The following is a 72,089-nucleotide window of genomic DNA, read 5'->3' as shown; positions in this document are numbered from 1 at the left end:
TTCCATCTTGTCTGTCACCGTCCTTTGTTCTTTCACTTTCTCCTCTCTGGAGTAAACCTCCTTCATTTGGGTACTTCTGCTCCAGATTGGCCAGGCCACAGGCCATTGACTATATATGATGCTTTCTTGACTATCTGCAAAGATATGTTCCTGCACAAGAGGTGACACAGCACTTCCTACTACTGTTTTTATATGGATATGAAAATGTCGTGTCACTATACAAGAGTAATTCTTGCTCCTCCTGACATTTCATTCCTATCTTCTGAGCTAGACATAGTCATATTACTCTGGTTTCACTTGCACTAAAGGATGCGATGTCAGAGATGGAAAGTCACTTTTTTTGACGAAGACCACAGTAGGATACAATGAACATTTTTTTGCTGTTTACTCATCTTCTTTATTTCTTCCCATAATCTTTTAGATCAACTAAGATCTTTTTAGTTCTTTTGGTATTTCTCTGAGCTGCTTGACAACTCATTAAATGATAATCTAGGTTTTGTCCCAGTCCCCTCCTGCATATTGTTATTAATCTTTCAGGCCATTTATTTCTGTCACATAACAGTATAAGAAAAAGAAAATCTAATTTTTCTGAAAACAGTTTATTTTCTTACAAGTTTTTTGAGCAACAAAATAGTTAACATTTAGAGATGCTTTCACAGGAGCACTGGCTTTATTTCATTCATCTCTGTATTCAATGCCTATAAATATCAGTATTTTTTCAGGGTTTCTTCAAATTCAGACAGACATGTCTTTACTGCACCAGATGTACATCATGATTTGATTTGTTTCTTTTTTTTCCAAAGACCCAAACCCTAGCAAGTTAATAGGTTTGTATTTAATGTATCAATTTTAAACCAGTATCTTCTTTATTTTGTCTCTATTGTTTATCATCTCCACGATAGAAGTTGAGAACTTGATACTTTTAAAAAGAGGTATTGACCAAAAGAATTAGAGATAAAGAAGGCATTATTCCAAAAAAGTTAGTACACCAGGCTGATGGAAATTGCCGACTGCATCTGAGTTTCACCAAATCAATTTATTCCCTGTTTGTTTATATATTCTTCCTTGATTTGAGCAGTCAAAAAGTCTTTCCTTGTGTTTTCAGCTCTGGAAAGTCATAAAAGCTGATTCATATATCCTTAATCCTTTTATTTGCTGGACAAAATGAAATAGGCTTACCTTGAGATCATGAGTTAATCCTTTTTCTAGTAGTGATTAACAGTGAGTCTTTGTTTGCAGTTGAATTATCTACAGGTGATAGCATCATATGTCAGATGGCATGAGGATCTATGGTCTTGCGATCGCATGTCACCTATTTTCACAGGGCTGGTCAAAGATGTGATGCAAAAATAATGTATCAAGAATAGAACACCATCGTATGTGGTACATCACATGGTAATAAAACTAACACATGCCTCTAAAACAAATTTGCCTAAAGCATGTTTTAAAACTGAGTCCAGCAACTACTTGTGAAAACCATCAGTCTCTACTCTTGTACATAACAATGTCTGTAATAAACTACCAATAAGTTGTCTGGGCCTCATTCACTGAGCTGCTAAGTCACATGTAATGATGCATAGAAAGGGGAGAGCCACATCCACTAAAAATGAATATAACTTTTGCTCCTGCTACAAACAATTAGCTACTTCTAAACATTTGAGAAAATTCTGACAATTTCTTTTTTTTATTTTGAAAATTCTGTAGGGCAATATAGGTATTGTTCAGAGCAGGAAGTAAAACTCTCAAGAATGTACCATGAAAATATTTAATCTAAAATGTAATTTTTATATTTCTGTATTTTATATCGCACTGAAAAATGCTTTAAAAGTGGATTCACAAAGGAATAACTAATGTGAGACTCTTGCCCTGCAGATTTGTTTCAGGTGATGATAGTCAAGCTGGAAAGAGTGGTTTTATTTTCAGAGTTCAGGCTGACTTTTTAACTGTTTAAAAAGAAACATCTCCAAAACTTCTTGACTCTATCATACAGATAGTGGCTATAATAAATATAAAGGTTCATAAGACTTCTTACCAAGTTACTCATAGAGTCAGAGGTAAGGAAGGGTCAGATTACCACTCGATTCAATACAGTCAGCATGTTGCCCCAGGCATAGTCTAGTCTAACAAATATTTTGGAAAGTTTCAAGCGTAAAATCAGAAGATTGTTGATTTCTTTTGTAAGTTGTTCTTCCAGCAGGTTCTACCTGAGAAGGTGGTCCAACCACTTCATTTCAAAGATCTGTGATATCACAATACAAAAAGAGTCTGACCTTAAAGATACCTAAGTAAAAAACTTCAAAAGAGTGGAATTGCTGTAAAAGGAGTCTTAAATCAGGATGAAATAGTCAGTTCTAGCAGATTTGATACATTTGTTCTCTGAGTATTGCTACATTTCTCTTTCTATAAAAAATTTACCAGCTCTGACTCCATAGTTGCAACTTTTAATGGAAAAGCAAGGGGTAAGTGAATTAAAAAAATAAACATTTTAAAATAAATACATAAATACATGATTTCTGGAATGGTTTTTAATTTCTTACTTTTAATTACATTGAACTTAGTGCTTATGTGAATCAGTAGAATTCATTAGCATATGAATTGATAATGACCAAAACCTGATAACCTGATAAAAAAGTAAGAGATATTTCCTATATCTTTATGCTTATGTTATGAGAATATCCAGACTTAAACTCTGTGTATGATAATTGAATTCTGGTGCAATTCTTTACCTACTGCACGCAAAGGAGAGTCTAGTACTGAGGACTCCGTGACTGCATATAGAAGAGCTCCTGCAACTTCTCATGTACCTGTTTAAAGATAAGATTCTGATCTGTCCAGCCAATCAATTAGTACTTGCAGGGCTTTTTCTAAGTTCCTGTAAAGGTGGTACCCTAAGTCTGCTTTCTTTCAGTGTCTCTGTTTTTGTTATTTTTCCTTGTTTTTTAGTTTAAAACCAAGTCACTTTAATGTAATGGGAAACCTGTTGCTTTCTGTGAACTGAAACAGTTCAATTATACTTGACAGGAAAAGAACTCAGGTAATTTCTGTACTGCTTCCATTTTAAATTCTGAAATGTATCTACATTAGAGTAATTCTGCAGTGAAATGTAAAAACAAGTGGACCAGAAGTAAACCGGTCAATTCAGAAAGCAATAGCAGTTTTGCTAGTACAGTTTGGTGCACAGCAAGGATTAATTTTATGTGTTACCTGCAGCTAAAATAATCCATACCGAACTCCACACAAAGATGACAATCAGAGGGAAGGTACTGTACAGATGTTCCCTGTGTTAATTTAAACATTTTGTAGATTTTGTAAGAGTGACAAATTTTGAAATATAGTAATTAATGAGCTCATATGTGGGAAAGTGAAATAAAAGCATAAAAAAAAATTGAAGCATGAGGCAGAGTATGAAGAGCTTTCTTTCTACTCTCTGACATTTGGAAAGACCTGGAACATCTGGGTACTTAATGAAATATTGGGAAAAGCAGGTGTCTACAGCAGGATGAACAAATGACTGCAAGGACCTTTCGCTTTCAAAAGATATTCAAACAAGTGAAAACCGTATTCCCTTAGGACCTATGTTAATCAGGAAAAAAAAAAAGATTGCAAATTTCATGGCCTGGTCATGGCAATAATGATAGATTTCATGGGTTTACACATTAAAATAAAAAAACATATTACAGATGCAATTATCTATGTTGCTTAAGCAAATTATTATCAAAGATTATACATGTCTTCTCAAGGATAAAAACAAATACAAATTAACATGTCTTCCAACTTGTGTTTCATTAATTCTTCACAGCAGTGCAACATCAAGTAAAGTTCTCACCCAATTGCACTTGACTGCGTACAGTACACCAGATTCTCAGTTGGTTTAATCTGTTGACTTCAAGGGAATTATGCTGCTTTGTCTTAGCAAAAGATATTCTCTGGATTGTTTATATTATGAATCTAGGCTTCATTTAATTTTGCAGTTTTAAAAATCAAAATGAAACAAATGTTAACCCAATTATTTGCTTTTGCACTTGCTTCTTTAGCTGTTTGTCAGTAGGATGAAGGAACCTGATTCTCAAACACCTGTCCATATCTCTTGAGTTAGAATGTAATTGCACTTTTCTGAAATACAAGAAAGGTCACTGAAATAATTTGCCTTATCAACATAATTTTACATCTATTCAGAGCAGTTTGTTTAACTTCCATTTCATGCTTAGCAAGTCTACAGACTGAAATGATTTTATGTTAAAATGTTTGCTTTCCAAGTCTCTCTATTATAATAATTAAAATAATAGTGTGATAATTTCCATTTTATAGTCTTTCATCCTGGAGGACCTCCAAGTACATCTCATTTTTTGGTAGTAGTGACTCAAATGACAGAATAAAGTGAGGAGAATGGGTTAGTGATAATAGTTTATAATCTTCCAATAATATAATTTTCTTAATCTTATCCACAGACATGTAGCTGGAAAATGGAGATAGTAGCTAATTAGTGTCCCAAACCTATGAAGTTTTAGACATGTCTGTTGAAACTACTTGTTTTCATGCAGCAAAATGTAAATGTAGCTCTTTCTGTATGCTGCTGGCAACCATAAAGACAGAGGTCATGAATGCTTGGCTCGCTTACAATTATGCCATCTCTGCTGCTGGAAACAAAGCATAGTCTGAGAATCTGTGGTCAGGAAAAAAGAAGTTGGTAGCTTTGCCTCACATCTGCATGCCTAAATGAGGATCTTCAGGCACCCAGTAATTGTGCTTACTGGCAATAGGAAGAAAGATCCTAACAGGGTTATTGGAGCCTAATTGTAATGGAGGGCTATAGGGTGAAGCTGCTGCATTTGAAAGTCTATGAAGATGACAGAATAACCAAGGCAACCTCAAATGCTTTTTCAGTCTGCTACTTTTGAAAGTGTGCTAAGGTCTGTCTAACGTATGTTTTCTGTTTTCTTCCAAACTGTTTTATGCCAAAGGTAGCGTACAGTTTGTGTACAGTTTTCTGGGAAACAGTGTACCTGTAACACACAGCTTCCTATCATTTGTGCATTTGTGCCTATCTTTCCAAAGTTTTAGACAGCTTCCCTCTGTAAAATGGAAAGTCAGACAAATTAGAGTCATTGGTGATACTTCTTCTGGTTATAAATGTTTTCTCCCTCCCTGCCCTTGCTTTTAAATCTTGTGTTATTCCGGACAGCAACTGCATGAAATTCATTGTCCCCTCAGAGACTGATTCTTTTTCAGAATGCCTTCTCTCTTCAAAAAGAATGATCTTTTTTTCTGTGTAAGTCAGGAGACTAGTATGTATGTATCACTTCTCACGTCTTATGTACCATCATGAACATTTCAATGACTCTTTTGTGACCTTTATTCTGTGGTAATCTTTTCTCCTTTTCACATGCAGCTATCCTTACTCTGTTTTCACAATCAATGAGGGAGTCAAATAGAAAAAAATGTCCTGAGTTCCCCAAACAAATGAAAATACCATCTCTGTAGTCAGTTCTTGCTCCAGCAGGAAGTAAAAATCAACCATTTTGACTAAGGAATCTTAAAAGATTCAGAGTTTCAGTTCAGGTGCTTTCCTAGCACTTTTCTGAATTGTCTGATGTCTTCAACATCATTCTTTTCTCACTCAGAACAGTTTTATTCCAGTTTAACATCATTGACCTCCTTGAATTATTCCTTATTTACAAAAATGAAAGACAGAAAACAGGCCTGCATTGGAATATATGGCCTGCATATGTGCTGGAAACCATAATAGATTATTTTTTTCATGTTAATATTATAACTTTTTTTTAGCATGAAGCAGAAATGTTGCAAGAAGCACTTTTATTTCTGAACCTGAGTGGCATGGAGAGCTCAGAGTAATTTGGGAATGAAAGTGAAAATTCTTTCAAAAGCACATTGGACTTTTTCAAGGAAAAATAAGAGGAAAACTAAAATCCTCAGTAAGGATTTGATGAATTTCTGCTTTTTCTCAGCAGATTTACTTCTTTAGTTCTTGCCCTTTTAATTCAGCCTCAAACCTGTAAGAGTTCAACCAATTAATTTCTTATTTTTTTCTTCAAATATGCAACCTTTGTGCTTAGTTGCATGACATTCATAATATTTTCCTGTTGCAAAAGAAGCAATATTTTCTTTCAAGTCAATTAAAATATTCCTATTGCATTGTTTTGGGCTTTTCTTCTCCTTTACCTTTAGCTATGTTTTAATCTCCTAGTTTGATTCATTGATAAGACTCCAAGTAGCAAAAGCAATGTCAGTTATCCTCTGGATACTTTTACTGTTGCTTCTGGCTCTTCCTTAACAAGGAGGGGGGGGAAAAAACCACAAAAAGAAAGTTAAACACATCTTGTGCTAATGTAATGATGAACAACAGTGATATAGACCCACTGTGGGACTGCTGGCAGGTGAAAACAACACTAAGTAACAAAACACAGAGTGATGTGAACAAGCAAGAGTAAAATGAAAGAAGCATGCAAAGAAGATAAGGGGAATTACCCCATAAATTCAAAATCAAGTTCCTTCTTCAATTTCTGTAAAGTGAGATCCCCATGATGAATACCTGGCAGGGCATTAGCTTTTGCTATTCTCTTTTATTAAAAAATCTAAGGAGACAAAAAAAAATTCATTTACATTTTGGCAATTGACTCCAAGCCCTTGCATTTATTAATGTATTTATTTTCCAAATCAGATTGTTCATGATAGTCTAACAGGTAGCTTAAGCTGCAGCAGGGAATCCTGGCTGTACAGTTTATTTGCTTTTTGCAGCATTAATAAGCAGTGCATTTAAGAACAGGACAGCCTCTTGTCATTTCTGTGGACCTTAGGGTTCTTGCTGCTGTTAACTGTAAATGACCAGAAAGACTGCCTGCATTTGCTGAAAGAACAAATAAAAAGCACCCCAAAAACCTGATAGTGCTGTCTTCCTCTGCAGCCTCATATTTGTTTAGAATTTGCTCAACTATTACTTTCAACAGGAAATTGAATATCAGAATTATTTATACAGGGATTTTCAGTGATCCGTTGAAACATTATGAATTCTGAAGTTCACCATTTGCTTTATTTGCAGAGCTGTTTCAGTCCAAATCATTTCACAGAGATGTCTTTTCCTCCCTGCCCCCCTGCCCCATAGTTTCTCTTTGAGATGTAATATATGCTTGCAGAAGTAAATATTTCACATTCTATCATTGAAGCTCTCTTCTCTCACATTACTATAGGAGACACATGGTAGGGCCTTGTTAAGATGATTATCCGGGATCTACAGAATTTGCTTCTGGGTGTGAGATAAACTAACAAAAGGGGAATTTTATAGAATTTAGTTGCACAACTCTTCATATCTCTTCTGAGAGACATACAACACAGAAACTATAATCCTTTGAAGATAGATAATTTCCTCTCTCTGTGTGAAGGGCCCCTCAGCTGTAGAAACAATGATGCTTCCCAGCATAAAAAGCTCTGTGTTAATGGTGGGGAGCACAAGAATTTGGGATGGAGCAGGATAAAGCTAAAGGAATCACCCTTGATTTTTTATTTGGTTTTTTTTCCCTCCATTCCCCCCTCCCTCCCCTCTTTTTTTTCCCCCCTATAGGACCAGGAGCTGAGGTGGGAGCAAGTAGAAGCGGAGGAAGGATTATTCTGTCTGTCTCATTTCTGTTTTGCTGGCACCACTGTTTGGGCTATATCCTCAAGTCTGTATTCAAATATTTTATCATCTGATCATTCTATAATTGCTTACTTTATTAGTTAACTAATTGCTTACTTTAATGACTGAGCTAGCAATACTCAGATTCCCTTTGGTTTGTGCTTTATTTGGCCTATGTGGCTTCCAGAAATAACTCACTAGGGTCTCATGTATGTAGAACAAATTCAAAATTGGCAGTAGTACTAACCCATGCCTTTATGCAGTCCTGATATTAGCAGAATATCCATCATTTGTTTACGGTTGTGTTAAAAAGCATGTGGGAAGAGTCTTAAAGGGAACCTTTCTGGGTACTACTTTCCAGTATTAGCTTCTTATTTAAGAACACTTACTTTAGAGTTTTTCAGCTGTGTGAGTGTTCAAATGAGCTCATGTCTTAGGGTGCTTTTCCTGGGACTTTGGTTTACAGAATCACATTTCTTGAAATGCTTAAGGTTTCCAGTTTTGTTCCTGGGAGGTTGCTTTCATGTGCCTTCATTCTCCATCAGTAAAATGTGGACAATAGTGTTTCTCTGCCTTCTCACAAGCAAGCTAAAGAGAAAATTTTAGTAAAGAAAGAAAAAAAAAAAAAGCGCCTAATTACACAGTCAGTAAAGCAGATTTCATCCCCCCCCCCTACATACACATACATACATCTTGTCACCAATTTCTCTGCATGTCAGATTTTTGAATGGAAAAGTTATGATTATACCTCAGTGATTATGAAAATCAGAATAATTTTGGATCCTGGTTCTCATGAAATGTAGAGCCTTGGTCCTATATATGAGTGTCACAGTTGGCTCTGGGCTGTTATGAAAATTCACAACTGGCTATGGCAACTGAGGAGGAGAGAGGGTAGGATACACAGTATAGAATTACAAGAGTAAGTATTTATTCATGTACATGAGGTGTCCCATTCCTATTGGGTCACCCCAAATGTGTTTGTAAACAGGATTTTCGTACCCTCAAAAGTTCAGGTACACCATAATTTGACTAATCACTAAAACCCACAGTACTGGTTACTAACAGTAGTAAATCTTTGCAAAGCAACTATATTTTTGCAGCATTCTTGCAGCATTGATCCAAATGTCCCTGGGATCAGTCTTGCTGCAATTACGTATCTATGACACCAGATGACGCCGGTAGGGTTTCAAAGGCGTTTTAGAGAGGCTAGGATGCTGGTGTTGTCTCGGTTGTCCAGAGGTATCCTTTGTCCTTCATGGACAGCTCTAAGCTTCCAAGAAGCACAGTCCTTATTTCCAGTGTCAGGCTGCCTTTTCGTTTGTTTTACTTATGCCTGAACAATAACAAAGTCTCCAGCAAAATTGCACTAACTCATTACATTATAGTATATAATGTGAACTAATATCTATACATTAACAAAGTTGATACATATTAATGCTATAAAGAGTGATTGATATAATATCAAGGGAAGGGAGCTTTCATAACACTGTAGAAGATAAGCTCTAATGAAAAAACTAGAAATGTACCTGGGTAGATTGACATCTTTTTGCTTGAGATTGTCCTTCACTTGTCACAGCTACTGCCACTGTATTTGTACTTGTGCCTTCCCACCCCCCACCCCGCCCCCCCGAAAAGCCACTCTTAAAATCTACATTCCTGATTTCTGTTTGACTTTGCAAAAAAAAAATAGTGTGATTTACATCAATATTTAATTCATGTGATTGCAAAATTCAAGTACAAATTTGATGGCTAGATCTTACAAAAAAACATATAATGATGTGATTTACTTAAGCAGAAACACAAGATCTATTAGAACACAGGGTAAAGTTTGCATCATCTGACACCAAAGGCTCATTTTTACTACAGTTTCAAGTCTCTTGAAAAAATTAGAATGAGGAAGAAAGAGGGTTGTAAGAAAACAGTAAAGATGGCGAAAAGTTTGAAGAGCTGGAGGAAAATCAGAGTGTCTGAGAAGGGAACAAATAATTTATGTATTAACAGATCTTAATATAAGAGGTTTTCTTTCATTTTATTGTGCCTTACTGATTTTCTTCACTGTCGACAATTTTCAACTGTCTCCACTGTCTAATGCATACTTTCATCACCTCTCTACTTTAATATCTTTTAAAGCTGCTTTCATTATCACCCTCTTATCTTAAAACTTGTTTCATACCCTTTTGATTTCCTAATTGGTGTTTTACCTTCTGATCCCTTTTGTGTTTCCTCTTTATAACACTTGACTGCTTTTTCCTAATACACATCTTTTTTTTTTCTCATTCTCATTTCTTCTTTCATCTTCGAATTTATATTGTTTTCCAATTCTTCTTTTCTTTGGTTGAGCTTTGTTACTATTTTTTCTTCTTTTCCTCTTTCCTTCTCTGAAAAGAAGCCATGACCAAAAATGCCTCTTTTAATTTTGTTTTCTATTTATAGTGTGTCTTTTTTAACCTTTTCCTTTCCCCTTTTTTTTCTTTTTCTTCTTTTTTTTCTTTCTCTTCTTTTTTTTTCTTTTTTATTTTTTTCTTTTGTATCTGGCACATGTACTAGCTAGCTGTTTTTTATGATCGTAACTCAGTCAACTCCAAAGGCATGTGTTACTCTAGTAAAACAAAGCAAAACAAAAAATCAAACAGAGTAAGAAGTATAGGAAATCAGCTGCATTTTCTGGATGAGAAATTTCAGTAATTGAATTGTTGCATAGCCACTAGGTGAAAGGAACAAATACAAAGTGCTTGAGGTAGGACTAAGTGGAATTACAGGAGTTGGTTAAATTGGATTTGAAGATTTATCTAGTGACTAAAACCAGAAACACATAGAAAGTTATCCTTGTGAGCTATCTGAAACAATACCGTGTTTGAATGCTAAGTCTATACACCTGCTACTTGCTAGATGAGGTAATGTACTGAAATGCATCCCTATGAGCACTGTCCTGGATGGCCACCTGTAGCAGAAGGTAGATCCATGTAAATGCATTGTTTTTTAAATGTAGAGTGTATTTTAAAGCTGTTTTTAAAGACAACACATGAAAGAATATGGATAGCAATTGTACTTTGAAAGCAATATAGTCCTTTCTTCCTGAAAGTGAAAACACTTTAAAAATGCAGAAGAAAGGTTAGAAAGACTTTCAGTCTCATACACACATTCTCATCCTTGTTATGGAGCGAGGTGTCACATCCACTGCATGCAAAATCTAAAGGCAGTGCATAAAGACGTCACAGTAAATGTGCTTGGGGCGGTCCCTGGATCATTCTGTAGGCTCTTATTTTGTGTTTTCTTCTAGGAAGAAATGTTTAAGCATCTTTGCTGGTTATAATTTATTTAAGGATGCATATGCGTAGGAAACATATTCTGATTTGATCTGAGACAACTAAGGTATGAAAAGTAAAGGTCTCGTTATACTGATCTCCGAATGATTAGATAGTAGAGTTTGTGTTGAAACTATGTGACATTTACAGAGACTTCTAGATAACCAGATTTAGGTGGTAAAGTAGCTTTTGAGCTTGTTTTATCTGCATGTTTTTTATGTATAATGGCCTAGATTCTGCAGCTTGATGAATGTAAAAGATGCTTTCACTCATGTAAGTAGGATAAAGGCCATTAAATTGCTATTTGGCCAGACCTGAAGGTATGATAGCATGTGCTTAAATTCCTGTGTTCTTCACAACACAATGAATGGAAAATACATGACATATAGCTTTTCTAGACCTCAACCTGTATTTATCACAGTGACACTATTCATTTAGGTGTGCTGTCAATAATTTGAAAGGACACAACAATGTTATGATATATTTACAGCTATTGAAAGCAGCAGCCGTCCAAAAAACTAGCAAGAAACAGTCAGTTTAAATTCATTGTTTATCATGTAATTGAATGAAATGTGAAGATTTCTTTTTAAGGAAATAGAAGAAAGGTTCAAGGCAGTTATTTTGAAGGATGAGGAAACAGTGAAAGTTGAAAGGCAGCAGTACATTGCACACTTATCAGGTCCAGCTAGAGGTAATCTCAACAGAATCACAATGGGAGTAACACATAATTTATAACACAAGCTTTTAAGCTGAGAAGGTTCTTTTTCAATTTATTCAAAATTGTTAAATACAGCATTAGGAGAACATTCATTCTCTGCATCTGTAGGTAACCTGTCTCAAGAGAGGCTTTTAAAAGGTTAGGATATTTGCTAGGTCAGAGTGCTTTGCAAACTCCATTGTTTTGTCAGCATCTCGTAGCTGGCTACAGTTAAGTATTTAAACTTAAGTGTTAAGTATTATTAAATTTTTTAATATTAAGTGTTAAGTATTTTTAATATTAAGTATTAAGTATTTAAACTTAACTGTTAAGTTAAGTATTTAAACAGCCAACAGAGGTTACAAGACAGAATATTTGCCCAAAGATTTTGCCCTTCAGACAACTTACCAGTGCCATTATCTGTATAGCACTTTGTGTGTCCAAAGGAATGACAGATGGTTCAGGGCAGGGTTCCCTGGCTTCTGTTTGGCTGCTATCACGACACATGTGAATCCATGTTTTGCCACAATCATGTCTGGAAGCAACAACTTTCTACACCAGGCAATGCAGAGATCTAGGGTCTGATGTTGCAGCCTTTCACAGTTCTGTGGGGGTGTGTGAGTGCGGTTTGGGCCAGTCCCAATTGCCTCAGTTTCTGTAGAGATAGTCCTTCAAAAGGCATTGGGAGTTAATGACTGTGAAGTTATGAAGGCATGAAAAAGGAGGATTGAGCTGGTTATTTACCTTTTCAAAAGTATGTTGCAAATGCAAAATAAATAGCTCCACATTTAGCTGAAATCACAGAAAAAAAGGGCTGAAAAGGGTCACAAGGTCATTTTGGATAGCTAGGCTGTTTATATGCATAATATTTTCCATTCATTTATTAACTTTATACAGCACTAGTTTGCAGACTATGAGATTATTGTACACTCCAGGGTCTCTGGGTGCCATTCTTCAGCTTGATCAGGGCAAATAGAGTAAGCATTGTGTCTGGATCACAGAAATACCATGTTCAGGCTATAGTCTACATTTTCTGTTGCAATTTTCTGATGAGAAATATGAAAGTTCCTAAATGAGAAAGATCAGCAAGTGCTGGCAATGCTAGAGGTGTAGAAATTGAGTATAATCAAGATCATGTTGGCATAATGAAAAGAACCTGAAGTCATTCAGAGATGATTTAGACAGAAAGCCACTACGGAATTATCCCATGGCTGACATATGCACTAGCCTATACTGACAAGTGAAAGGAGTCAGTTCAGCAAGAGAGAGCCGGTATGCACTACCACTTGTAATTTCCCAATTACCTCCTCCCAAAGAAGAGGATATTAAAATAGATGTAAAAGGGAAGAAGACTGAAGTGTTCAGTGAGAAGTGCAATATCTTGCTTTTGCTTTCTAGCTCATGGAATACACACTTATGCATAAGAAAACCAGACAGTAGTTATTCTCTGTTCTTGTGGAACTTTTCTTTATTTTTATTTTTTTAAATTATTTTTATTGTCTGGTTAGACTACTGCATTTAATGATGACATAGACTCAGAAAGAGAAGCAGATATATCAACATAAGCCTGGGGTAGACAGACAGACATGAAGTAAGCATTAAGCATAGGTTTCCAAAGGTGGAAAGCTTGTGAATTAAAAACTGCTGCTCTCTCTCTCTTCCTGCTCTGGCTTGTTAATTGCAGAGTTATGCATGATCTACACTTCAAGTCAAGTGGGCAAAAGGAAAGTGAGTTGGTAAAGTAGGTGACAATGGCTTAAAATTACACTAAAAACAGCCCATTCCTTTTACAACAAATTATTTTTAAGTGCCTTGGGACATCACGTTACATGAAAAGTGCTCTGCTAATTGAAATTGCTACCTCCTTTCATAATAATTGACTTTATGAACTGCTTTTTGCCCAACTGCTAGAAAGTGAGGAAAAGAAAGAGAAAGCAGAAGCCTCCCACTTCTTGCAGCCCCTAAATGGGGAAAGACAGCCAGAGAATTCTCTGGGAATGGTGTGAGAGACCATAAAATTATGAAGAAGTGATAGGCTGCAGACACATATGATCTGGATTGATTAGATTCTTTTTGATGTGTAAAAATTCAGAAAGGAAGGGTAGCTAAGTGCAGCTTTAAGCTTCAAGGATAGAAGCCCCTAGGGCATATTATGGGACAGACTTGTAATTTTCAAGGTGCTGTCTTTCTGGGGTTGTGTGTGGTTGGTGTTACTTAACAAGGAAATCTGCAGTAGGTGCTGGAAAGGAGCACTAATAATCAAAGACATACGACTTCCTTTGTAATCAGAGATGGCATTTGGATGGAGACCTTTCCCATAGTTGTGTTATAAATGTGTTGATGGGTTGAGAAACAGAAATGGGAGGAAGTTACATGGATATATGCCCATGATGGACAGTTTATTACAAAATTTAATTTAGTTGAAAGGCTGGAAGAGGATTTTGTTGGCATTTATTTACACCTATAGCTAAATTATTCATTTTATCTTCAGCAGTTTTCATTTTATTTTTTTTTTTTTTGTCTCTTAGCCACTAAAACTTTTCAATTCAAATGTTGTGGTCAGAGTTTGTTTACTTGCAGAAAGGATCATGTGTGCAAATAAAATATTTGCATGCTTTCTTCTGGACATTTCAGTGGGAAAACTGATAACTAAATTAATTCTTCATACCACTTAACTCTAAATTTGACTAATTTTAATTGAAGTAAATAATGCAAGCTTCTGTTTTCTTTCGCACACGTTATTTTTCTATGTGTGGACATGTATAGCATCACGGCATATCCTGGCACAGCATAGGTAAAGAAGCAGTATTTGTCTGTAAGACACGTAGCATGAAGAAAAGGCCTAGTATTTGGTCTTCTGTATAAACATTAACTATGTTGTGCTAACATCTTGCTGTGATGGCTAGCTCTGAATTACAGAGGGATTAGAGCATTGGAAAGTTTTAACAGTAGATTAGGTGCCCATTTCACATGCAATGGCATGGATTTTTGTGATTATCATTGGTTTCTTTGTGGATGTATCCAAACTGAGTTGCATGATTGAAACTTTACATTCTAATTTATTTTTGTGGAGGTTTCAAATTTTCTACGGCTTGCTCTTTGGGAAAGTAAAGCACAAGTTTGTTGGTAATTCTCTGTCCAACTGTTATAAAAAAGTATTATCTAAGTGCTTGATAGAGATTATCTAAAAACTTTTCAGGACTTTCTGAAACCCTAATGCTTCCCTAGTTCAGATTCTGGGAAGCTGTGCACCAGCTGTATGGTTGAGATACCTTTATTCATCAGAAAAGCATGATGAGCCATTTAGCAATCCATTTGGCAATGTATTAGTGATTGCCTGGGTTGGTAATTAAACAATGATAGTAATAAATCATGGTAATGTTTTAGTAGATAAAGAGCTCCATAGGTTTGAATAAAATATTTTTTGATTCCAAAGCTCTGGAAGAATGTACTTCCATTCAGGTTTGTTTCCATTGTTTCCATTTAGAGGAGGAGGGAGAAAAAAGATGGACAGGTAAAGACAAAAGGAGAGCTCACCCAGTTCAGAGAGCAGTACTTTAGCAAAAGAACAGATACAGTGTGTGAAGGACCGAATTTAGAAAGTATTAGAGTGAATTTTGCAATGCCAAGTTTTGTGTAGTATCCAGAGCAAGTATACCTGAGGAGTCATCCCGGTAAGTATGAAGGTCCTCCCGGGAATTAAATGAAATTAGATGGTTATGTAAAGACATACAAGATACATGCATTTTTGATTATGAAAATACAAAAAGTATTTCTTCAACTGTACCCAGGTCAAACCTATACTGTAATGACTTGCTTTTGGCTCCCATTCAGTCCAGGCTTATAACTTGATAGCCCAGCAGTCCAGGAAAAGGGAGTTAGTTCATTAAATCTTAATAAATATAATGTCTGGTGACTTCCCTGACCTCACATCATGTCTAATGACAATTCTATTTATCATTGACCAGATAGTCAGGATGATATCAAACTGTATAATGGGTCTGAGACTGATGATCTGCTTGTTTCAAACAAGCTTGCAATATAGTTTCTCATCTGTGGTTTCCTGTTTACATCCCCTGTTCTTTTTAAGTTGTAAGGATTGTAACTGAGGAAGATAAGAACAGGTTCCAAAGTTCTGAAAAATAGGATCCTTATTAATGTTTTAGTTAATTTACTTAAATTAACTATATGTTTTACTTGAATTTATTTAAATAAATAAATTTATTTGGGTTTACTTAATATTTAACAATTTTTGTTGCACAGCATTGCTGTGCTAAGTCTCTGAATAGTGTGATTGGTTGAGACAGAAATGATAGGAAGAATTTTTCATATATTTGAAGCTTAGAGCAGAAAGATAGGTTTACAAGGCTGCTCCATAGGGAGCAGGGTTTATGGGCAACATGTGAAGCTGCAATCAGAAAATTAGAATCATCAGAGGAGGAGCCCCATGTATTTTGAACTAAGTTAATCTATGGAGTAAATGCTAGTGTAAATGATATGGCCTTTAAAACTGACATATATTGGTACCCTCTGTCTGAACTAGGGTTAAAACTAGACATCTTTTGCCTCAGGAGCTTATGCCTTGAACCTTTGCAGAGCTAGACTGCTGCTTCTTCCTCCTCTTTTGCTCCCTCCCAGCTGAGGAGAACCAGTACTTGAAGATACAAGGTTATTAATTTAATCTATTTCTTAAACATTTAACTTTGTTTTCTTGGTAGCTTTTTCTATATGAAATGCATTAATCCTAAAGACAGGAGCATTTACAGGGTTGTGCATATTAAATACTTTGAAATGTCGTGTAAAATATTAGGTTATTAGCATCTAGTTGCTAAAAATAGATTTCCACAAAACCATCCATAACATTTAATGTATAAGTCTGCATAATCATTAAAATTTACTATAATATTTCTTCACATTATTTTATTTTAAAAAATCAATAAAAAGTGATGGATTTATATAATACTTCCTTTAGGAATGACAGAGTTAAATCTTCAGATATGCTGGGTGAAGGAAAAAGAGCCAGAAGCTTTTAACAGGCTTTGGTACTGCTGTGGGAGAGCTGTAAATTTCCACTGATGGATGATGTGACATCATTTGGGTTTATCCACATTTTTTTATATTGCAAACCCCAGTAGTCTTGTCACAAATTTAAAGCTCCCAAGTGATGTGTCATACAATGAAGATCACCCCAAAGAATTAAGAACAAACTTTTAAAAATGATTCCCTAGCTAAATCAATGTGGAGTGCATAGTCTTGCATGATCTCAGATTTTAAAGCTATTTCTACATCTTTTTTTGGTGACCCTTGAGGGGTATTACAACTCATTTGAAAAATCTAAATATGACTGGACTAATATATCTGTCTTATCTTATTTGAAAGCAGGAGTGATAAAATTATCTTGGACAACTTCCAGTATAATCTTTGCAAACTTCTAGAGATCTGAACTATTGTCATTGCTGAGCTTGACTTTATGCTGAATCAGAATCTTGGAGAAAGATCCTGACTACAGGCGAATAGGTTTTCAGTCAATCATGATTTCTCTCAAACAATGAAAATAGGTGGCAGCTGATTCTAGCGTCTTCTCTTTGACCCTAGTCTTAGTAACATGGGGTTGCCTCTCTTCACATAATGTATAAACACATTCCCTTTTAAAGCTAAATCAAACATATTTAATAGCTATTTAAGGGGGAGGGGGGGAGGGATGAAGAAAGAAGGAGTGAGGAAGAACGAGTGAGCTGAATCTCTCAGAAAGCTTTTACTTAGAATAATAGGAACTGCATTAGGAAAACACTAAATGTATGGAGTACTCTTAATAATGTGCTGGGTTCATTTCTGAAGGCTTCTTATAGGCTTCTGAAGGTTCTCATAGGCTTCATGTGAACTCAGGGACTCATGTTCAGGGCCAAAATACTCATACCTACACCAATACTAAGCAAAGTTTCTTTCTACTTCTAAGCAAGGAAAAGGCTAGTAACTTACATCCAGCGTGAGTTCTCTGATTCCATTTGAGCCTTGTACATTGTACTACAAAATCTGTCCTTGTACTGTGTGAACTGCAGGGTTAATTGTGCTAGGGTTTCTGCAAACATTGTGAACTGTATTGGTCATTAATACTTTTGCTAACAACAGTTTTTTTGAAAGTCAGGTGACAGGGAGGCCATGACGGCTGTTACAGTTGGTCCAGTGAGGAAAAATCTGAATTTACTTTTCAAAACTTAGTTTGAGCACCAAATAAAAAGAGAAATGTTATGACTAAATCTTAAGTATTTTAAGTTGCATAGGGCTCTTTAACAATAACATGTCACATAGACACCTAAACAGTAGGCTATTCACCTGCTAAATAAGCTGTTATATACTCCGATATATGTAGCAATGCCATTTAAATACTGTATTGAATTAAAAAAAATGCTTTTGTCACACAGTAGATCTAGGGATTGGGTTTTTGTGTTTTGTAGATGGGATTTGTAATAATAATAGCAAATCTATCAGTTCATAATGTGATATTGAAACAGAAGACAGCATTTTCATACTAAAAAACTGCGTTGGATATAAGAAAAGCACTCACTGCAGGTCACTGTTGTGACTAGCTGTTGTTTGCTCAACATCCAAGATTTTATGGAGACTTTGGTGTAAGAAACACCTGAGACTGAACATGTATGGCTTTAAATAATTCCTGAAGAAATGGAATTTTCAGTTTTGCAAAAGAAGTGTAAATCAGTTTGTAGACACTGATTTGTTTAAGCAGAAGCATGTGATTTTGCATGGCAAGTTCAGTATTTGAGAATTTATTGCTGTGTTTTACATATTTTTGGCAGCAGTTTGCTCCAGGTTAGCTTCAGCATATTGCCTAGCATACTATTACTGTATTCCCGATTCTTTGTAATTTCTGGATCTGTCTGTTGCCATCTCTCGTCTTGTGAAGTGTGTTACTTTACTGCTTGTGGAGTAATTAATACAAGCGGATTCTGCCTCAGGATTAGGGTGCTGACATAATATGGTATTACAAGTATCCAATAATAACAACAATAAATTACAGTGGATACAATTTCATCTTATAGCTAAAAAAGAAAGATTATCAGTAACATAGAGCCACAGGATCCTAGGAATCAGTTTAGAAGGTGTCTTAGGAGAGTATTTATTCCAGCCTCCTGTTCAAGACAGGATTGGGAGACATACTGGGCCTGGCTTTTCAAGGATTATTTGTATGTGCAGCCAGTGTGCTGTCCTTTTCTGCTTCATGTCACAAGAAAAATGCCAGCTGGGTAGACTTGTTTTTTGGTGGTTTTTTTTTCCCTTTTTTTTTTTTTTTTTTCTGGAGTCATGGAAACTACGACATATGTGTGCAGTGATATGTGCATGGGCCATAGGTCCAGATCTGGCAGGTTGTCTGTGTGTGTGTGTGCATGCGTGCAGCTTACTATTTTAAAAGACCAAAATGCCTTGAACACCTTGAGGAGAAAAATTTCTTTTTTAAATTGTTTACAATTATTAAAAAACTGTGATAGATTCAAATGCTGGGTTTTCTATTCAAGTCAATAATACTCCAGTATGGTAGAATGAACAGTTGTGTAGTAAGTGCTATTCTTAAATTTAGGGAATTGCAAATAGTACTAATTCTATTTTTCTTGACATAATTGCTGTATTTTCAATTGTCATTAAAATTATAAGTTACAGCTTAATGTAAATTGAAACCCACCATATTTAGAAAATACGACAGCACTTCATTTCAGATCTTCATATTTTCCAATTATTTCTAAGCTGAAAACAACCTGCTACTTTTTGATGGTGTTTTTGTGAAACACATTGTCTCATGCACACATGTACAGGTATATGCACACACTCTTCCCTTTCACTCATGTTTCAGTGTTGTAGCTGGTTTGTGCTTCCAATCCCATGTGTGACCTTTACAGTTGTGACAGCAATTAAAGTTTATCAAATGCCTTTGGTGACTTGAACTGTCACAAAGCAACAAGAGTGACTGATGCATTTCTTAGCCTCACCTTCTGGGGAAAAAATCCACTTCCCAAATCCCTTTCCAAACCTAAGGCTTTCTAAGCTGTCAAAAGCTTACTTGGAAAACAAATCAAAAACAGAAAGTGAAAAGTAAAAAACCATGTACCGAATACTTTTTTTTTAGATGAAGAGAATGAAGCTTTGTATGAGTTTGTATACAGCCTGTTATGTGAGAGACTCTCAAGTGACGTGCCATTATGGCTACATTTAGGCAATTAAAGACAATTATTTCAATCTATTGCTTGACGAACAGTCTGTAAAATATAGTTATAGGTTTATGGATAGATATCACCTAATAAGCACACTAGCAAATACTGAATCTTACAACTGTGATCGACTGTTCTCTAGAACAGTTATCTGCAGGGGAAAATATAGATTTCCCAAAGCTTACAGACTTTAGATCAGAATTAAAAATTGTTTCAGTCCCAAACTACAGTCAAATACCCAGGCATCTTTGGAGCTGAATAGAGTACAATTCCAAACTTTGCATCTAAGCTGTGTTAGATCTGATTGTTTTTTGCTCGGTCTGCTTGCTTTTTTATTCCTACAATTAAGTAGCTGAAACTGCAGAAATATTATTTTCTGCACAGCATTTAAAAGCTAGCCTCTGTGCGTCTCCCTCTGGGTGCCTCCTATGTTGTATCTGTATTTGCTTTTACCCCGTATTTGTTCCCCTTCACTTTCTGACTCATTATACTCCATGCCTATAGTGAGGGTTCTTCAGCCTCAATTCATCATAGGAGCTCCATAGGGAAATCTGGTCAAAAACTAATTTTTAAATCCCGGTGACTTTTTAAAGAGCAATTTTATTAGAAATATTGTAATCATAAGTCTGTCTGTGCCTTGTGCAAAATACTAATTAATTCTCTAGAAGAAGATACCCACATTTTTCTATGATACTCAGGAAAATTAACTGTGAAAGATGGGGAAACTTGAATCTGCCAGGTCATACTTAGGGGAAGAAGCTTAAAAGTGTGTAACTATGAGAGTATTAAAAACAAAGTCACAAAACCTTCATTAGAAAGAGCACTTATATCTTGTAATTATGAGGTAGATTGCAGTGAACATGATAAAACATATATACATGTATTCATGCACACAAACACAGCTCAAGTAATTCACCAGTAATTACTGGAGATCTTGCTTTGTGGTCTTCTGGTTGCTGTAAATTAATGTATAGACTAATACTGAAATATTAACTTAGGTAAGAAGTTGATGGCAAGCACTGAATTTTGGAACTAGACTTTCTGGTTTGTATGGCAAAAACTTTCCTGCTCACTTTTCTTAGTGACGATGCCTGTGATGCTTTTGGATGTGGATGGTCCTTGCAAGAATTATAATTACTATGCTGTAAAAACCAAAGGGAATACAAAACTCAATTTTTTGAGTACCACTGGAATTGTGTTTTACTTATAGATAGGAATTTACTGTGACATTTGGTCTTCAAGGGATTAAATTTGCTTTTAAGTACTTCTACTTGACTCAGAGGGTCAAAAGACATGTTATTTTTGTTTGATGTGTTATAATACAACATAGTGAATAAAAGTTATATTTCATGCTGCGATACAGAAGAGACAAGACTTTCACTTCCAATGGAAAGGCTTGGAAATCAGGAAACTAAACAATTTCACAAGCCAAAACATGTCTATTACACTAGATATCAGATCAGCGAGCAACCGGTAGTCAGGATCTTTGAAAATCAGAGGTTACATTGCCAGGAACGCGGAGACCTAGGAACTGCTATTGCCGATCAGGTGAGCTCTTCAATTAGTGTAGTTTCCTATATCTCACAGCAACTAATATCAAATGCTTTAGCAGGCAAGGAAATGCTTTATCTACCAAGGAAAGCTATGCCTGAAGCATAAAGGTTATCTTTCCACATTTTTATTCTTACAAGGAAGAGGATGTTCTTTCTTATCATTAATTTAATGTCCAGATTTCTCCACGCCTTATTTGATGTCTTGGGGGTGAAGGAATTTAAATAGACTTTTCTGCAGCTGCGGTTCCTGATTACTGGAGAGTGACCTCTACGTCTGTGTTATGCCCTTGCTCCCTACCTGGTGCACAAATCAGAGAAGCTACAGTGAATAAGACATCTATGCTTCAAAAAAAGAGACCTTTAAGATAGGACACTAGCCCGAGTTTTAGAAGTGGTCTCAATACCTTATTTGAGGCAGGGTACCTTGCAGACCTTGGATCAGTTGTTTAGCTTGTGTGGACCTCAATATGTCATTTCTGAGGATAATAGCATTGCCGTTGGTTCCTTGGAAAGATATTATGAGTTAGCAAACTAGAGTGCAAAGAATTTGCATGGTCATAGTTATCAAGTGACCTAAGTGACATAGATGAATGCATATTTTAGCATGATACTTGGTAGTTTCAGATGTTATTCTTGAATGAACTTGACATTTTTATTTGAAGTAAATAACTATTAAGCAAATTTATATTCTGATGACTCAATATCTCATACACTTTCATTGTCTGTAACATTTCTCCAGTATGCATGTAAGTCCTTCAGCGATAAATTTGTTTTTATACTGTTTTACATGTTTCTGAGCATGTATGCATGTTTCAGATTAAAAAAGACACAGACCCTCCAAAGCTGTAGATGAAAAGATAAGAAACTGATTGACTTTCTGACTACCCAAGACATCCTTGTACAGCTAGGATTAGTGACATTGCAACAGTAACAGGAAAAGTTAGGAGAAACAGTTTGGTCAAAAAGGATACAATGATTGCATGACTGCTTGCTCCTGTAAGATCTATTTTTGCAGGTGGAAAGGCATATAATCTTTCCCCCCAGTCACACGCCTTTTCAGACCCACTGTGAGCAGTTTTCTCCAATATTCACTCATCCAGATACTAAGTCCCTGATGACCCATTACACTTCAACCAAACCAACAGCTATAACACTGTTCTGTATAAGAATTAGGTTGAGCCTTTAATCTTCCCTGTGAAAAGGACAACAAAGGAATGTTATTACTCAGTAAAAAAAAGGGAAACTAAATTTACTGTTTCACTGTTAAATTCATATATATAGTTATTTCAAATATATGGCTAGATATATATAAATATATGTAAAGCTATGTATTAAAAACTATACATAAAACTATATATAATTCATATATACAGTTACTTCAGAGAACACAGCGTGAGGCTGTTGGAGAGTGGAAGAAAGGATAAAATCAATGAGATCAAGAACTTTTGCATTTATGGCTAAGCAGGGTATATATACATGAAAAATGGGACAAATGGAAGATAAAAGGCAAATATTCAAATTCATATCACCATGTATTATTTTCTTCAGCTGAAAAAATTGAAGATTTATGAGGTGACATGTACTAACATGTGTCCATAATATGTCTTTTGTCCAAATGATGCTTTGTTAATTATGGACCACAAAACAAATAATTAATGAAGTGGTTTTAATGCCCAAAAAATGAAAAGAAATTAGCCTGAATCACTATCTTACTGTTCTAGACGTGATCTGTTAAAAAAGTGAAAAATTCTTGCCTGCTGTTTTTTTTGTAGAGCTGGATTTTATACTAGGAATAGGATGTGAGTGATAGGGGTCTGTGTATTTGGATAAGTATGCTGAATTTATCAATCTTTTCACTGTCATTCTATCAGTTCAATTGTCAATACTAAAGAAATAAAATCTGTTAATTGTTCCAGAAGTGTTAGCTTATGATTCATAATGCCAAAAAATAAGCTTGACTCAAAGAAGGGGGCATTGTTAGACAATGAAGAAATGAGTTTCATTGGAAACTTTCAGCTTGCTTGGGGAAAGTCAGTTGCTAAACTCGCCATAGAAATTGAAAAAACCACTTTATTGTGGTTTGGAAAACAAGAACCAGTGAGATGCCTGCTGCACCTGAGACTGCCACAGAGTATTTCAGGAAGGCAGAGAACCCCTCACTGAATGCCCTGACACACTGACAGAACCTTGATCTTCCTGGGGAAAATCAAAGGAGTGACTCATGAGATCTTTGGTTTTCCTCTCATCTAACCTGAGTTACTTAACCTGTTTTACAGATCTGTGGGTACACACAGTGGGCAAGTAAGCCAAATCTTCTGTTCAGCTTCCAATTTATACCTGTCTTAATGCATCTTGCTTTTGCTAGTATATTCCTATATAGTGATACCACAGTGGTAGTGCTTACAAGAAAATATTCTATAGCCCTTGGGCCTTTGGGAAGAGATACTGAATAGAACAGTGTTAGGGGAAGATGCGTCATACTGGATCCAGCAGCACAAAACAGGCGAGGCTGCTGTTGCTCCATGTTCCCAGGGCAACTGGTTGTGACATTGAAGATGCACTGCTAGCAGGCACGAACACACACAAGGCACACATATATACTACATGTGTGTGTACATACATATATGTATATACATACATGGCCAGCCACGCAGACCATGGACAGTCACTCAGAGCACTCACATGAACACAGACAGAACAAATGGCCTCATTCTGCTCCCTGCATCTCTGGCTGGGCAGGATGGATGTCCACTAGTGAGAATATATATGACAGGGTAGAAAGGTCGGCTTGTGCAAAACTCATGAGGTTCAACAAGACCAAGTGCAAGCTCCTGCACATGGGTTGGGGCAATTGCAAATGTAGGTACAGGCTGGGGGATGAAGGGATTGAGAGCAGCCCTACAGAGAAGGACTTGGGATTATTGGTAGATGCAAAACTGCATATGATCTGTCAATGTGCACTCACAATCCAGAAAGCCAGCCATATACAGGGCTGCGTCAAAAGAAGTGTGACCGGCAGGTTGGGGGTGGTGATTCCACTATTCCCTCTGGTGAAGTCCCACCTGCATTACTGTGTTCAGCTCCCCTTCTATTCCAGTCTGGTGAAATCCCACCTGCAGTACTGTGTTGAGATCCAGGGCCCCAGCATAAGAAAGACATGGACCTGTTGAGTGGGTCCAGAGGAGGACCACAGAAATTATCAGGGACACTGGAGCACCTCTCCTACAAAGACGGGCTGAGAGAGTTTGGGTTGTTCAGCCTAAAGAAGAGAAGGTTCCAGGGAGTACTTTATAGCAGCCTTCCACTACGTAAAGGGGACCTACAGGAAGAATGGGGAGGGACTCTTTATCAGGGAGTGTAATGATAGGATAAAGCGTAATGGTTTTAAACTGAAAGAGGGTAGATTTCAATTAGATATAGAGAAGAAATTACTTACTGTGAGGGTGGTGAGACACTGGAACAGGTTGCCCAGAGAAGTTGTGGATGGTCCATCCTTGGAAGAGTTCCAGGCCATGTTGGATAAGGCTTTGAGCAACCTGATCTATTGGCAGGTGTCCCTGCCCATGGCAGGGGTTTTTTAACTAGATGATCTTTAAGGTCCCTTCCAACTCAAAACATTCTATGATTCTATGATCCTATATATATAGATACGTACATTGTAGATCACCCCATCAGCTGGGCCCTGACACTCAGTCTGCCCAGTATTTTCCCTGGGTTCCCAGTCTCCCCAGTTGCTGACAGCTGGACATACAAGCCCCCAAGGCTGCAGCCTCACTCCTGTGGCTGGTATAGATCATCACAGACACAGAGCTGGCCAGGACTTTCCAGGTTCCAAGGGCCAACCCTGCTGTGCTCTCACCCCTAGAGACTTATGGATACTCTTATACTTACATCTGACCCTTAAAGACCCAGTCAACCCCTTCCTCTAAGCCACTTCTACTCACCAGTTCATCCAGCCTGATCTTCACTGACACACTTGCACAGCTGTACTTGCTCCATTTGCTGCACCATGGACACATGGTCCCTCCAACCTCTGATCTGACTCCAGTGCTGAACTCAGACCCTGTGCACAGACAGAACAGAGCCCCTCACCCAGGAATGAGTTAGAAAACAATTTAGCAAGAAGACAGGACAAACTGCAATGACTGGGCATAGGGCAAACAAACCTACTGACCAGCACACTGTTTACACATGACCAAACTTTTTTATCTCCTTATTCCTCTATATTCCCAGTTTTGTCCCTCCACAAACCAGCTGAACACCTGTCTTGTCCCTCCTTTGGTTTCTTCCCTAAAAATCCTGTGGTAAATCCTGTGTGATGTCCAACAGCTTTTCCAATGCATCCTATAATGTGTCGCACCCCTAGGTGGCAACCCTTGTTAGTCTGAAAGGTGACCAGGAGAGTTGCTGGCAGTCACTCACGCTGATGGGGTTCACAGTGGGGCTTAACAACAGGGCTGAGGGTCTGCTGGGACAGCCCTGGGAGGGCCTGGACAAGGTGGTAGTTCCTTGGGAGTTTTTGATTTGGTTTTTACCTGCCATCCTGTTCTCCTTCAGACTTGTGGAAATGGATATTTGATGGGCTGATGGCCCCTGTGATGGGCTTGGGAGAAAGCTGGCAGGGTATTATTTGGCCTTTCCCAATGTGTCTGTGGGTGTGCAGAGCAGCTTTTGTCACATAGCCTAACAGAAAGGACCTCTGGACTCCTTGGTCAAGGGTGTGGAAAGTGGTGACTTTCTCTTAGTCAGCTTCAATTCTGTTATACTGACTGTGAAATCAAAAGGGAGAAGCTGGAAGACTAAGGAACATAAGTTAATGGTATTTCTGTATTCAGCAGAACACTGCTGTTTGCACTGATGAAATCAGAAGCTGAAATAAATTAATGCGGGGAAAGGGAGGAATTTTAGAAACAATGTTATGATCTTACTTCTCTGTTTTTAGGTTATGCAATGCTAACTAAAAACCCCAATGATTAATATGTATCCCATAAACAGCTAAAATAGAATTAAACTTTGAAGAAAGTTGCTAATTGATTCCTCTATGTGTATGTGTGTGAGAGAGAAATATTATTTTTTGGAACCTATGATTTTTCCAGGTATTTGGGCATAAATGTTGAAGACGGGAAAATGAAAGGATAAATGGACAGATTATAGAACTTCAAACAACAGAGACAGATATATTGAGCAGCGCACAGCAAGTGTAATCATCAGATCAGCTGCATCAACCTTATAGAGACATTTTATGCTGGCTAATGTCCTATTGAAACTACTAAACAAGAACAGAGAGCTTTGAAGCGATCCTTTGAATCCAATTTTGAGGATATTGCTGTTGTGTCAGCTGAATGACAAGTGCAAAGCTATCTCTTATAGGAGTCAAACGGACAAGTGGTACAAATCCAAAACATGTTCAAAGCAAAAATCTGTTTTATTTTAGTGTAACTTGTAACTGATTAATGGGAACATTTGGAAGATTGGTGCAATTTAACTTCATATTATTTTGTGTTAAGTGAAGAGAAGACATGGGAAAGAAGGATATTTGGAAGATCATTTATTGGATTGTATTTTTTCTAAATCAGCCATTTAAAAAATTGTGACTACTGTTGTTAATACTGAAATGTACATTTTTTGAACAAATATTCTATTTCATAACTGCAGATAATATATTTTATTTGCTAAACCCATGAAACTAAAGCCATTTTCCAAATATTCTACCTGCTGGTTACACTAAGAAGGAAATAGAAGCAAGTCTTTCAAAATGTTATCTATGACCTAGCTTTTTTGAAATAGAATTTGATAGGCTTCCCTGTAAGTAAACTAATTTATTGATACCTGGAGGAAAAAGGTAAAAAAACCCCAACAGGCTAGATGTTATGGGAGGAGAGAACCATAGTTGATTTCTTTACACATATATTGAAAAATAACGCAACCTTCTGTCCTGTAAGTAGTTGTCATCATACGCAGGGTGGCTTAGTATTACCAACATGGTAAAACTCTTATTTTCCCTGACCATGTTTCATGACACCAGCCATTCCACAGCACAAAGCAGAGTGTGATCAATAGCAAATCTAAGCACCACATGGAAAGGCATAAAGCAAGCAGCTCAGAGTGACTTGGCCGATTGAAAATAACATATACCCTGGGGAAGAAAAAATCAGAATATGAAAGCGCAAATAGAGTTTGCCTACAGGACAAACATAGTGGCTATATAGGAAAATATAAATTTATAGATCTGATTTAAACTTAAATTTCAGACAAGACTCATGGAAATCTACCCTGATTACTGTATATCGTAGGCCTTGAATATCATACTTTTCCAACTAGATTGCTTAGAACCTAGCTTATATGAAAACAAATATTCTTCATATAATGACAACTATGGAAAAAATGGCAGTTTAACAACAGAAGATAGAAACCCTACCATTTACCAGCAGTTAATTCCACAGTTTAAATAAATGATTGTGCTCCAATTCCTGTCTCTGTTCTAGCTTTGGCGATTCTGTTATGGCTTTAGGTTAAGCAGCTTACTTTAAATTAGCTCTTGCTGACTCATATTACATTGCTGTGTTTGGTTGAACTAAAGTTGCAAATTCATTGCCTGGGTCATGGACAGTTACATTAAGATTGTACCCATTTCATAGGGGATAAGGATGGGAGAGGTGTAGCACAGCTCTGCTTGGATCAAAAACCCTAAAGAAGTGACGGTGTATGTATGTATGTACATGCATTTTTTTACACCAAAATGGCTTGCCATCTCTGCACTAGAACTACAGTTAAAGGTATAGGCTGTCTGGTTGCAAGTAAGTAGTATGTTCTGCCCAGTACTAAGAAACAGAAAAAGCAATCGATGCTTCAGTTACAGAGCACACGTACTGCAGATATTTTAAATTTTTCACATAGAAAGATATCAGTCCTCCAATAGGTGTATTTAGGGTGCATAAGAATAAAACACAAATGTTTTGCCTGATCTAATTCAGTGGCTTAGAGGAGTAAGACCATGATGTGAATTTTCATAAAATACACCACTATGAGCAGGAGGCAAATTTCTGTCTTTACTAACGTAGGTTATCTTGGGCCAATCCCTTTCATTTCCTCAAACTTTTAATCTACAAAGTTGGTTGAGAAGGTGGCTCAAAAGGTCCCTGTGAGTCAACTTATTTTTGTTTTTCTAGACAGAACTTTGCTAAATATCCAGGTCTGTCTACCATTTATGCAATTGTAAGCAATTCCTCCAGTAACAGTTACACTATCTGGCCACTTTACTCTGATTGCATGCTGCTAGCATCTGTACTGAAAACAATTTAATTGTTGGATGGATTTGTTGACTTTCTGTGATTCAGATTTATTCAGATAGATGCATCCTGAGAACATTGCTTTACATCGATACTTCTCTGTTACTGTGAGCTTCTAAAAATGGAGCTTGCCTTATGCACTTACAGATGTAGCCATCAGATTTATGTTGCCTAGGCAAGCAAATGCAATAGTTCTGCAGTGCTTTACCTTTCAAAGACGGGGTTGTGTGATGTCATTTTATGTAGCTAAACTTTTGCTTTTGACTTATTGGTCATAAAGTCAGAATTCATGAGCAATTCTGACTAAGCTGTAGGTCTTTTACTGCGTTTCATTTATCATTAACTGCAAGGTGCAGGTACCATCAGCAAAGTCGATATCTTCAGACATTCCAACCAGCCTTTTTAAATTTGTATTTCTAGACCAGAAGTCTCATAGGAAAATGAAAAATGACAATAAGAACAATGATGTGAAGACACGTTTTTGTTTAACTGCAGTAACAGCCACTAAAACAGTGATGATTTCACAGTACATTTAATATCTTCTTGAAGGTTCTAGAAGATATAGTTTTTTTTCTCATAAAGGAATAAGGATTACTAGTAACTGCTGCTACCAAGGGCTTTCTGAAAACTGATGAAATGCAGAAGGAGTGGTAACTTGTTTAGTGATGTTATATGAAGTAGCTCATAAATAGGGAGATTGAAAATATCTCCTCAAGATCTGTTGTTGTTGTCACTGGGATTTTGGTTCAGTTAACACTGTAAAGGAATTTCTTCAGATGGCAGGATGCAAGGCAGCAGGGAATACTGCACTCATTACATTTAAATTCCCTTTCCAGGCAACGTATAGACAACTATTTTCTGCATCATTCTCCTGCACATAATTGTATGTTTCATATTTCATAGATGTCTTGGCTATTTAACCTGGACAGATTTGCAACCATTGCTTCCCAGCCTTATCGTTTAGTTTTCTGACAGGGACTCCAAGTTTCTCAGCTCAAACTTTCCTCATCTTCTGTATAAGTACTCTGTTCAGTTTAAGATCAAAAGCATTATTTCTTTCTATCAGCTCTTCAGGACATGGTGGAACTATTTTCATGTTTGTCATACATTTCTACTAGACCTGTGATGGAAGTCATATGACTTTTCAAAGCTTTTGCCTCACTTTCCAGGACTATTGATCAATGTAATTATTTTTTTTTTTTTTTGCAATTTTTGTGACCAATTTCTTTTTTTTCTTTTTTGGTGATGACCTTCCCCATCATTTTGATGAATCATTGTTACGTTGCTATACTTTGGGTTATATACATCCAGTTTGTTACCAGCCATATCTGTACTTGTCTTACTTAATGTCAGTTATATACAAATCTAAATCCATAAGAATGCCAAGGAAGAAACAACTAAGAGACATTTGAATACAAGCTAATCAATGAACACTAGAGAGTGCTCTGCAGAATATTCAGGAAGTTTTTCTGTCCATGTCCAATATCTGATGCCTTTTCTTCATTTAAAATGACTAACACATTTCTAAGGAAGGCTGTTTAGTGTCAAGGCAGACTCAAGAGCTAGAGAAAAAGTATAATATTTAAAGAGTAGGCCTAAAATTATTTAAAACTGGATAGTAGCTTGCTGACCACAGCAGGATCATGCTTACTGTAAGTGAATGTTTATTTAGTCAGTGATTAAACTCATGTCATGTTATAACATGCGCTGCTTGTTTAAACAGTTTGAATGCAAAATGTTTTGGTAGTATGGACTTGTTTAATTCTTTTCATGTTATTGTTCAGAGTCCTTCTCTCTGTTTGGTCCCTTGCATTTTTTATTGCTTTGTGAGTTATCTTTTGAAATAAAACATATTACAAAATCTATTTGTGGCCAAGGAATACTTAAATGAATGTCATGAATGAATCTTCTATCCAGTACAGAATGATAATCTACTATTACTAAATCCACTTTATTTATTCAGTTTTTGTAATTTTTTTCCCCTGGAATGAAAATAAAATGTGATGAGTTGAATTAATTCTAGCTTATCAGTTTGTGTTATTTCTTTTTTAAAAGTGTTTGGACAGTTACTGCATATTTGCACAAGTAGCTGTTTATTCCTAAAGATTTATAACTTTCAGTAAAAATTTTTATTCTTTTTAGATTTCATATTTTTCATCAGCTATTTATTTTGCAGTTTTTCTTCTTAAAGTTTCAGTTTTACTGGCCAAAAGCTGAGATTACAGCATCACAAACAGCTGTCTGACTGTAACACAAATTATATATGTTTTTTCCATCCATTTAATTACATGAACCGTGTATTTACCAATTATGAAACATATGCAGAAATTAAAATTCTTTCTAAATGAAAAAGAAGCAATTAAAACCCAAACCTCATTCCTGATTAATTCAACTCTCTCTGCTTTTGTCACATGTATTCTACAATACTTAATCTGAATTTAAATGCCCCAAAGACCAAATTAAACTGCCATTTAAGCAACTACAGATCAGAGAAAAACTAAAGGCAAATTTGTTTTTTGGGTCAGTTTCAGCTGTGAGTAAGGAAAGCATAATATACAGAAAAAAGCCTTGCACCAGTGTCTTCTGACAAGGATTTAAAACAGATAGTTTTGGAACTATGTGCTAATGCATATACATTTTGTCAAAATGAAAAAAAAAATTATCTGATCTTAAAATAAGTTCTTCAGAACTAAGTGTTCCTAAATATATACTACGTCTATGACTTGTATTTCATTCTTTAGACTTCCACATTATGAATTGTTATGAGTTTATGGTAATAAAACTGCTATTAATATATCTAAAACAGCAGGGCCATACTGTACCTGCTATGATGTAACACATCATCTGCTAGATTAAGGTTACATTTAATTCATCTGTATGTAATTAAGCAGGGTACTTCAAGACTTCTAATTTAGATTGCTCTTTATTTTTCTTCAGTAAATTGTCTCCACTGGAAACAAAGTGGGAAACTTGAGATACGTAGAAATATTGAACCATCTGGTTTTTTTGAGACAATAGATAATAGAATCTAAAATTGCTCACTCTCAGTTAATTTCAAGGAGGGGAATGGGAATCAGAGATTGCTTATTTAATTAAAATTAAAAATTCTAGAAATACCCACTGTGCTATGTACTATTTTAACATTGCCTAAGCATCCTATGAAGTATATTCTTTTTTTAAGAGTTGGGTGACTTTTTTTTTTAATATTTAATTAAAAGTTGTTATTCAAAGTTACAAATGCCTTTTTCTAAAAAGGAATCATTAGAGAAACCCAAAGATCTTATGACTCTTTCCATGATAATTTGAAGTGGAAGACATTATGACAGTGACAACAAAGAGGCATTATGGACTGCTTTTGCCTCCAAGGGTTAGTCTGCCCTTACAAGCCAGTCTAGGTCTTTTTTTTTCTTTTATCTTTTTTTTTTTTTCCCACTCTCACCGCAGGTTTTAATATAAACCACAAATCTAATGACTGTTAAATTGAAAATACGTTATACTTTCAATTTCTCTTAAGAGAAAAATAAAACATCCCTGAGATAGGAAAAACAGTCAAATATGGCAATAAACACTAAGAGTGTATTTTAAAGGTGTGTAAACAGCAGGAACTACATTTTTTAGTGGAAGGATATGCAGTACAGCAGCCCCGCTGAAATACAGTTTTGCCCTGAAAGCAACAGTAGTAGTAAATACAAACGTAAAATAAAAAGCTGTTGAAATTGCTTGTCAGAAAACATTCCCATAATCCAAATCCCCTTAACTGGTGAAATTGGTTTCGTTAGCAGAGGAATGGTGATAAGAACAAAGTTCAAGCAATGTCTTTGACACTGTGGCATAGATGACTTCTGTGCTTAACCTTTTAAATGCTTCCTGTTCATAGTGGATCCATAATCCAGAGTGAAATCCAAGTGAAATGCCTTTCTTAGCCAATGTGTGGTTAGGAGCTTTAGCATGGTGTTCTAAAACAATTTAGCATTCAGAGCAGGGAGCTGTCTAGACATTGCAAATAAGAAATACTAAGTATATGTTAACGCACTATTTGCATCAATTCTAAGTAATCCACCCTTGAAGATGGGTGCCAATTCTGCTTCCTTGAAGTGTGAAACAGACAAATCTGCCCAGTAGAAGAGCCTTAACAGGAGGGAACTATCTTGCCCAGACAGAGGCACTTCTGAGTATTTGAAGAGGTCATACTGTAGGCAATTGGGAAAGATAAGTGAAAAAATGCAGCTGCTTACAGTGTTTACAAGGCCCTTAGAGTTAGCCAGAAGCATCATTGATTTGCAGGTATTTCAATTCCCACTGTAAGCACCTGAGTCTTTATGTAGGCTGTAGGTTATTTTCAATGCTATTATAGAAAGCACAACAGAATGGAACTTGGTTTCTCTCTGGGATATTGTATTAGTCCATCTACTTTAGCAGGAAAATGAATTTTAAACAGCTGTTATAATGGTTGACATCTATCAGGTAATTATGCTGTCCAAAAGACACGTTCTCTCTGGCTCTCTCCTTCCCTTTCTGCAGTTCTCTCTGTGTGTGAAAAACAGAGAGAAAGAGGAGAGATTGCCCGAAAATAGCAGTGGAACTCCTTTGAAATGCAAACAGAGGTTATAGAGAGCTCTTGTTAGTGATACATCATTTTTCTTCAAACTTTCAAATTCTGGAAGTTGCTGTTTCAGAAATTCTTTTCAGCTGTTAAATGGCAAAAAGAGTTTGAACCAAGGATTTGTTCGGTTACAAGCCTTTCTGTTCACCTTTTGCATACTCCATTAAAATCCATAGGAAGGTGTAATAAATAATATTCTGAATGTGACTTTCAGATCCTAAGACTGATAATAATGGAGACTTATCCTGAGACTGTATTCCCAAGAGGCTGCTTGCCTTCTTATTTCAGTTCCAGTGTCCTTGTGTGTCTGATTAGGGCATCTGTTTTACCTGATCGGTGTAAACTTGCTATGTATATTAATACCCTGAGGGAACATTTGAAATGCACATACAATTGACTGCCACAGGCAAGAAGGTAATCTTTATCTGTTAAATTGGAAAGTTGAGCTGTAGTTGTGTTTCTATCTACATACATGAACAAGGCAAAGTGGGAGGTTTTGGATTATTTGATTATACCTTAATTCAGCAATAGATGTCTTTGATTTGTGAGCAGAAACCCCTCTTAGTAAAGAATGTGATCATGAAGGCAAGATGAAAAAAGGTATTTAAAATCTCTAAATTTTACTTCATTTGTAGTAGAATGTGCTATTTTTTAGGAAAGGACATTTGACTGCTTTCTTCTGAGTATGAAGCAAAAGAGGGACAATTACTATTATAGTAGTAACAGTTTTGGGATTAATGACAATAATAATCCTGCTCAGTGTCATTAACATTTGTGCATAGTCCTTATGGCATATGTTAATTTTATGTGTAATTAAATACATAAACATTCTTGTTTATGACGAGCTTCATAAACAAGAAAAAGTCTAACCTCTATTTTTCACCACCAGTCTTTACTGAAAACATAACTGTGTCTAAGACATGTAAGTGCAGGCATAAAAATAAAATCCAGGCCCTTTCTCAGTTACCATTTCATTATTTTATCATTTCATGTACTGTCCTGTGACAATTGTGACACTAATAAATATCTTAGTAGAGTTTATTAGGGGGTTACTGAAATACATGATGCCGAAATATTTATTTACTGGTTCAGTTCCTGCAATACCTAGAAATGGCAGGACTAAAAGTTATATTCTGAGGTAGAAATGGTGCTTAGGAGGAGTTGTTGAAGGATGTGCTTTATGAGGAATGTTTGGATTGACTTGGAAAGTTCCTTCTGTTGCTTTTTTTTCCTTCCTTACCACTTTTATCACTGATTTTTATATCTATTTTTACAGAATACTGTAAAAGGTCTTCCTTAAGTTTTTTAACTCATTAATAGCACTTATTTTTGGAAGAGCTACACCAAGAATAAAGCTATATTTTCTGCTAAACAACTGTCATATTCCAGTGGAAGTGTTACCAAAAAACAGCTGGTGGCCAAATCATTTACCAACACTTCCACAAAAGACGAGGATGGAGCTGAAGTTATTTTTAAAAAGCTGAAAAGCATTGCATTTATAGCAAGAAACTTCCTTTGTGGCATGATTTAATTCTTATGTTTTATTTAAAAGAACCCCATCTAGACAGCTGCTACCACACCCTCTTCCTTCCATCTATTTTCATTCTCCAGGAAAACTAATTTAATTCCAAAATTCACCATAAAATTCTGCCAAAGCTGTTCATTATCAGCAGGGGACCTGCACAGATACCTTGTGAACTAGGAGACTGAACATCATAAATACGTATTAAATCCAAATATTCAGAAATATTGAAACTGATTGGCAACCATTGCCTCTTGTACCACAAGTCTCTTTACGGAGGATAAAGAAGATAAAAGACCTGCTGCTTTATCTAATTCAAGTTGAAAATCAAAGCATATGCATGTTAGTTGATATAGTGCTGTAATGAACTGATTACTTCTTATTTAAACTGAAACACAGTAGGATTTAATGGAAAACTAAGAATGTAAAGAAGTGTAAGTTTAATGTAGGAGCTTTTCTTCACTGGGGAACCATGTTCTTTTTCCTTCTGTTCCACCATCAGCTGTTTTTCCTTCCAACTAGTACACGATAAAGTAAGCACAATAGACATGAGTTTGCCAGCCTGCAACAGGTGTTAAGGCACAAACATTTAACAGCTGTTCTGCTTATGGGACACAGCTGCTATTATTTGCTTCCCTTTTTTTCCACCATGCACTTCCCTTTTTTACCAGCACCCGTAAGTTCTTTACTTTCAAGCACATGTTTTTTGCCCTTGCAATTGTTAGTGTCTTACAACTATGTCATCCTACAAACTAGATGGGCATGTGAGAACCAATTTAGGAAAGGAAGAAAAAAAAACCCCAGTAAAATGAAACCACAAATATTACAAAAAATCAGTTTCATGCTGAGAGTGTTTGTAGAACAGAGATTTTTGTGTCTTTCCTATGTGTGTGTATAAGCACCTCACAGAGCTCTTCGCATGTGGAGGATTCAAGGATGAAGAAATATCACATTTCCATACAGAGACACCTGTTGTCAGCCACAGACCAGCTAGTTCAATAGATTAAATTTATTATGAATGGAACCCTTTCTCTTTTCCTCCGTTTTTAATTTAGCCTTGGGGTGCACCTTGTTGATGTGCTGATTTCTCCATCTCAGATTTATCCACAAAATCTTGCCCATGTCACTTTAAGCACAGCCGAATGTAATAAATCAGAGTATTTTAAAATATGAATTTAATTTGGAAAAAATGGGCAAAGTGTATGTAGAATTTTGAAGATTATGATGGAACTAGAGAAGATACTTCTGAACGTTACTATTGCTACTTCCATGGCACCATGCATATCACCAGGATTGTCAAATGTTCCAGATAATTTTTGACTCTAATTACTGAAACAGTAAAAATTTGTCACTGCTCATGGCAGTAAGGTAGCCTCTACTGTTACCAGTGCAACATATGAATCAACTGCAGCCACTGTCTTTAACAGTGAAACACCAGACTATCCTGTGTCAATAGCATACGTTCTTTAAGATTGCATCTAGTACTATCCTTGAGAACTAAGCCATTGAAAACTGCTTTGGTGTCCCCCTGTACATTGCAATTTTTCCTAAATATATAATGACAGATAAGAAAATGTGGTTACTTGGGCCTAAATGATATTGGTATTACTTCGTAGTCATCTAGCTAATGGAAAATAAACAGTAAAACTACACTAAATTTATGCAGAGAGCAAAATTCTTTGCACTTCCCTGAAGAAAAACTTTAAACATTTTTTTCTTTTTACCAACATTTTGACTTTAACCTGCCTGATAAAAAAGAGAAAGATACTTCTTGCAGAAACATTTCAGTAGGTTTTGTGGGATATAATGTGATGAATTCTGAATTTACATTTTTTTCACTCCAGGAAAAGAAAAATCTGAATCTCTGAACATGCTTATATGAAAGAACATTCCTGAGCAGTAATCCAAAATAATTTATACAAATGCTAATATAACTAATTTCTGTATTAGTTTTTCCATATATTTTTTTCATATAACATCCCCACCCCCAATTTCTGGGCAAATTTCAAGTTGCAAACAAATAACAACAATTATAAACTTAAAGGAAGGTGACTATTAGTACACCCTACCAAAATTAAGAACCGCCTACATAACCATTTGCAACCCAGCAGAAAAAATCATTCTTACCAAAGCTAACATATCAGAACAGGACAACCAACTTAAATGGAGCTGCTCTAAAAAATGTTTTAAACTGTAAGTCTTCTAAATACTTTAACAAGTGTAAATTAAACTTTAATCATCACTGCAATAAAGATCAACATTCCCAACAAGAAAAACATTTCCATGCATTACGCTGACTGTTGATCTGAACTATTGATTAACTCTTCCGCAGGTTCACTCAGGGCTGTAATGCTCAGTGTGGAACAGAACCAGTGAAAATGGTTGCAGCAACTGAATGTATGGTTAATAATCCCAAAGGTGTGCTGTGTGCCATATACATCTAATACTCTACACATCTATATTATTGGTGGTCATTGAATCCTGCCAGAGCACACAATGTTGGAAGAAGTACTGAAGGCACATTTCTAACCCAGAAAATGAAGGAAGAAGTATGATTTCAGAAGAATCAGAGGAGTTAGTGAAAATGGAGATGGAGGAGTCTATAGTTTCTGAGAACACAGACAGCAGGGACAAATATGTAGAACAAGCTTTGGCAGCCCTTTAAGATTACTGCATTTTGCTTTCGCTTTATCTAAGACTAAAATGTAGATGTAGAACTTACAAGAAGCTGAAAAAACAAGGTGTCATGGGGCACCTTAAGGGTATATTTTGGCACTTCCAAGAAGCTTTGGCTCCAAGATTCTGGCCCTGCACCAAATTGTGTGTCTTACTCATTGTTGGTGTAAAGAAAGGATTGTGAACAGTGAATACCAGTACACAGTTCTGGTTCTCTCACCTAAAAATAACTACAGCAGAAACTGTAAGGCTTCTGAGAAGGACAGAAAATATGATCAAAAGTAACGAATAGCTTTAGCAAGAGGAACTGATGCTTGAACCTGGGAAAAATATGGCTTAAGGGAGATACCATAAATGTCTAAGAAATTATAAATAACACAGACAGAGTGGCTAAAAATTACTTGTTCACTTTTTCTTCCAGTATGAATGTATGCCCCCAATATAGGCAATAGGAAACAGATGCAAAAAGCCCCAGAGGAGACAGTTCCTTGTGAAGGAGATAGCATCTCTATGCTACAGACAATGGTTATGTGTACTAGATGTTTACATGACTCTTCAGGGAGACTTGACAACTATTTGAAGATAAATATGTATGAGATATGAAATACAGAAACTCTTTCCATATTTGGAAATTCCAGAGTGAAAATACTTCAAAATGGGTAGAGTACTTAAAAGGCATATTTTGTACATGTGCACTGTTTTCACTTTTCCTGGGGCAGGTATTTATTAGCATTAGAAATCAGACATTGGGCTAGTCAGACCTTTTTCTTACCCGGTTTTATGTTCTTTCAAAGTGGGAAGGGAGAAAAAGAAAGGGGCACAATGAACCAGGAAAATTGTAATGACTATTTTCATCACATTAGGTGTGTAGGAGGACACAAGAACTGAACTGGAGGTGGGAAGAAGCAGTGTTGTGACAAGCCTTAAAAGTGAGGAGAAAAAGTTAGAACTTTCCTGCTAAGAGAAACCAGAAATTGTCTGTGAAAGAGGAACATAGTAATTGTGGCAAGAAAAGAATATGTTCTGAAAGCTGCAAGTTTGGTGCATTGAAAAAGAGCAAACTGGGATGCAGAGAAGGATTGCCACACATATGCTATATCACGCTCATGAGAGAATAATTTTTTGCAAGAGAAGTTGGGGACCTTGAGGTAAGCTGCTACTAATCATGCTACTTCCTGTTAAAGATTCTAGGTAGTGAAATTCAAGAGGCACTTCTTGTGTTACAATTAGACTATTACACCTGGGAACATGCTGTGTTTGATTCCGGTTTCATAATAAAATTAGGTCCTGCTATATTTGCATGTAATGTTAGAATTGTGAACACTGCTCAAGATGAAATCACACCTGCAGGTTTCTTTCTGATGAAGAAAGTAGGAAATATATAGAGATACTGAAAGAGTAAAAAATATAAAATGACAGTGATATACTTTGCCTTTGACCATTCACATTCTCTGATTTCAGAGATTTGCTCATCAGGATTTCTACTACACAAGCTAGAAATACTGGAGGGTGCCTGTAAGAAAGAGTTGGAGAAAAAATTGTGAGGACCCTCAAATATCTTATTGTGGTGTTATAATATGCCGAGAAGTAACACTGTTTCCCAAATTGATTTTGGGTTATGATTTTTTTTTTTCTGAAAAGAAAAATGTAGTAGGCTTTGAGAATTAAGCTTTGAATGTATACATATAGCACCACTAGAGATTTAACAGTTTTGCTTTTGACTAGCCTAAATTTCCATCTTCTAGGGAAAAAGCAAATTTTCATGCTTTAATATTGGTGGTAGCTAAAAACTTCACTGCCAAAACTGAATTTAAAACTTGTATGGTTTCCAAAAAATGTTCCATAATTGCTCTTTACTTCTGTCTTGGGGCTTCTATAGCTAAGCAGCATTCAAAATGATGGACATCATACAATGTATCATTGTTTTATAAATACTTGCATAAGCGTAGTTGTTTACGCAGTGTTATTGTCTATATGAAGCAAACCAGGAAACTAGTGTAGTGCATGTAATTTTGTCTGTCACTTGCTCTACACATAATTTTTTTGAAAGTTGCTTTTTCTTTTGGAGCTCTTGATTAGCTCTGTTTAAGCTGCTGGTTAATGCAAAAGTCACTAAGGGCATGGTTTGCTGGAAAAATAGCTTCAGGAAAGAGACATTCTTTTTTTTCCCCAAATATTCTTTAAGATGTAAAGAGAGGCTAAATTTTTAGCTTGCTATGGCAGTTATTAATGTGTTTTGACTGTTTAATCCTCTGAACACCTTTATATGGCAGTCATGCTCGTCCAACCTGATAACCTTGTACAATGGAATGACAAGGGGACAGCAACGGATATTGTCTGTCTTGACTTCAGGAAGACTTTCAGCACTGTCTCCCACAGGATCCTCATAGGCAAGCTGTTAAAGTACAGGCTGGACAAACAGAATCACTCCCAAAGAGATTTCTGATGTTCAGTGTTTCCTCACAGTACTCGGTGATGTTCTGACAGCCTCCTGTGTTTCAATTTGTGCCCATTGCCTCTTGTCCTGTCACTGGGCACCACTGAAAACAGTCTGGTGTTCTGTTCATTTTGCACGTTACCTTCAGGTATTTACACACATTGACAAGGTTTCCCCCTGAGCCCTCTCTTCTCCAGGCTAAACAGTCCCACCTCTCTCAGCCTTTCCTCATAGGAGTGGTTCTTTTGTCCTTTCATCATCTTGGTGGCCCTTCGTTTGACTTCTAGTATGCTCCTGTCTTTTATACTGGAGAGCCCAGAACCGGACACAGTGCTCCAGGTGTGGCCTCACCAGTGCTAACTAAAAGGGAGCAAACACCTCCCTTGACCTGCTGGCAACTTGTCTCCTAATGTAGCCCAGGACACTGTTAGCCTTCTTGGCAGCCAGGGCACACTACTGGCTCATGGTCAGCTTGGTGTCTAACAGGACTCCCAGGTCCTTTGCTGCCAAACTGCTTTCCAGCTGGGTGGCCCCCAGCATGCACTTGTGGCTGGGGTTGTTCCCTAGGTGCAGGACTTTACAATTACCCTTGTTGAACTTCATGAGGTTGCTATCAGCCCAGTTCTCCAGCCTGTTGAGGTCCTTCTTGATGGCAGCATGACTCTCTGGCCTGTCAGTTACTCCTCCCAGTTTGGTGTTATCAGCTGACATGCTGAGGGTACACTGCCCCATCATCCAGTTCTTCAATGAAGATGTTAAACAGGACTCAAGCCAATATTGGCCCCCGGGGTACACCCTAGTTATTGGCCTCCAGATAAATCCTGTATCTCCACTGGACTCTAGTTAGACTCCTTTACCCCTTTTACCTCTTTTTACCTAAAAAATTATCCTATGTTTTACACAAGAATATATACTTATTGAAAAAGCAATAATAAAATGTGGAATCTATTCAGTAAAACTAAGTGACTGGTGTGAATATTTGAAACAGACATAAACTGGAATACTGTTTTCTGTATCTGAATTTATCATAACTTGAATAAATTTCTTCCAGAAAAGATGTTTCCTACCTTTGCCATTTTCTTTAATGCAGGAGAAATGTTCCTCTGGATTGACAGCTCCCAGATCTCATTACATTTGAAGAGCGTTTGCAGTATCCTGAACATCCAGTAAATTAGTGGTGCTGGCCAGTCATTTATCAGACTGTAAAATACAGAGTGCTGCTGTTAAGGAGTAAGCTGAAGCTGAAGATGGGTACTGTCAAACAGCTCTGAAGTATATAGCTGGAATAAACTCAAGAGTGTTGGCAAAAGGACCGTGACATGAAGGTCTTTAGGGGAAACATGATTAAGTATTCAGGTTAGCTTTCCAACCTGATAAGGTTGGAAAGCACGATTAAAGAAGCAGTAAAATATTTCTTGAAGTCTTTAGTCAAGTATAGGTGTTTAGTTATATTTATTTATATTTTTAATTCTTAACCATAATTTGTACAGTTCCATTTATAATTCTAAGGATATAGTAATAAACTACAAAAATAGAAACTGTTACTTTATCTTAACATTACTTCAATCTCCTTTGTAGCTGGCTAATGGTATATAGTACTTGCCAAATTCCCTTTATGTCAGAAATTCTCAAACACTTGAATAAGCATATTAGACCATCTTTCCTGCTGTTCACAATTGTGTAGACCACTCTTTCTCTGATTAATCCCTCTGTGGGGTTTGCAACAATTGTCATACAAAAAATTATAGCATGAATTACATTTTACAGGTCTTTTAAAAGTGGAAGCAAAGAGAAGACCCAGTGATACTTCATCAGGCAGTCTCCCATTGGCTTGATTGCTTGAGAAATGCCGTCTCAGTTCTTCATAAACTCAACATGTAGAATTAAAAGAATAAGGCACACACTGCTCTAGAGAGAACTTAGTTGTAGGAAAAAAAAAATTGGCTTTTAATGGTAACCTCTGTAAGTTTTCTCTGTCATTTGATCAAAGCTGTTTTTTCCAAACCACACACAAATGCTTAAATTATTAATTCCATGACACATATTTCTTGTGAGGAAGATATCCTTAGAAGGACTATCTTCTATTGCTGTTATTCAGTTTTCTTTTCAGTCCTTGACAGAGGATTATAAAAGGATAAACAGGGCTGCTAAACAGTTGATAATTCCTTAGCCAAAAATTGATAACAGAAAGTGACTTCTTGTCACTGTCCATGGCATCAGATAATTTTTGTTTTATTGGCCTGTGGCTCAGCAAATGATTCCTGTGGCTGCAGGATGCACAAGTCTGTCTACATATAGCTGAGGCCAGCTGATGTAATGCCCAAATGATAAAGCATGTGAGAATACATTGAATGCCTGCTGTATTCATTTAGTCCTGGGGCATGTAATCCATTCCTGTGATAGGTGCCAAGTGAATTTAAAATGCTGTGTTGTACTGCAGAGATTTTTTCTAGCTCTAATGAACTGAGTTTATGTAAGACTTTGAAGATTTTTGCCAAATGTTTTTGTCTTTATTATTGGTAGTAATGATAATTAAAATAGTAAGAATTGTCGTTTGAACATTTGATTAATAGAGAAGTTTGACTGTGGAGCTGGTTAAATTACCCACTGACCCACTTCACCTTCCCAGGTACAATAGGTAATACCGCTCTGGAACCTGAAGACCAGGAAAATGATGATGTAGACAAAAGCCTGTCCAGGTTGGAGGATTTGCCTAGGGAGAGTCAACCTCACACATCATGACCAGCTCTGTTAGGAAGAAAAGAAAGGTGGTTGTCGTCGGTGACTCCACTCTAAGAGGAATGCAGGGCCCCATATGCCAACCAGACCCAACCCACAGGGAAGCCTGCTGCCTCCCTGGGGTGCAGATAAGGGATGTCACCAGAAAACTCGTTTGTCTGGTGTGGCCCTCTGATTACTACCCATTACTGGTCTTTGTGGGCAATGATGAAGTGCAAATGACAAGAAGCATGAGGGCAACCAGGAGAGACATGAGGGATGGGGCAACTGGTAAAGGGATTGGGAGCACAAGCGGTGTTTTCGTCTATCCTGCCTGTTGCAAGAACGATGGGACATGTAACTGGAAGATTACACAGATTGATGCCTGGCTGTGGGCCTGGTGTCTATAGCTAATTGTAATTTTTTTGATCATGCGTCAGTTTACATGACAGCAGGCCTGCTGGCAACAAATGGGGTTCACCTGTCTTGAAGCGGGAAAAGGATCCCAGGTCAGGAGTTATCAGGGTTCATCAAGAGAGCTTTAAACTAGATTAAAAGGGGGAAGGGAATAAACCCAAGCTCATTAGAGATGAGCCTGGGGGTGGTATGCCAGGGTTGGAGGCAGGGTTGATAGCACAGCTGAAGTGCCTCTATGCCAATGCCTGAAGCATGGGCAACAAACAGGAGGAGCTGGAAGCCATCGTGCAGCAGGGAGACTATGACATAGTCACCATCATGGAAACGTGGTGGGATGACTTGCATGAATACTGCGATGGATGGCTACAAACTCTGCAGAAGGGATAGGCAAGGAAGGAGAGGCTGTGGGGTAGCTCTGTATGTCAGGGAGTTATTCAACTGTCTTGAACTGAATGATGGAGACAGTAAGGTTGAGTGTTTATGGGTAAGAATGAGGGGGAGGGCCAACAGGGCAGATATCCTGGTGGATATTCTGGTTATAGACCACCAAACCAGGATGAAGAGAGATGAAACATTGTACAAGCACTTGGGAGAAGTCTCAGGATTGCTAGGCCTTTTTCTCATGGGGGACTTCAACCTACCAGGTGTCTGCTGAAAATACAACACAGCAGAGTGGAAACAGTCCAGGAGGTTCCTGAAGTGTTTGGAAAAACTAGCCCTACTGGACCTGCTGTTTATAAACAGGGAAGGACTTCTGGCTGGTGTGGTATTTGGAGGACATCTTGGTGTTGTGGTTTAACCCTGGCCAGCAACCAGGCCCTATGCAGCCACTCGCTTGCTCCCCCGTCACCCAGAGGGATGAGGAGGAGAATCGGAAAAGAGTAAAACTCATGGGTTGAGATACGAACAAATTAATAGGCAAAGCAAAAGCCACATACACAAGCAAAGCAAAGCAAGGAATTAATTCACCATGTCCCATGGGCAGGCAGGTGTTTGGCCATCCCCAGGGAACAGGGCTCCATCATCCATAAGGGTTACTCTGGAAGACAAAAGCCATAATGCCAGATGTCCCCCACTTCCTTCTTCTTCCCCCAGTTTATATGCTTAGCATGATGTCATATGGTATGAATACCTCTTTGGCTAGTTTGGATCGGCTGACCTGGCTGTGTCTCCTCTCAATTTCTTGTGTCTCTCCAGCCCTCTGGCTGGCAGGGCCCAAGAAACTGAAAAGTCCTTAACTCAGTATAAGCACTATGTAGCAACAACTGAAAACATCAGTGTGTTATCAACATTTAACTCATATTGAATCCAAAACACAGTGCTGCACCAGCTACTAAGAAAAAAAAAAAAAAAAAGTCTATCTCAGCTGAAACCAGGACACTTGGGCATAGTGATCATGAGACATTAGTGTTTTTATTTCTTGGAGAAGTAAGGAGGGAGATCAGCAGAACTAATACCTTGCACTTCTGGAGGGCTGTCTTTGGCCTGTATAGGAGCCTGGCTCACAGAATCCCTCGGAGATAGTTCTCAAGGGCCAAGAGTCCAGGAAGGCTGGACATTGCTCAAGAAGGCAGTCTTAAAGGCACAGGAGCAGGCCGTCCTCATACACCAAATTACGAGCCAGTGGGGGAGAAGACCAGCCTGGCTGAACAGAGAGCTTTGGCTGGAACTCACAGAAAAAAAACAGAGTTTACCACCTTTGGAAGAAGGTGCAAGCAACTCTGGAGCACCATAATGACATGATGAGGTTACACAGCATGAAGATTAGAGAGTCAAAAGCCCGGCTAGAACTCAGGCTGGCCACTGTCATAAAAGATAAAAAAAAATGTTTTTACAAATAAATTAGAAACAAAAAGAGGGCCAAGGATAACCTCCATCTTTTATTGGATGTGGTGAGGAACACTGCCACAAAGGATGAGGGAAAGGCTGAGGTACTTAATGCCTTCTTTGCCTCAGTCTCTAACAGCAAGAGCAGCTTCCATCTGGGTACTCAGCCCCCTGAGCTGGAAGACAGAGATGAGGAGGAGCAGTATGAAGTCCCCACAGTCCAGGAGGAAATGGCTGGTGACCTGCTGCTCCACTTAGACATGCACAAATCTATGGGACCAGATGGGGTCCACCCAAGGGTATTAAGGGACCTGATGTAGGAGCTTGCCAAACAGCTGTCCATCATTTATCAACAGTCCTGGCAAACTGGAAAGATTGCAGAAGACTGGAGGTTAGCCAATGTGATGCCCATCTACAAGAAGGGTGGGAAGGAGGATCCAGAAAACTACAGGTCTGACAGCCTGACCTCCATGCTGGGGAATTTTATAGGGCAGATCATCCTGAGCACCAACATGTGGCACATGCAGGGCAACCAGGGGATTAGGCCCAGCCAGAATGGGTTTATGAAAGGCAGGTCCTGCTTGACAAACCTGGTCTCCTACAACAAGATGACCCATCTAGTGGATGGGTGAAAGGCTGTGGATGTTGCCTACCTGAACCTTAGTAAAGCCTTTGACACCATGTCCCCCAGCATTCTCCTGGAGAAACTGGCTGCTCATGGCTTGGACAGGTGTGCTCTGCAGTGGATTAAAAGCTGCTGGACAGCCAAGCCCAAAGAGTGACAGTGAATGGAGTTAACATTCAGCTGGCGGCTGATCACAAGTGGTGCTCCCCAGGGCTCAGTACTGAGGACGTTTCTCATCAATATCTTTGTAACAATGATCTGGATGAGGGAACTGAGTGCACCCTCAGTAAATTTGCAGACCACACCAAGTTGTGGGGGGGAAGTGTTGATCTGCTTAAGGGTGGGAAAGCTCTGCAGAGGGATCTAGACAGGCTGGACCAATGGGCTGAGGCCGATTGTATGAGGTTCAACAAGAAGTGCTGGATCCTGCCCTTGGGTCACACCAGCCCCATGCAGCGCTACAGGCTGGGGCAGAGCGGCTGGAAAGTGCCTGATGGGAAAGGGCCTGGGGGTGCTGGGTGACGGCCGGCTGGGCAGGAGCCAGCAGTGTGCCCAGGGTGCCAGGAAGGCCAACAGCATCCTGGTCTGTATCAGAAATAGTGTGGCCAGCAGGGCTAGAAAAGTGATTGTCCCCTTGTACTTGGCCCTTTTGAGGCCACACCTTGAACAGTGTGTTCAGTTTTGGGCCCCTTACTTCAACAGGGATGTAGAGGTGCTGGAGTGTGTCCAGAGAAGGGCAACAAAGCTGATAAAAGGCCTAAAGAATAAGTCTTATGAGCAGCAGCTGAGGCAACTGGGATTGTTTAGCCTGGAGAAAAACAGGCTTTGGGGAGACCTTATCACTCTCTACAACTACCTGAAAAGAGGCTCTAGGCAGGTGAGGGTTGCTCTTCTCCCAAGTAACAAGCTATAGGACAAGAGGAAACGGCCTCAAATTGCACCAGAGGAGGTTGAGGTTGGTTATTAGGAAACATTTCTTCACTGAAGGGGTGGTGAAGCATTGGAACAGGCTGCCCAGGAAGGCTGTGGTATGACCATGCCTGAAGGCATTTAAGAAATGCATAGATACGGTACTTAGGGACATGGTTTAGTGATGGACTTTGCAGTCCTGAGTTAATGGTTGGTCTTGATGATCTCAAAGGTCTTTTCCAACCTAAATGATTCTATAATTCTATGAAATTATAGGATGCACTGGAGGCTGACTAGGTAATAGACAAATTTAATGATTATGGGTTCTGTGGACAGAATTTATTTGGAGGCCAGCAATACAGAAGATGGATACAAGAAGAAAATTTTTCATGTGCCAGAAAATTGATTGGTCAATCTGGGAGAAGATAGACAATGAATTACTGGAAAATGAACTAAAAGGAGAGACAGGTGTTGATGGGGAAGGAGAAGGTAGATCAATAGAGAGGAGGACTCTTGGGCTGCTGGACCTCCAAGACAAAGACAATAGGAAATGCAATGATGCTATCATGACCAAAAGGGTTATCCAGCCTGTAGATGTGTAGATTGTGAGTGTAAGTTTGTAAGATTCTATAATACATGGCACAGAGTATTTTTTTTTACTGTACATTTTTTTACTGTACAATTTACTCTGTACATTTCTGTACTTTATTACAGGTTACCACAAACACTGCAGAAATTACCACTAGCAATTAAACTACTACAAAAAATCACCACTAACAAGTATATCTATGATTAATAAAGTATATACTTATATAAAAATTAAACTTTATTATAAATTACTATCAGCAATCAATAATACAGCACCAATCATTAATATGATAGTAGCAAATAATAGCAGCAACCAGTCATATGGCAACAATCAATGTAATAGCAACAGCCAAGCAGTTATATACTATTACATGTTACTATAAACTTATCATTCATGAAAAAAAATTATCAACAATATAACACCAGATATGGTAAATTACTTATATCAGTATGTATAATACCAGTCTCAAGTGAATTGTGCAGATTTCAGAAGGGGCCAAAGGGGAGGACAAACTGACCCCAGAGGGGACACAATCATTCCAGAGGTGGGAAGATAAACCTACCAAAAGTGGGTCCAAAGAAGAACCAATAAGATAACAAAGTCTCACCTTAGAAATGGTCACATCAAGGAGTCTAATGCTAACCAGGTATCCATGATGGGAGCCCCAGGTCTTACAGAAAGGTTGTGTGGGATTCAACTTGCTTAGCAAAAGAAAGGTGTGTGCCACATGGGTAGTTCTCAGAAAGAGAAGCTCCAATTTGGATAAAAATTTAAAATCCCCATTAGAGATAAAAGGACATAGGAAGACACAGCTTCAGACTGCAAATAGGTGCATTTAATTTCTGTGTTTCACCTCTAACAGCCAATTATGATGATGTTTTCTATTCTTGTAGTTTGTTTTTCCAGACTGTTTCCACCTTTCCACATGACAAGTTGCTGTTACTGTTTCTTGGGTTTGGGCTTATTCGTGGCAGCTCAGGGTGTCTCTGCTTAATAGGCATAGCAGCTCTACTTCAGAAAGGCCAGATGCACTTTCCAAGGATGTTTCTGCTTCCAAAGCCTAGTTCCCAGGCTCACAGCTCTAAAGCTGGGAGGAAATTTCTCTGTCAGTATTTTTCAGCACACATTTTCTTCTGTTCCTTAATTTTTCTGTTCTATCCAGGCCACCTTTATGGCTGCTCTCATCAGACAGCAATGGAGCTGGGAGCTCTCTTTGGCCCTTGAACAGAGTTCTTGAGTTCACAGCACTGCCTCGTTGTCCTTGCTCATGAACTGCCACTCCTTCTTATTCCTGGTTCTTCATACTTGGCATGAAAACAGAAAATAGGTGGTAGTTCCAGCTGCAAGCATCTAGAGCAATTTGAAAATAATGGAGGTAGCATGGGGAGGAGGCATTAGAGAGAAGAAGGATGGTTTTAGCCAGCTGGCCCTTTACCATTCAGCATCTCTTCTCCACTTCTTGTGCTGTGATGTCAAGGATGGAAGATGAAGAGGGACACTAGAGAAAGTAGGAGCAGGGAGCGAAACCACAAGGCATTGTCTCTTTCACCTCTGGGTGAAAAAAAGATAGGAAAGAAAACACTCCACAAGTCCCAACTTTTGTCACCCATGCCCCAGACCAATGAAATTCGATGTGATTTAGTTAGGAACTAATTAATATGTGAAAGAAATTTGGTTACACTGAAAATCTGAAAAAAGGAAAGAATAGGAAGATAGTCCAGACAGGCATAATGAATACTAAGTTATTATTGTGGTTTGACCCTAGCTCACAACTAAGCACCACACAGCTGCTCACTCACTCACCCCAAAACAGTAGGATGGGGGAGAGGATCTGAAGAGTAAAAAAAAACCTTGTGGGTTGAGGTAAAGACAGTTTAATAGGTAAAGCAAAACCCATGCACACAAGCAAAGCAGAACAGGGAATTCATTCACCACTTCCCATGGACAGGCAGGTGTTCAGCCATCTCCAGGAAAGCAGAGCTCCATCAGTATAATAGTTACTTGGGAAGACAAATGACACTACTTCAAACATGCCCCCTGCCCTCCTTCTTCCCCTAGCTTACATACTCAGCCTGACATCATACAGTATGGAATATCCCTTTGGTAAGTTGTGATCAGCTGTCCTGGCTGTGTCACCTCCCAGTTTCTTGTGCATCCCCTGCCTTGATGGCATTGAGAAACTGACAATTCTTTGACTCAGTATAAACACTATGTAGCAATAATTAAAAACATCAGTATGTTATCAACATTATTCTCAAATTAAATCCAAAACATAGCATTATACCAGTTCCTAAAAAGAAAATTAACTATATCCCAGCTGAAACCAGGACAGTCACACATACAGTTTAACTTCAAAAACATTTCTAAGATAAGACAGAAAAAAATCCCAGGTTTTCCACAAGTATACAGTGCCAGTGAAAAAATACCCCTCCGTTTGATTCAGGCATGACTGTGCTTTTTAGTATTCTTTCATTGTGACCAGAGCTGATCAGAAGTTTTTAAGTGGAGATGTTTGTCTTGTTAACACAGCATCAGCCTCAGTGATATGTTTGAATGTGGGAATAAACATTTGTATTCCACACTGAATTTGTGTTATGTGACAGACATCAGCCTGTTGTATACCTGCAAAAGTAGTCTGTGAAACTTAAAGGGGTGGAATCCTGGACTCATTGAAATCACTGGTGCAGCCCGAACATCAAGACCAATTTACAAAATCTTTTCAGTCTTGGTATTTGTACCATATTGCTTATGATTGGTGTGTAGAAGCAAAAAAAAAAGTTAAATGAAGAAATACATGAATAGTTTTGAATATCAAATATACTTCAGAAACTTGATTTTTGTTCACAAATAGAAAAGGTGAAATTTGATTAATAAATTATTGGTTATGAATAATTCACTGTGTTCTAATTTAGTCAGCTGGCTTTTTCTATACAAATGAAGAGAGAACAGTAGACAGTGATTTGTAATTTAAAGGTTTTAAAAACTTTGATATTATCTCTCACTGTCTCTTTATTTTGTCCTCTGTCTCCTCACAATAATTTTCATTAGCAGACACCATGCAATCTTGCCTCTGGCCATGAGCAGAGAAATTAGTGACAATGTATTATTTAGAGGTTGATCAAGTCTTCCTAGTGTGGGTAGAGAAAAGGTACAAAGCACCATCTTTTGCCTTCAGAAAGGCAAGCATGAATACTTAGCATGAATCAGATGAAGTTTTAAATGAGATGAAACTTTATCCATTCGGATTCCCTAGTCACAATTAAAAAACCCCAAAACTTCCTCTCACAGGAAGATGAAAAGTGTTTTATTAAAAAAGCAGACTGTACACTGAAGTAGGGCTGAGATTGTCTTACCTTTTAAGCATATTAACAAGATTTCAAATGTTCACATTTCCTCTGACCTCTGGATAAACAGAATGAACAATCTGGCCAGCTGCTCTGTACTACATTTTAGGGTGTTAAAACAAAGGAACTAAGGTGTACTTGATGTGTGAAAATGATGAACAAGTATAGAATGCATCTGGCAAATGCAATATGAAGGTTAAAGTCAAGTTCACCACAGGAGCAGTTACATTTTGACGGAGTCAAATAATTACATCTTTCTCTGATTCTCTGTTGTGTATGCATAGCATCCAAAATGGATTCCATAAAAAAATGTTAAGGTTTCAAGGTCAACCAGTCAAGAGCTGGGTAATTCCTGAAAAAGATTCCCCACAACATTAAAAAAGCTCCCTTGTGGGAATGCTGTATGGCCTAGTTTGTAATTAAAAAATACTTTTTTAAAAGGAAGCTTCTGACAGTGGAGTGTGAATGTGCCCCTATCAGGAGGGAGAGGTCTTTTGTGCTACTGGAGTGTGCAGACACACACAGGTTCCAGCCTCCGTCGAGGAAGGTCTTATTGCACAGCGTCTGGGTCCTTTTGCTCTTTCTGCCTTTTTTCCTCTCCTTTTCCCTCTGCTTCTCTTTCCTCTCCCATCTGAATGTTTCTGCCTCTGTCACCTTTGATCCTGACTGTGGTGTTATTCACTTTTGCTCCTGCCTATTTTTCCCCAGGGCTCCTGTCTGTTTTCCCTTCCTTCTTTTCTATTTTTTCACTTTCCTACTGCTTTTGACCTGAAATCCCTTTTTGCTGCTATCTTAACCTCTGTTTCACCCACACACTCTTTCTCTCTCTGTCTTTACCTTTACTGCTTTATGATACTTTGCCTAGTTATTGTGGTTGTCCTGGGGGTCAAGTTATCACTGTACAGTACAGTTCCTGCCCTGCTGAAAACAAAAAACCACACATCTCTCTACGGTTCATGTCCATAAAGGTGATAGCAAGTGTGAAAAAATGTCACTGTGCAGCGGGGTCAGTGGAACAGACCCTGTTCATGCAGGAGCAGAGCCCTCCACCCTTGCATCAACCTGTGAGTGTTTGGTATGAAGGGAGTCCCTCCATACATTATGGGCTGGAAAACACACTTCTCAGGCAGAGCCACACCACAATGTGGGAAAGGGAGTCAGGTGGGGGGTGTGACCTCTTTTCTTTTTCAACACTAACTCCATTATTGGCAAGGCAACCTCTTGTAACATCACTACTGCCTGTGGTGAAACTTCCCTGTCAGGTAGACAGATAACTTCTAAGAAACACTTGTTGCTCCTGAGATCTTCTCTCATTTACTGAAATTTCTGATTTGGTTTTGCATCTCATTATGTATCTTCATGTATCTTGAATATCTGATCTGCTGTTAGAATTTTGCTGACAGGTCTCTGAAAAGGTGGTTGCCAAGTGACTTCAGTGGCTTCCTAATGCTAGCCTGTGATTTGCCAATGAAAAATCTTGACCAGAGCCCACATCTTAAATCCTTTTTCTCAAAAGACAACTCATAGAAGTTACAGTAGTTGGAATTTACCTTAAGATTTTTCAATTTCTACAGCAGTGAAAACTCTGAAAGTGCTGACTAGTATTCCATTATAACATTGCCATGTCAGGTTTACCTTTACTGGCAGTGGCAAAAAGAGGTAGTTTTGGTTTAATGTTTGTCTCCCATAAGTAAAATTTCAAAACTATCTGCAAAACTTAAGGGAAGGCCAGAGGTTTGCTTTTTTTTTTTTTTTTTTCTTTTCTGTTTGCACATAATGAGTTCACATTGTTGTTTTGCTTCAAAAGCTCTATAAACTATATGTGCCTGGTCACTATTTTTTTACACCCATACAGTGTTCTGAGAGCCTTCGCTGGCACTGTAGAAGTCTAATTTTTCTCCTTACTGGCTTTTATTGTCTAATTGTGGTCCTCTCTAAAAAGGCGAATCTCTTTGAGTTACCAGTTCAATTATGCGATTGAATGGTGCACAACATGTTCATTGGACTACCTGTGTTGTATCTTTCTCAGATGACTGGTCTGGACAAGAAGTTTATCCTCCCAAGGAGCTCTTTTTACTCTTCCTTGCTGTGCTAGTAATGTCTGTGTTGTGTTGGATCCCTGTACACCTTTGTTGTACTAACTTGTGTTAATACCTTGCTATATTAAATAACACCTGTAGTAGGTCCATATTATGGAACTTGGCTGTATTTTGGGTTTTGTGGTTTTTTTTTTTTTTAGTCTCCACACTTTAGTTCAAGAACTCCAGCCTTTTTTTTCTAGAAGTGTTTATTTTGTCTATTTATAGACATCTACTGTTCTTCCTGCACAATTAAAATGGAAGTCCAGTGAACTTTACCGCCTTCTATACAACTAAAAAATAGCCACATTTTCTTGTGAATTACCTTGGGTATTATTTGAAGAAACTGTTCCCCAAAGCAGCTGTTGAAAGTCTGAAAATGCGAACTTTCTTTTTCTGTTTCACTGTCCAGAGCCCTGCTGATTCATGAAGCTTAGAAAAATACTTGACATGGAACATCTCTTTCAAAATTTTCTACTTATAGGTAGTGGAAACACTTTTGTATTTTCACACCTTTATTTAGCAATATTTCAGCATATTTAAAGTCAAAGCTCTCTTTTTTCCTCATTGCTTGCTTCCTTTGCTTTCACTAGCATGACCAACCAATATAAAATTCGTTTCTTATTTTTCTGCCTGCTCTGTAATTCCCAGAGAAGTGAACCTATCCAATTTCTCTTTTATTCCCTTATTTAAGGTCAGAAGAATTTTCATAGGGGCAGAAAACTGGGCCCTTTTTACTTTATTCTATACTTTATTGACAGCTTCCCTTTTTCTGAGAGCAATTACTCTTTGAACTTGTCCACAGTTGAGGAATCAGTTCTACCAATGAGAAAAACCTCCTGCAAAAACTTGTGGACATGACATGTTCTGAATCCAGTAATTGGTACTTTTTCCTCAGTGCTGTTATAAACTGAATACACACTCTTCCTCAAGCACTTGACACGGAACTCCCTTTGGGAATATAAGCCTTTGAGCCTTGAGTTTCACCTATTTCCTTCCTACTGCCCAGTTTTTGATTGTGTTTTTTTTTTTTTCAATACTAATTCACTGTTACAAACATAACTGTATTCAATTGTGTCAAATTTACTAGACTCCTTGTTCTGCTTCAACATGCCTGCAGCTTTTTTGAAGAGTTCCTCTGAACTAATAGCCCTTTTGTTATCTGATTTGTCCATGGTGTGCATGCTCTGCTGGGGTTTGCAAAATGATACATTTCACTGTAGTTGTTTCATCTTTCTCCAAATACCGTGTACTGTCTTGGATAGCAACTCACGTGCAGATCCCTGTACTGTCATTTTGTGAACTGTGATTCTGAGCGCTGCATGGTTTTTGCCTCTCATATCTTTTCTTGTAGTACTTGGATTCTCTAGGGTTGTTGTTCTTCCTAAGTGATAGTGCGGAAGATGTAATGTCTTTGAATGGCTTATTCTGGATAGTTTGCAAAAATTTAATTCTGTGTTTTCTAGCAGCCACACTTGGGGTATTTTGTCTTAGATTCAAACTAGGTTCATGTTTCTTACCTGGGACTTAGCTCTGTAATATTGCAGAACTGACTCTACTCTCAGATCATTCACAGTCTTCCATGTTCTATTGAGTGTTTCCTTCTTCATTAGACTGCAGTGTTCCTGAAGTGTTCAAGCTTTCTCCACTTGTCCCTACACTTCTGGGTGCCAACTCAAAGGAAGTCTTAAATTCCCCCATGATTCTACTCATGGTTGTTTTTTTTCCCCAGTGTTCATTGGCTTGTTTTGTTTGGTTTGTGGTTCTTTTTTTTTTTTTTTTTTTTTTTTTTTTTTAACAAGCAACATTCAATGATCTTTAAGAATGAAAAGCAAGAGAGAGAGAATTTCTCCCTTCACAAGTCTGTTCTAACTTTGTGTAGCATGGAAGACCGCACTAGACCTGTTTGTCTCCTGGCATTATTAAAGATACATGTTCATTGTAGTCTTTCTGCTTTTGGGTCTAATGTCTAGGGACATGCTGGCTGTGGTAGATGAATCCATGCCAATTTCCTGGAAAGCTGGTTAAGTACCATCCCTGTAGTCACAATAATTTTTTGGGGTTCTTGCAGCATCATAAAAATATGAGAAGATAGAGCAGACCGAACAACAGGGTGTATCTTTACTGCTTACCTGTAATTCTTAAAGCATAATTTATAAATGGTATTTGTAAATGCCTTTTTCAAATGTTGTTTCAGATGTTGAAATTTTCACCAAATATGACTTTCAAACGTTGATGACCTGGCCAAATATGGTTGTTAAGCATGTAAACAACAAAATGGATTTTCCTGGACTTGCCTTGTCTATACTAGTACTAATCTCACCATATTTCAAGCCATTACATAATATTAGATGATGGAAAATAATTCCTCAAACATTTTAGAACATTTTACACTTGATAACAAGGCAATTGAAAGACCCAACTACAATTACTGTAGTTTATGTTCAGACAAATTAAATCGCCCCACTGTTATATAGTCAGAAATGACAGGATAGATTTCATGCAAAACCTACTAAAAATTACCTTCAAGAGAAGAGAAAATAGGGAAAAGTAATTCAGAAAGTTTAATTTTCAGAATGATATGCCTAACAAAAATTGCAGGTTAAGAACTATCATAGAAACATGAAGCATAACAGATTTGTAAGAGTCGGATGAAATAACTAGCATGAATTTGCCCCCTTTCTGACTAACTGAATAGTGGGCTATAATAAAATGTGATTTGTAATGAAAGATGGAATAAGAGAAGAAAAAAATGAAAGTACAAATACAGAGCTAAAAGGTTCAAGTAGAAAAATAGAAACATTATGAAATCACAGGTTAACCCCAGTAGAAAATGGGTTCTCTCCTTTTGCTATTCAATCATATGATTAATGATACAAATGAAAAAACATCTTTTTATGGATTTAGAACTTCTGTTGGAAGCTGTTCAATATCTGCAACTCCAAACCATTCTGGTTACTTACCTCATAATAATTATAACAATTATCTATATATTCTGAAGACCACAATGCACATGATTCTCCTTACTATGCATGATATGTTATTATTAATAAGTAATACCAAACCAATGCATATGTGGGTGTTTGCATTTGTGATCCTTGAAGCTGACAATCCATTGTATATGGACTTGTCACTCCTGATTATGGCAAATAGTACTCCTTTGTTTGTCTTTAATAACATTGACAATTTTAATTTGTCCACATATTCCTGTGATCAATATTCAGGGATTTTTATGTTAGGACAAGATCTGTTAGGGATGGAATAAAAAATAATTCTGAATATATTAAATAATGTAATCATGTAAGTAAATTGCTCACCATTAGTTGGAATCTGGTTTACAGAACTTAATCTGAAAACAGAGATTCCAGTTGTCGTGAAACTAAGGCCAAATAAAATCATGGACTTAATAGAGAAACATTAATTAAAAAAAACCCAAAAGTGAAAGAGGGGATTATTTTCATTTTGAGAATAAAATCCCAAACCCTAAAGGATGGAAAAAAAGCCAGAAAATAATGGATGCTAAGGAGCAGGGAAATCAAACCCCTCTTTCTGTCTCTTTTATTATATAAGAGTATGATAAATATTAATGTAACTGAAAGGAAGCAATTTCAGAAAGAATGATTACTCTTTTTTAGCAATGCCGTTATTTAATCAGCAGTATTTAATTCTGCAAGTAATGATGCTTTGGAATTAAAGTGATCTGAAAAAGGGGATTGTAGATGGAATAAAGTTCCACACTCAAGGAAGCAAGTCAGCCTTTGCTTCTTAGATTTTGGTGTGGGACTTTCTTTGGAATGAGTTTCTAGCAAAGTAGCCTCATACATGGTTTTCATACCCATACCAAAGGCACCTGATGGCAGCCATTATCTGGCACAGTCTATAGCACTAGATGAGCTATATGTGTATTCTAGAATGGAAATACTTGTATTTTAACATCACCATGATAGGGAATGCAAAATTTTAATTTACTTCAGTGGGTTTTGGGTCTTATTGTCAGTTTTGAAATTCTCATCACTATTGCTAAGTTATCTTAAGGAGTATTTCCACATGACTGTGTCTTCAAAACTGTAAGTCCTAGCCAGGTAGGGAAACATTCCTCCTTTTTGTTTCTTCCTGTTATACTTAACTCTTTCCATTGGGAAGTCTGTTAGAATTTCAGCTGAGTCTCTGCAGTTTGTGTACCTGGTTCTCAAAAGAACTGTAAGTCTTTCATGACAACAGCTGTCTCTTTTCTGCATAGAACTAGGAAAATGGATTATTCCCTATGACTGCCTTCAGCATTACTGGCATAAAAGCAGCAGAGTAGCCTTTTTATTTTGATTTCAACGTTTCAACTTCTCAGTGTTATCTTCTTTGTAATATATGACCCTTTCTACAATCTGCTTAGTTTCTTCCCCCTTGAACGCCGCCCCGCCCCCCCCCCCCCCCCCCCCTTTGTGGTACTGCTTAACTGACTGTCCTAGCCCTCCAAGGTATTCAGTCAGAAGAAGTTCATCACACTCATCAGCAATTTCCTTGCTACTGATAGTCTAATCAATCACTGGGCCTTACCATTAAAATAAAATGTCCAGACTTTTTAAAATGGGATGGATTTGGTTAGACATTTGGGATGCCTATATAGTTAGTTGATGTAACTTTTAAAATTTTTACATGCTGTTAGTAATTTTTTGAATACTCTGTTAAGTTCTTGGCTGGTGATTTTGTGTCCATCAAAAAAAGCCAAGATAATGACCTGGCAACAAAACAAGGTCATGGAGCAAGAGGAGGCCTGTTCATTCACTTTTATTCATTCTGATGTCCAGCAAAATGTTGAGGTTGCTGTCCCTTGTGATCAGGTTCCATTTGAACATGACGTTTGCTTCTTAAAATTTGACACCCAAACCTGAAAATGTATAGGTAACTATATGGTAGTCATGAAATACAAAGAAATCTTTGCAGCTTGTTTTATTGCTGAGTAAACAAAACATCTCTTTTGTAGCTAATGCGGATTTCAGGTAGTGGATTTATAAATCCGAACTATATTTTCCTTATTCAAATCTGAGGTAAAAAATATCCAAAGCAGAATAGCAAAAATTGTATTTTTTGCAGAGAAGAATCTTAGTTTTTTAACTTTCAAATTAAGATGCTGTAATTGAACAATCTGATAGTGTTTTTCTGTGTAAATAGTGAAATCTCTTATTGCACTGTATGAACAGTTTGCAAGTATTCTTTTAAAACATTTTGTTTTCTCAAACAGGAAAAAAGACTGTTTATCTATGAAACTATAGCTCTTGTGTTTGGAAATACTAGTTCTAGAGATGAGGTATTATTTAGACAATAGTGGTTTTTTTCAAGTTAGCATTATGAAAAGAATAACTATGGGGTTTAAATCTTAAATTTCTGTGTATTTAATGGAGAAGGTATTAACAGATAAATAGAATACTTTTCCCACCTCTAAAATTTTGTTTTACAGATCACAGCCCATTGTTAGTGAACTTTAAAAGTAACGGTATGGAACAGATGTTTATTATCAGTATTATTTTTTAAAGGATTTACTATTAAAAAAAGTTAAGCATTAACATCAGTAAGTTTTGCTGTTCGTACAACAGTAAATTCTGTAACTGTTTATATAACCATTTTGGTGCTGTAATATAATTCACAGCTGTGTAAATAATGATGTTCACAAAAACAAGTCAGTTCATTTTTCATTCAGCCTACACTAACTTTTTCGTTTCTGTTTGCATGAGGAACATGCATGTATGAGAACATAAAGGCTCTGCTGTTCATATAATTGTTAAAAAAGGAAAAGATGCCTTTCCTGATTCCCCCTCTAACCACATAATTATCCTACCAGAAAAAAAAATTATAATTCATTTGACACATGTTACCACTCACAGAACAAAACTTGCCACAAGCTTGTAAATTGTCTGAAGCTGACAATGCTTCTACAGTAAAGTGAAAAAAAAAATAAAATCCAGTATTGTTGTATTTTTAAGTTTTTGTTCATTTCCTCCCTTCAGAAGAATTCTTTTTAACACAATGTGAAATAATTAGAGTTGTCATTTTTCTCATCAGAATTGTTCTGCAATAAATTGGAGATGAAGTGAGCTAAATGTAAACCTTTGGACTATGATGATATCTATTCTGGATCCCTGATAGTAAGACATGTAAGTCATGGATGATTTTACAGTTTCATGTCTAGACACTTCTGATGGTTTGTCTGTGCTCCAATGGTGTGCTATGGATAAATCATCACAATCAGATCAATGTACATCCAAGAGCATTCAACTTTTTTCTCTGGTCATAGTTATTTACATCCACTTATTAGACCCTTTTCACAGAATAACTGAATTGGTGTGATAAAAATTTGCTAGTATTTTTTTTCTTCAACTTCCCTGAAGGTATTAGTAAACATTATCCTTTTATCTGGGTTCTGTAAGCTTGCTTCCATGTAGATGGTGTTTCTCTCTTGGTTTTCAGCTTATACCTTCAGAGACACACGTGTGCTTGCATACATATACACAGTGTCAAATAGTAGCACCTGGAATTTTGTAAGGAAGCTTGCAGAGCGATATGATATGCATTAATGTTACTCTGCCAATATCAGTGCCACAATGCTTCATCAATCTTGATAAGCAGATAAAAAAAATATTAGTACTTTTTGCTGGTAGTGCAGGTTCTACTCTGGACTCATATTTCTGACTGAATCCATTTCCCTCATGGCTGAGAATATGCTTGGTTAACTGCCACCACCAAAATTGTTTCTCTAATGTGGGAAAATGTAGATCCATGACTGACACAAGACTTGTTTGGCCAGACTGTATGCATTACCTTAGCTAGGAAGTAAAATTTAACGTCTCAAATGAAAAAGTGCCTTTTTTGTGTGATTTATCTTGAAACTGTGCTTAGTACAGATACCACTATATTTCTTCATTAATTTTTGCTTAGCAGAGTAGTTTTCCACTCACGGGCTTTTCTTTCACTAGTATCTTGTAGTGAAGGCCATTTTGATTTTGGCAGTGGTGCTCTAGACTCAACAGAAACCCTGCAGTGTACGTGGTTTTGGTGTGGAGCAAGCTCTGGAACGTCCTGTTGCTATGAAAGTTGCTTCTAAGGAGAGTTACTATAAATGAAAGAGTTAAAACATTCCAATATAATTGAGCTACTGTAAACGATGAGTACCTAGGATGACCTGAAAACTGGAAATTATGACTTGTTTTGTTTTGAATGATCCGTGTTTTTTTCTTCACTGATTTTAAGACATATGTGAAAGACAATGAGATAGATAGGCAGGTTTCAAAAAGTCAAACTGTGCTGCCTGTTGAGATGATTAATTCTGTGACAATGCCACTGTTAGTCCTGCTAGGAAATGTCCACAATTCTGTTAAGAGGCAATATGTATATGGCTGGTCTGAACACCAGCAAGTGATTTATGCAGTTTTTGCTACCTTTCAAAACGTAGAATAGATGCCTTTGTTGAGCTCTGAGAACAGATGATGTACAGATTTGACCCATTACAGTCATTGCTGTCTCAGTAATGATAGTGTAGGAGTGCAGAAAATACTGTGATTTACTGTGGAGTAACTGGAGTATCTTACAGCCCTATTTTCATGATTCCCTGTAGTCCTAGGCAAGGCTGCTCTACTCTGGCAAAACAGAATTGGTTATGGCTCTCATTTTCCTCTGAGCAGGAGAACAGGCATCGCTACATACAGCAGGTAGCTGTTTTTAAAAGATGAATGTTAATTCAAGAGTGACTTTATTGAACTTCAATTTCTGGACATGTATTTGCTTGCAACCTAGATAGTGGCTTTTAGTATTGATATTTTCTCTCTCATCAGTTAACTAACAGGTTAGTTAATCAACACTGTATATTGAATCTCAGATATAACGTGGTCACTGAGAATGCTTTGAGCTAATTCTTAATTAGTCTAATTTCTTCTGACATGAAATAGCTTTATAGACACTGCCTGTTGCTTTGATTTGCCATGCCAGCATCTTCCTTTTAGGAACAGAGAAATGAAGGCAGGTTTATCTATGAGGGCTAAATAGCAAGTGTGTTAATTTGTTCTCAGAAAGTTTTTCTGAAAGCTTACAAAATCACATCTACTGCATCTAGAGACAGAAATGTTCTGTATGGCCTTTGTATAAACATTAAAGGATAACCCAGGCAGTCAGTATAGCAAAACTCAAATAATGAGGTCAAATCACATGACATAACATACATTATTAAAATATCTACCATAAAGGTATTTGAAACAAGTAGGAAAAGCCTACAGTAATGTCCTTGTTTAGCAGAATGCACGCTAAGTCAAAATATTTACAACTTATAAGTTTTTCTTTGTATGCCCTTGTTTTCACCATGACAGCTGAGATGGACCAGCTGTGGCAGAGCGCAGGCTGGTGGTGGTTCACTGGCCCGCATCTGAGCTGTGGACCTGGGAGCTCTGCCCTGCCGGAGGTCTGTGCCATCCGCTCGGCTGCTCCGCCTGAGCGCCCACTGCCCCCAGAGTAGGGTGTGCTCCACAGTCCCCAGACATGGCAAATTTTCCTGGGTGAGAGGCATAATCCACAGGGTTCCTGGGTGAATGTGAACAAATCCTGTGACTGGGAAAAGAACTCATCTTAATTCTTAATGTTAAAAAGTCTAAATCCTCTTTCATGAACTCTTGTTTATTCTGTCCTCCTGCTTTTTGTTTGCCCAGAGGAAACCTTCATGGTACCATAGCATTTGTTAAGGAACAAACCTAGCAGTGATAAATCTCTTTTGACAGCCAGCCAGTGCCAATTAACAGATTATATTGAAATTAGTGTATTAATTCTTGGGCTTCTCAGGTAGAAGTTACCTCAGTTTAGTTTAAGGAATAATTTAATTGCAATATTTAATATGAGCCAAAAGTTTCTGTGTCTGTGTCCATGTTTGTGTCCATGTCCATGCCTGTGTCTGTGTCTCTCTTTGTGTGTGTATTCCATGGGGTAAGAAGTACCTTATGCAAACAAACAAAATAAAACCCAAGAACAATATATATTATTTTTATTCCATTACTTCCTGATTTAGGAAGTGGTTCTGTTATTGTGATTATTAGAGTCAGTAAATACTTTAATTTAAAGTTACTGTTTTGACTCTGCAGAGAGAACTATCTTTTGCCCAAAAGACTAGTGAACTATGCACATATATTTGTGTAACACTGCTTTCTATGAAATTGTGTACATGTGATTTGAAACCAGCATAGTTTATAGATGTTTTTCTGTTGGCATCACACAGGACATCACAAAACTGGCAGCAATAAAGAAACCAAGGAGTTTATTTTTGAAAGTAAAAGGAATAAAAAGTTTTAGTTTAGTTTAAATGTTTTGGATTTGGACAAGGTATTTTGATAAGTCAGGTAGGCTACTTGATGAGTGTAGTTCTCCGTTCTCTGATTGAATACGCAGTACTTGGAAACTGTTTGCAGTTTAAAATCGGATTCTTAGCCCAAGATTTCTTCAGTCCAAAAAAATTACGGAATTGGTTGTGGACAGCCCAGTTTACTTCTTACCAATCAATAGCAACTGTGCTATTTTGGTTTCAGATAAAAGACAATGTGTTTATAACAGGGCATCAGTAAACTACACAGAGGGATTTTGTAAGGACTATTGTAATCTTAAATATGCATTCTTTTAGGATGGCAGTCAATAATTACATATATTGACTGTTCCCGCTGTTGAGTTTATTAACACAGTATTTTATCCTCTTGAAGATTTGTGAAAATTATGCCCAAAATTTAATTACTGTGGATTCTTGAACAAAGTATATATCTTGAACAAGATATATAGAGCTCTCAGTTCTTATTAAGGATATGTATTTATCAGCATCACATGATTTTATCAGGAAAACTGAGTCTGAAATAAATCCTTAACAGCTGATCTGCCTGGAAAACATCTTTGTGAGTTATGGACCTGGACATCAAGGATATTCTGGAGAAGAAAGTCTGATTTGTAAATTCTGAATGAGGAAGAAGCAGGAACATTTCTTTCTCCTGTGGAATATCTGCCAAACTGTAGGAAAATGCAGGCAATGGCTGTATAATGAACCTGAGATATTCCCTTATTAATCAGAGCAAGTGAATGCCACTTTGGACTCCAGAATACCCCTGAATCTAGAAAGTGATGTTTTGCACTTCAGTACTGAAGTAACACTTCTGTCTGGATTTCTCTGCAACATTAGTTTTAAAACAAAGGATTGGGAGAGAAAAAATAACGTAATACCTAATAAAACCACACTAAATTTAACAGCAAACAACATGTGAAAGACTTAATTTTTGTACTCTAGGTGTTATATTCACATAAACAAGAATACCTGGATCTTTTTTAAAATCTGAGTTTTTAGCAGAACTGGTGGGGAAATGTAACCAAGTTAGCACAGTGAAATTCAGTCTGGCTTGAATTTGTGGTGTTTTGATTCCTGAAGGACCAAATAGCTAAATACGGGGAGCCTCTATTTTGATGTGTATACTCTAGGAAGTTTTGTCACCTAAATGGTATGTCCTCTTACTGATACTAGTAACTTGTCAACTATTCACATGATGGAAGTTTAGGAGTTCAGGTACTGTGGTGGCCTGACCTTGGCTGACTGCCAGACCCCCACCCAACCACTCTCTCATTCCCCTGCCTCAACAGATGGGGGGAGAAACTAAGATAAAAAAATCTTCTGAGTCAAGAGAAAGACAAGAAGATCACTTAGCAGTTACTGTCATGAGCAAATCAGACTTGACTTGAAGAAAATCAATTTACTTTATTGGCAATTAAAATAGAATTGGATGGTGAGAAACAAAGACAAAAAAAATAAAACACCTTCCTCCTCCTGCCCTTCTGCCCAGGTTCAACTTCACTCCTTCATTCCCCACTTCTCCAACGGGGAATGAGGTTTGGGCCCAATACATAATACCCTATCTCTGCTGCTCCTTCTTCCTTACGCTATGCCCCTGCTTCAGTTTTGGTCCTTTAAAAGACCTGTTGGTTCTTTAGGATAAACCTGCTCCTAAGTGGGTCCTGCACTGGCTGCAATGATGGGTCTCTACTCCGGCATGGTTCTCTCCACAGGCTGTGGGCGTATCTCTGCTTCAGCACCTGGAGCACCTCTGCCCCCTCCTCTGACCTGATGTCCCCAGAGATGTTTCTGACACTTCCCCCGGCCATCGTTCCTCTCTCTGCTGGGCAGCATTTTCACCTTTTCTTAAATGTGTTTCCACAGAGGTGGCACCACCTCGGCTGAGGGGCTCAGCTGCGCCTTGCGGTGGGTCAGCTGGAGCTGGCAGGAGCCAGCGGTGTCCAGCACAGAGGCAGACCTGGTCTCTCCTCACAGAGGACACCCCTGCAGCCTCCTGCTGCCAGTGCCTGGGCACAGACATCCAGTACAGGGACTAAACATATGTTATGGGTATTGAGAATTCACACTCCCAAATTATCAAAGTCTCTTTGTTCTTCGCTTTCCTGTCTTTTCCACCTACCTCTTTAAAAAGACAACCTGAATCAGATTTACACAGCCAGACTACACAGCATGGTATAAGGACTAAGATGAAGTAAGGAACAAGTACAGGTAGGAAACCATAAGCACGTCAGATGGAAAAGAGTTTGAAGATCACAGCCCATGCTGAATTGGTAACTCAGACACAGTAGGTCATGTGGAAATGTTTAGATGCCAGGTGTGGCAGGGCTGTTGCTAGTTCCATGTGAGTCATTGGGTTATGTTGTTTCTCTTAAGTATATTAACAAAATGATACCTATACTGTGCTTATTGCTCCCATGGGTTATTCCTCTGTCCTTGCCAATTGGATAGTCGTGCCCTGTTGAGGTGTGGGATGCAGTACCATGAGTAGCTTTATTCAAACATAGTAAAGGGTATCACAAGGGAACTGAGTCACCCACAAAAAGAATTCACTATACGGATCTGTGAATGTTATTGCCCACCAGGGGTCACTTTTTCAGCCCTGAGGGTCATAGTAATCTCCATAAATGCAGAATTCTTATCTACATATGTTTCATTGTGTCGTGTACATAAGTTCTCTGACCCAGGGTTTCCTTCAGTCACTCTCTGTTGAGAACCCTGAAAATTTAGCAGTCATCTTGAAAAAATATATTGTATTTTTTTTTGCATGTTATACTGAAAAATTTTATTTTGTATGAGGTTGGCATATTATCTCTTTCTTAAAGAGGCAGCACATTTTAAAATGTTATTCTCATATAATTTTCACTTAGTCTTTCCTTTAATGCTCTGTGTTAACACTGTATGTTGCTAACAGAAGTTTATCAGCAACCTTTCCACAGACTGCAAAATAGTCAAACGGGCTTTCCTTAACCCAAATTATATGTTAATCAAGAAGGTTCCTCCACTTTGACTTCTAAATTAAATTTAACAGGAAGATTGTTTAACACTACTAAATACTGACTTTTTTGAAAAGAGGTTATCTCTTTCAAACAGGAAGTAACCTTTAACTAATACACTCCATTCTGCTTATCCTCTTTCTACCCTGGAGAAGGGATACCTCATTGACTGTGGCTGAGACTGGGATAATTCTCTTTTGTGCAAGTTCTTTTGCAACTGAAGCTGTTCATCCATGAAATGTTAATCTCTTCCCTGCCAGCTTCTGAATGCCAGCTAACCACACACAAAGGGGGATCTCAGCAACATTGTCTTAGCCTGTTTATAGACTCTGAAAGACAGTCTTGAAATAGGTCATACACAGGCTAAGTCCTTTTATAATTGTTCCCCTCATGGAGAAAAATATTTTACTTTGTTATTAAAGTTCAGTTTAATTTAGTCTGGGAACACCAATACCATGATGCATTAATGAGAATTGTCTCAGTACTCTATAACATTGCTATTGACAGAACTGAGGTTTTCGCTTATCTAAGGATTTCCATAGCAAAGACATGTCTTTGGGTTTGTTTTGCTTTTACAGGATACATCTATATTTCCTGGGCTTGCAGAATTTTGGGAAATAGACTATTGTTTTAGTATTTTACTCCAAAATTCTGAGGTTATTGATCTTAGAGACACAGATTTTGTTTTAGTATTTTACTCCAAAATTCTGAGGTTATTGTTCTTAGAGACACAGATTTGAGGTTTTAAATAGCTGGAGTTCAGGGGAATTAACCAAACAGGTAGGAATAAAATCGGTGTTCACAATTTCCTTTAAAGCCTAGCAGATATCTGGCATGGCAAGAGCAAGGAACGTACATTAGTGGGGGCATTGTGCTCCCAGATACTGCCATCTGTTAGTAACAGCAGCTGCTAGAAAAGGGGGTGGCAGAGGGTTCACTGACATTAGTGGAAGCAATATCATGAAGAGAACACTTCGGTTTGCTTTCCTTTGTGTATATATGGAGTGAAATCAATGGCTATGTAGATTGATTTAAATCCCACAAGAGTGTCTCAAGCGAAGACACTCAGCTGAACTGCTTGTCTGGCTGAGAGGACGAGGTGATCTCTGAGTGGTACTTGAAGCCCTTTCTCTCAGTATTATTGTTACACAGAACATTTATTAACTAAATCTGCCTCATTGGTGTCAAAATTAGCATGCTTGCTCATGCTTTGGAAATTCTCCATGCTCTCCCTCAGGGGAGGGAGATAGAATTACGTGATATGTGTAAACAGGGATTAATTTAATCTTCAGCCAAATCCACACATTGCTGTGCAACTGAAGTTTGCATAGGATTATGAAGGCAATATTATTAGATACAGTTAGACTTTTCTAGACAGATCTTCCTTTTGGAAGCTACATGTATTTCTAGTTTTTTTAAAAGACTAATTTGTTATATCTCCTGATTCAACATTGAAAAGATTAAGAAAAAAATCAAGTTTGCATTATATTGCATATACAAGGGAAAGAAAAGTTGCTTGACATCTAGGAAAGGGAGTACATCTGATGTGATTCTAAAAGACACCTCAATCCTTTCTGCAAAATGGCAATTGTCTTGCCCAGGGACATATGTTGAAAGAATGTTCATAACTTGGGACATATTGCTCATTTTGATTCCCAGCACAGATCGCCACTTGATTGAGTAACATTTGTTTTGCAACAGTGTATGAACTCCAGAATGGAGGAATGAAAAAAATCCCAAACAAAACCATTCCTTGCACTCCCTGCCAAAACAAAATAGCAAACATACCCTTCACATGCTACAAGAGACTGAAAAAAACATTAGAGTATCAGTGTGATACTCTATTATATTTTAGGCTATTATATTTAAGTAATTTCCATCTTAAACTATGTTAATTTTTTTTTAAAGGAAAGAGTAGAGTACATCTGTTTTGATACAATTTTGACATATAATTATCATAAATCTTAATCAAAGGAATGTCATTCATCTTACCTCCAAATACCTAAAATCCTTCAGAATTTAGATACAAGTATGATAGCTCCATGACATCTAAATTGCCTAAAAAGTCAAACATAAAAAAAAAAAGAAACTCCAATATATTACACTCTATTCTTGGACTTAGGGGGTAAAAGAAAACCCTCATTTTTAAATTCTAGAACTTTATATCTTCTTCTAGAATAGTATGTGTGTTATGAGCAAAAGGGTACTATGTGATGATTTCTTGAAATTTCTTGTGAAAACTTCATCACATATTTTAATTCTCTGTGTGTTTCCACAGTATTAATGCTATCTCCTGAAACTTGTGAGCCAAGGCAGAGATGCTTAGAAAAAATAGTTTGTTACAAGAGAACACTGTTAGTAATCATGTAAAAGGAAAATTAATCTGCCTGATATCCAGCCTTGAATTCCAGGAGTAGTATTAAAATTAACATATTACTGGTAAAACTAGTCTTGAGAAAGATTGAGACTGAGACATGTGAAATTCAAATTTAACACCTGACCTCAAAAAAATGAGGTAATTTAGGACTCAAGCCTGACCCTTCTAAAATTAATGAAAAAAATGGCTTTTTTTTTTTTTTAATGAAGAAAAATCTCATATTCTTTTATTGCTTTGCTGGTAGCTACAGTCTCATTAGTCTGAACTCAGCACAAATGTTATTTCCACATTTGTGCAACAATTTCTAATTAAATAAATACAGTTAATTTTAAAATGAGGTAATATACATTCTGTATTTTTCATAGATAGATTGTGTGATGTATTCATAATCTGTGTTTTAGATGAAGAACATGAAATTAATCTAACCTGTCAATTGGGAAAATATTTACCAAGAGATCACTTAGGAAATTTACTAATAGATGCAGTGAAAGCAATGAGGAATTCTAGAAGAACTAGAGGTAAGGACCTCGTAAGAAGCAGGTTTGGGTAGAGTGATTTGTGTTACTAAAGAAGTTGGTCATGGGACTAGTTTCATTTACTACTTTCACAAATATGAAGTGGAAGTGCCCCAGTGAATTTTTAAGATGTCAAGAAGGAAACAGCTTGAATTTAGTGGTTTGTGGAGTACTGGGATGATATGGAGACACCTGAAGTAGCCTATTGACAACAGAAGTAGAAATGAGATGAAACTAAGCCGTACAAAATGCAAAGTTCCATTCTTTGTGACTAATAAAAAATTATTGCAGAAACTGGAAGCTCATCAGTTAAAAGTGTCAGAGAAGAAACCACAGCTACATTAATCAAATGCAGAATGATTGAAGTGCTGATAAGAAAATGGCAAATGCAGTCCTAAGCTGTCTTAGATAAGATATTTCTAGCAAAGATGTGGAAGTATTAAAGCCATTCTACAAAGTACTGGGGAGACATAATTTTAGATACTATATTCAAGAAAGATGAACTCAATCTCAGTTTATGAGGGGAAAGAAAGCCTACTGGAAAGTAAAAGAGCACAGCTTGTTTAGGCTAGCAAAACAAAGGCTAAGAAGGGATGTAACAGATGTTTATGAATACAGTGAGAGGGAGAAAAAAACACTATGAATAAATTGAAACTGGGACTTTTGTAACCCTCAGAGGAATGAGATTCCGAAGTGATCTTTCAGTAAAAGTAGTGAGAGTGAGACACTGAACTTCTTTTAAAAGGCGTTAATTATACTGAAATATAGACTCTGATTGCCTGTGATATTAAAGGGACTTAACTGATGACTTGGCAAGTCTCCTCCAGTCCTGTGTTTTGCACTGAGCAATCATGCCAGAGAAAATAAGTACTCCCCGTCAGACAGGATTTAGCATGAATGTCAAGGAACACATGGCAGTTTTCAATAGCAGATTCACAGTCTATATATTACTTAATCAAGCACAGCGCTGTTTTAGAAAGAAATTTAAAATAAATAGCTGTAATCTAAAAAACATTTAAATATTATGCCTATATAATATTTATATAAGAATATGTAAGAAATATGTAAATACATTTGCAATACATTTAAAAAAAAAAGAGAAGACAGCTGACGTGCCTCCTGATCCCAAAGTCTCCACAAAAATAAAAAAATCAAGAGAATATTCTGACATTTGGATGTTTGCAACTAAGTATGAAAATGAAGACAGTCACTCTGCTCTCTACAGCCATTCAACTCACCTTGTACACAAAACAGGTTCCGGCACAGAGAAGGGAGTAGATTGTTGTCCTGTTGCTTGATCTGCATGTTGCCCTGGACAATGCTTTTGAGATTTTATTAAATCTATGTTTTCGCCCATATATTTCCCATGTATGCTTACATGTGTTGAATATAGCTCTCAAATGAGACTGCTGAGAAACTCTGCTGGATGCCTTTAAAGTATAAAGACTGAAGATACATCTGTCAGTGGAGGCCTTTTCAGCTTTCATGATTGCTTGTTGCAAACAAGAAAACCTCCCTCTGCCTGGAAAAGCTTTTCTCCCTGGCTGGCAATTGTCATCCAGAAGTCAACTTTGAACATAGATTTATCTTGCACAGTCATTCAGCATCTCAAAGTTTTATACACTGCCTGTACACAACAAGCAAAGGCCTACCATAAAAGACAGTGAATTAAATAAGAATCTTTCAACCAACAGTTAGCTTTGGATATGGCTTAAGGCATTGAAATTTTTTGGTAATCTAATTTCAGTCTCATGTGTTTAAGGGTTATCCGCATTAAGCCTTTGAAAGACATTTCAGCCTCCAAATTCTGCAGTCTCTGTTGTCATAGAGCCAAATACTACCAAACTTCTTTGTTTGAAAGTGTTTTCTCCCAACGAGTAAAGTTTTTTTCCACTGAATTTATCTTTAAGTGGATGCAATCTCCCACATTTGCAATTCCTCATTGTCCTGTGCTGCTTTATTGTAGTTCTGGAAGCAGAACTGTGCTTTATACCACTGCTTTACTTAAAATTAGGTGTTTGCTGCAATGTAAACATAGACTTATATCCAATATTTATGGAAGCTATGACTTGAAGATATATTGTACCATTTATTTAAAAAAATATCTTATTGATGCTCTGTTTTTGAATTCCAGAGTATGAACACGAGTTTAATCTTGTAAGTCAAACCAGCCTTCTCTTCCAACTATCCCTTGGTTTTGTTTTTGGATTTTGAGGTGGTTTTATGGTGGGAATGTGCTGAAATTCAGCACCATATATTTCCTTACAGCTCTTGTATGCAATAGTAATGAGAAATGTTCAACAGGGAAGTGAAACAGAATGAACACAGATCTCTGACATGGCAAGACTCTGTTATGTCCATTTTCTTCCTATTCCAACCAAATTAACTATGGACAAAGTAAAGGATTTGCTGACTATTCTCAAAGACAAGATGGACATCACACTAAGTTCTGTATAGCACAAGAAGAGATTGCTCTTTGACTGAGTAAGGCTTAACATTTGGTTTTGAAAAAAGTTGCTACAGCAATATTAAGAAAACTAAGGCTGAATTATATAAAAATAAGAGAAATGCATCACTTTTCTGTATTTATTTTAGCCAAAACATGGTGTTATGAATAAAGAGCAAGGTATTTATTCTCTTCTTCAGAAAACATTTTTTTGTTGGAAATGTACAGTGTTCTGAAAGTGAGTATCTCATATTACATGTAGTTTTATAAGATCAGCCAAAAGTGTTGTCCAGGTGGAAGCCTGCAGTACTCTACTTAGACATATTTATCTCTTGAGAGCGGGAAAACATCTGTCTTTATCATCTGCAGTATGAGTTTAGTGTAATATCCTCATATCACACAGAGGATGTCTTTCAAGTTGCAATGTGGGTAGGTGACAATGAGGGAAAGGGGAAGTTTGTCAAAATGAGTATGTGTTCAAAAAACTTACCTCTTAATCAATATTATACTCAGATTTCTTCAACTACAGTAATGATAGTGGTGGTGGATACTGGAAAAAATAGCTTTCTCCTGTACCATATTGGCATTTTCTAAATTTAATTGATATTGACCTTATCAAATGCATTAATTGTGAAAATTATGGAAAATTGATCTTATTTTCTGTTTTCAGATTAATTTTTTTTTTCCAGAGGCTTAGATGTTACACTAAAAATGTCAGCAGACCTCCTGAAGGCAGGAAATGAAATTTATTTCAATTTCAAACTACATTAATTCTGAGTGAAATCAAACTTACTTTCACGTTTATTAAGGCAAGCAAGTTCTTGTGAAAAATTGCAGATTTTTAATAAGGGCATTCTTGGTGGTTCCATTCCATTCTGACAAACTAATAAATCAATTGCTGTCTCTCAGCCATTACAAATTTATCAGTTCATGTGAGTAAATGTGACAGCTGAATGCTGCTGAAATCCATACAGCAATATCTCTGTTACCACAATAAACGCAAATTTGCCTCAAAGATGCACTATTTGGTTTATTGAAGATTTTGGTCTTTGGTTTTGTTTTGCTTTATTTTAAGCATAACTTAGACTATAAGAAACAAGAAGAAAAGCCTAGCCTAAAAAATATTTTACACTCTCCCCCAACTCCCAACAGTGCAGTCTATGGTAGACACATTTTCATCATGACAATATCCCTGCATTTTCTTTCAGTTTACACTTAAGACAGAGGATAAAAATTATTACCCTCTAATATTTAGATACAAATCCCAGCCAAGATCATCTGCATCTGTAGAACTCACCATGTGTGTAACGTATGCACATTCCTTTTCTTGTAGTGACAACCACAGGACACTCATTTTATGTATACTGTAAGACTACTGTATTCACTAATGGCATGTCCTAAGTGATTTCTTGGAGTATATACAACATTCAGTACTGGCAGTCTCTGTGGACTAATTTAAAATATCAAATTTTAGGGAAGTTGCCTTCCTGTTTATTTTGTTGGATTGTAAATTGTGAGAATGTTTTCAATAAATTATACATGCCCACAGCAGGGAAAAAAGTGCAGAAAAATGATAAGAAGAACAGTCAAGATCCATAATTTTGCACTGACAAAATTCTTTGGAAAATGAATTTTGAGAAAGTAGAGACAGAAGAGTGAGCTTATTTGAATGTTTCCAAATTTATGACAGTATCCAAACACAAATCACTTTTTCAAGGCTGCTGAATAGATATTTAGGAACATTCAAAAGTACTAATTTGTGTCTATTGTTTTTCAGTGCCACTCATGTGTCGCAATAATTGAAACGTTGAGTAACAATTTTCCTCCTCAATTCCAATGATGCCCTTTATAAATTTCTTTCTAATACAGTGCCTGAACTTTAGAAAGGTTGTTCACTGCCAAATGTCAGTCCATCATAAGATGTAGCAATGCATAGCCTTGTTTTATTCACTTTGCTAGATAAAATTGTTG

This window comes from Falco peregrinus, chromosome Z, assembly GCF_023634155.1.
Source record: "Falco peregrinus isolate bFalPer1 chromosome Z, bFalPer1.pri, whole genome shotgun sequence".
NCBI lineage: Eukaryota > Metazoa > Chordata > Aves > Falconiformes > Falconidae > Falco > Falco peregrinus.
This window is presented reverse-complemented; position numbering follows the sequence as displayed.